General features: G+C 47.9%; 1 protein-coding gene and 2 long non-coding RNA genes across 4 annotated transcripts; 1 reads left to right on the top strand and 2 right to left on the bottom strand.

Annotated features, from left to right (window-relative positions):
- The first annotated feature begins 41,581 nt into the window (after nucleotides 1-41,581).
- On the top strand, nucleotides 41,582-43,207 carry LOC146187405 (uncharacterized). The gene is made up of 3 exons (XR_014707921.1): nucleotides 41,582-41,735; nucleotides 42,954-43,008; nucleotides 43,082-43,207. It is a non-coding gene; the product is annotated as an uncharacterized LOC146187405 (long non-coding RNA).
- LOC146187404 (uncharacterized) lies at nucleotides 43,063-46,567 on the bottom strand. 2 transcript variants are annotated; one of them, XR_014707920.1, is made up of 4 exons: nucleotides 46,187-46,567; nucleotides 45,985-46,085; nucleotides 43,673-43,743; nucleotides 43,063-43,198 (listed from the first exon to the last, which is right to left on the bottom strand). It is a non-coding gene; the product is annotated as an uncharacterized LOC146187404 (long non-coding RNA). The 2 variants fall into 2 exon arrangements; XR_014707919.1 differs by having other exon boundaries at nucleotides 43,154-43,213.
- A 10,556-nt stretch (nucleotides 46,568-57,123) lies between these two features.
- Nucleotides 57,124-58,411, bottom strand: LOC146187403 (uncharacterized). The gene has a single exon (XM_084607667.1). The coding sequence runs from the start codon at nucleotides 58,200-58,202 to the stop codon at nucleotides 57,285-57,287; it is 918 nt and encodes a 305-aa protein (XP_084463793.1). The 5' UTR covers nucleotides 58,203-58,411; the 3' UTR covers nucleotides 57,124-57,284.
- Nucleotides 58,412-72,089: the final 13,678 nt, after the last annotated feature.

Here is a 72,089-nt window from a genome sequence, read left to right as displayed (position 1 = left end):
TTGGCTGGCCATCTGAGTGGCTCCAAGGTTTCAAGAAATTGAGTCAATCGGTGACTGCAGCCCGGCATGAAGCGCGACATTTTCCACTGTTGCCGTTCCTGCCATGTCTGTCAAATGGAGAAGTCGAGGGGTGGCAAGCCACCGGGCATGACGAAACCAACTGACAGTGTGCGTCCGTGGCAGATGGCCACCTGCGATTTCATGGGGAATTTCTTCAGTAACAACCAGGGGCTCATTGCTGGAGAATCACCCTACGGGAAATGCCAGCCGTGCCTACATTGCTGACCTGAATGCCTATCCGTAACGGTCTGACAAGCGTGCGCTGGTGCCCATTGTCACCACAGGCAAGCGCCTAGGCACACCCGATGCGGTGGAACGCAGCCGTGCCCCGCGCCGGTACTAGGTGAGGCGACGTTCACCTGTGTGATTGATGCCGGACGGCGGGCCTTTTCCGCAACCGAAGGCATACCGCTTCACCGAGCGAGCTTGCTCGTCAAACCCTACCCGGAAGCAAGGTTGGTCTCCACCTTTTCTGGCTCGCTCAGTTCCGGCCTGTGTGCTTTATTTATTTTTATTTTTCTTTGTTTTGTGTGCCTCTGATCCCATTCTTCGCTTTCTTCTGTTTCCGTACTTGCTTCCTATCTTGTAAATATTGTACAGTGAGTGCCTTCTATTGTACAGCGCGTCTTCTCTCACCTTTCTTCTTGAAATTGTGAGGGTTGCTCATTAGGCAGCCCCGACGCGCGGTCTTTCCGGTGTGTGTGGAAAGGAAGTTGGGGCCGTTTGGGGACGGGGAGCATGGACGATGCCCCTTTCACCCAAGGCCGCCGCGGTTGCGAAGGTGCTCGGGACAGGTTCGCCGCGGAAGGTCGGCATCACCCTTTGGTGTGTGAGTGGCTGTGCGTGTGCGTGCCTGGGCGTGGAGGCGACGACGTCGCGCCATGTGTGTTTGCCGGCATGAGCGGAGCGCGGTAGAAAGGAAGCCCCGCGCGGTCTTCCCATGTGCGCCCTGGATCGCCACGGAGTCACGGACTTTCCACACCTGGGGCCCCTTCGGCGTGTTCGCTGTCCCTGCACCTAACCTGTACCACCACCGACCGAGATCGTTTGCAGCCATGGATGAACGTTGGCCACCCAGAAGTCAACGAGCAGTGAGTCACCGCAGGCTCCCTGAGCTGCACCGACGAACTTTGGAACTTCTGTACATAGTTGTGTTCGTACATAGTTGTTCTGTACACAGTTGTGTTGTGTACATGATTGTGTTCTGTACATAGTCGTTGTTACTTAGCCTCCGGAACTTTGTACAATATTCTTCATGTCATCGTGTTCATTTTCTTTGCGCCTTGCTAATGTTTGTCTTTCTTGAGTGTCTGTCTTTTCGAGATCTTTCTTGCTGGAACTGAAGTGTAGTTGACTTGTTGCGTGGGGATAGCATTCTTTTCTTCATGCTGGGGACCTGCCGCGTGCTTTTACTGATGGGTAGGAGGGCAATTAAGGAGAGGAGGATGTGGGATTCGGGCTTGCTGCGGCTGCCCTTTGCACGGCCGCCGCCCGCTTCCCAGTTGTTCTCCTCGTTCCCTTTCTCCCGCCTGAGGCGGCGGAGAGGGGCTCGGACGACTTGTCAGTGTCGTTCGGGCCAAAGCTCCGCCCTGGCGTCCCAGTGCCTGTTCTCATTGGCGCCTTTTGGCGGGAACACGGCACCGCTTTGAAGGCCGCGCTTGCGCGACTGTCCGAGCGGAGCTCTGAGAGAGACCCCTCCGAGACATCGCAAGGTGTGTACGCCACTGTTCCTGTCTCCGGCCTTTGTCCGCGCAGACCAGTGTGTACTCGAGCTCGTCGGCTCCGGGTCGTACCTGAGAGCGCAGCTCGAGCCTGTCGATCGTGATCCAACGATCCGAGACAGGCGTACCTTGCGGTGGTTGCCCACTCTCTCTCAAAGGAACCCTCTGGTCACTGCGAGAGAGAGATCACAGCACGCCCTTGCGTGCTTGCGGTGCGCACTCCGTGTCACTTCGTGCGCGCAGGGGAGCCTTGCTCCTCGCGCGCTCCCGGAACACGGTGACTGAGTATATGTGTGTATGTGCGTTCGTATATATGTGTATGTGGGTGCCGCTGGAGGATGGCGTTTCAATAAACGTCTCCTTTGTGAACTTGGAGGCTTGTGTCCTTGCAGCGAAGTGCTCTCCTCCCTGTGGAGGTTGAGTGCGCGCTGCGGTGTTTCAGTGTGCGCGCGGTAACTGCTGATCGGGGCTTCGGCTCGCGCGATGCTCGAACCCGCGGTGGTTGGTGGCCTATGCCCACGTAGAAACCACAACCTACATATAGTTATGATGACCAGGCAGTTGAAAGCCTCTACGAAGATGTAGATTCGGCAATGCGAAAAGTAAAGACGCACTATACTGTACTAATGAGCGACTTCAATGCCAAGGTAGGGATAAAGCAGGCAGGAGACAAGACAGTAGGTGATTATGGCATTGATTCTAGGAATAGCAGGGGGGAGTTACTAGTTGAGTTTGCAGAGCGCAATAACTTACGAATCATGAATATCTTCTTCAGCAAACGCAAAAACCGGAAATGGACATGGAAAAGTCCTAACGGGGAGACTAAAAATGAAATTGACTTCATAATGTGTTCAACCCCCGCCATTATGTAGCATGTAGAGGTAATCGGGAAAGTGCGATGCAGTGACCAAAGGATGATGAAGTCCCGAATTGGCCTAAATCTGAAAAAGGTACACAACAAATTAGAAAGAAACCCATCAAAGAATTAGCGGTGAGGGGGAGGGCAAAAGAGTTCAGGATCTCGCTACAGAATAGATCATCATCATCATCATCATCATCATCAGCAGCAGCCTGATTATACCCACTGCAGGGCGAAGGCCGCTCCCATATCTCTCCACTTAACCCGGTTCTGTGCTAGCTGCATCCACTTGACCCCTGCGAACTTCTTAATCTCATCCTCCCACCTAACTTTCTGCCGCCCCCTGCTACGCTTTCCTTCCCTTGGAATCCAGTTTGTTACCCTCAGCGACCATCGGTTATCCTCTCTTCGCACTACATGTCCTGCCCATGTCCATTTGTTCTTCTTAATTTCCACTAGAATGTCGTTAACTTACGTTATTTCTCTGACCCACTCTGCACGCTTTCTATCTCTTAATGTTACCCCTACCATTTTTCGTTCCATAGCCCTCTGGGTTGTCCTCAACTTAAGTAGAACTCTCTTGGTTAGCCTCCACGTTTCAGCCCCATAGGTGAGTACAGGCAAGATGCAACTGTTGTATACTTTCCTCTTGAGCGATACCGGTAAGCTGCTAGTCATAATCTGCGAGTGCTTGCCAAATGCGCTCCATACCAATCTTATTCTTCTTGTTATTTCCTTTTCATGGTCCGGATCTGCGGTTACTACCTGTCCTAAGTAGATATATTCGCCTACTACTTTCAGTATTTCGCTACCTAATGTAAACTCCTGTTCCTTCCCGAGGCTGTTGAACATTACCTTAGTCTTCTGCATATTGATTTTCAAGCCTACCTTTCTACTTTTCCTGTCTAGGTCATCAATCATTATTTGCAGTTCATCTCCCGAGCTGCTTAGCAAGGCAGTGTCATCAGCAAATCGCAGAATAGATATTCAGCTCTAAACGAGGATGGCGACATTACCCTAGAAGCAATGCACAATATTTTCATAGATATCATTACTGAATGTGCGGTAGAAGTAGGCGGAAGCATAATTATAGAGAATACCGGTAAGATGTCTAAGGAAACGAAAGATTTGATGAAGAAACGGCAGAGTGTGAAAACTTCCAATACAACAGACCAGATTGAATTGGCCGAGATATCAAAGCTAATCAATAAGAGCAAGGAGGCCGATATAAGGAAGTATAACATCAAGAAAATTGAGCATGATGTAAAGAACGGGGGAAGCCATAAGGCGGTAAAGAAGAAATTGGGCATAGGCAAAAACCAGATGTATGCGATAACGGAAAAAGAGGGCAACGTCATCCCGAATATGGAGAAGATAGTCAAAGTAGCCGAGGAGTTCTATACTGATCTCTACAGTAGCCAAAATAGTCAGGGCCGTAAGGAGATTGGCGGTAGGGAAAAACAGTCAGACCTTCCACCAGTTACGAAGGACGAGGTCAAGAAGGCATTAGAAACTATGAAAAGGTGGAAATCAGCTGGAGAGGATAACTACAGATTTGCTGAAGGACGGGGGCGATATCGAGTTAGAAAATCTGACCCCTCTGTATATGTACGAGAAAATCTGACCCCTCTGTATACGCAGTGCCTGGTGTCATCGACGGTACCGGAACCATGGAAGAATGCAAACATTATCCTCATTCATAAGAAAGGGGACTCTAAGGACCTTAAAAATTACAAACCAATCAGCTTACTGCCTGTTACGTATAAGGTATTTACTAAGGTAATCGCTAATAGAATCAAGACAACCTTAGACTGCAATCAAGCAAAAGATCAAGCAGGTTTTCGGAAACGGTACTCTACTATCGATCATATCCATACCATAAATCAGGTGATAGAAAAATGCTCAGAATATCAACAGCCCTTATGCATAGCATTCATTGATTACGAAAAAGCATTTGACTCAGTTGAAACATCAGCTGTGATGCAGGCATTGCGAAATAAGGGGGTAGACGAGCCTTACGTGAACGTGCTGGAAGATATATATAGTGGCTGCACAGCAACCATAGTTCTGCACGAAGAAAGTAACAAAATTCCCATAAAGAAAGGTGTTAGGCAAGGAGACACAATCTCCCCAGTACTATTCAAAGCTTGCTTACAGGAAGTATTCAGAAACTTGGAATGGGAGCAGTTAGGGATAAGGGTAGATGGAGAAAACCTCAGTAATCTGCGATTTGCTGATGACATTGCCTTGCTAAGCAACTCGGGGGATAAACTGCAAATAATGACTGGTGACCTAGACAGGAAAAGTAGAAAGGTAGGCTTGAAAATCAATATGCAGAAGACTGAGGTAATGTTCAACAGCCTCGGAAAGGAACAGCAGTTTACATTAGGTAGCGAAGTACTGGAAGTAGTCGGCGAATATGTCTACTTAGGACAGGTAGTAACCGCAGATCCGGACCACGAAAAGGAAATAACAAGAATATAAGATTGGGATGGAGCGCATTTGGCAAGCACTCACAGATTATGACTAGTAGCTTACCGGGAACGCTAAAGAGTGAAGTATATAACAGTTGCATCTTACCTGTACTCACGTATGGGGCTGAAACGTGGAGGCTAACCAAGAGAGTTCTACTTAAGTTGAGGACAACCCAGAGGGCTATGGAACGAAAAATGGTAGGGGTAACATTAAGAGATAGGAAGTGTGCAGAGTGGGTCAGAGAAATAACTCAAGTGTAGGTATATGTGACGTACGGGAGAATCTTGTCCCAGGTCTTGTGCTGGGAGTCTATGTACATTGCAATCATGTCGGCGATCGTTTTATTGAGACTCTCCCTGGGGCCATTTTTCTGTGGATGATAGGCAGTGGTTTTGCAATGGCTCGTGTGACTGCGCCCAAATACGTCGTTCATAAGCTGTGCCGTGAACGCCGATCCTCGATCGGTGATGACTTGGGACGGTGCGCCATGGCGCGACCCGATTTGCTGCATAAAAAACGTGGCGATCTCGATTGACGTGCCACGCTTCACCGGCTTGGTTTCCGTATACCATGTGAGATAGTCGGTCGCGACTATAATTCATTTGTTACCGACCGATGCCAGTGAAAATGAGTCGAGAAGGTCGATGCCGATTTGATCAAACGTTGTCCGGGGAGGCGCAATAGTTTGAAGCAAACCCGCTGGCTTGAGAGGCGGCGCCTTTCGACTTTGGCACTCAAGGCCGCCTCTGACGTAACAATGAACGGCATCAGCACGTTTAGGCCAATAATAGGCTTGACGAACTCAGCCGAGTGTGCGTGCAAAGCCCAAGTGGCCAGAGGTGGGATCATCAAGGCAAGCAAAAAGGATATTGGCACGGAGGTCCGCCAGCACCACGAGGAGGTACGCTCGGTCAACAGTGCTGGAGATTTGCTTGAAAAGAACGCTATTCCGGAGACAGAAAGCAGACTGGTTCCGAGCAAATTGTCGATGGATATCCTCAGCGTGACCCTCTAGGTGATCAGTTACAGGTCAAAGGTCACGGTCAGCTCGCTGTCGATTCATTACGTCTGGAGCACTCACCTGTCCAAGAAAACCGCTCTCGTCGTCCGTGCTCTCATCGACTAAATGGACTGGTGCGCGCGACAGCGCATCAGCATCTTCTTGCTTCTGGGTAGATTTATACACAATGGTGTACTCAAATTCTTGGATGCAAAGACTCCATCGTGCTCGGCGCCCCGTTGGGTCGCGGAATGGTTATGATCGTCGTTCTCAGGTTAGCTCTGATTGCAAGTCCATGGTTTGAGCCACAGGTCAACAAAGCTGTTTCAGTGAAAGCACAGTTCGGTGTTCTCATCAAAAAGGCTGTATTCTGTGTTACAATATGTAAGCATACCTTGCCTCCTGAATGACGTTACTACAGCGTGTCACCATGATCTGTGGGCAGGATGACTGGTCGTGTCTACATTCTGCATCAGTGCACGCCGGAACTCGAAACAGACTGTTTCCGTGGGTCTCAATCCGAGAGCGATAACCACTACTGGACAGCAACCTCATGCGAGCGTGCCTGTAATTCGCCTTGTTTAACGAAAGGACAGTGGAGGGCGGCGGGGGAAAGGAAAAAAAATACCACTGCTAAGGAAAGCAGTGCATAAACAAAATAAAAAAGAGACGAACGAAACAAATGAAAAATAAGAAGACAAGATGCAAATACACTAAACTGAAATAAAAAACATGATATAAAGAGAAAATTGACAAACACTAATAAAATAACGTAAATCAAGCAATTACTAACAAGTAAACTTGTTCACACCGGAAAAGCACTGAAGCGCATAACGGATTCATAAGGCAACTAGACCAGGAACTCACAATGCTTTCGCATTTCCGCGCGTATGAAGATTTAAGTGCATTCCCTGTAATCTTTGCGTTTTTCTGCAAGAGGAGTGTCTATCACTTACGAAGTACTCGTGCTCCAACATGATGCGTGTCTGTTGCGCCTGCAGTGCGAAAATGTTATGATGCACGTCTAAAAGAAACGTGCAGTATTTCACTAACGAGCTCGTAGTTTAATCATTGGCATAAAATTGTGCGCTGATATAAAAACTAAGTATTTCTTTCACTTTCTGTTGAGAATTCTTCCGCCTCTATAAGAGCCCGAAATGAATCTCCACCCACTCCCAATCTTTGCAAGCGAAATCCAAGTTCTTCAAGGAAACATACACAGCATGCGCTACTGTTCTTTAATTCTTTAGCGTGTTGTATTCCAACGATAAATCTGAATTACATTATTCCACATAATTACGCTATGTTGTCGAGCGATCAATGTCAATGGGAGCTGCGGACGAGCTGAATTCTTAGTACGAGCTGAATTGCGCCTTTTGATACTCTGTCCAACAAAGCGCTGCATTCCCTTTAAATGAACGCCGAAGGGCTCAAATCGGCTCATTCGGGAACGCACTGTTTGGCGGAAACTCGACACAGTTACCGAAGCGTTCTAACAATAAAGGGATACAGCAAGGCGGGCACCACAATGCACACTCGCTCGGTGCACGTCTGTTCGGCAAGAGAGGGAGAGCCGTGTCAACGGACTGGGAAACGATGAGATACGAGGGGCTGACGCTTTTGTCATCTCGGCACTGGCTCGAAACGGAAGAGAGCTTGGAACGGCGTAAAGCGCGCGTAGTGTTCACTGCGTCTGATTCCAGGAAGCGAACACCAATGCTAAAAGAAGCGAACTACAAAACGCGCAAGGAAACGAATAACGAGCAGGGTAATTTCAAGGTCCTTGAATAAGTAAACGGCGGCCTGAAGCACGTGCTCGCGCATTTGCTCCTCGCAAAAACAGAACATTTGCTCCAGCGAGCTCGCTTTGCGCAGCTTGGGCAGGGACGAGATCCACGCTGTTCACGCTGTCGGCTCCGCGCGGAAGGCGCAAAATAGCGTTGCGATCTGTCGACAGTATCTGCGCACTTTCATTCGCTGTTTGTTTTGCGTGGGAAGCACCCGGAGCTAAATGTGCAAAAAAAAAAAAACAGCTCCGATGCTTGAAGAGTGCGCATATGATACTAAGCTGTTGACCAATATATCACACATTGAACTGTGAGAAAGGAGAACGAAGCTGCTTAAAACGACCATGGTTATATTCTAACGCAGAAGCTGCGTACAGACAGTTTTCTCAGTATTCGAGTGATAGGAGAACCACCCCGTCAGCATCATATTGTTATAAATAATATTTCAACATTACCGCTCGCTGACGAAAATTCAGACACCTTGTTGCAGGTGTTCGCCTGTCTTTTACACGTTGCAGAAAAAATGAACTGATCGCAATTAAACATACTCCATCTGAAACCTAACTACCGCGATCAATCGCAGTCTTCCAAAAATAACTGATTAATTACATGGCAGTAACCGATTACTATTACATCACCATTACTGGAACATAATTGCCGTATCAAAAACTCGCTGGAACGGCGAACAACGTAATGCGACAGGCTTGTAATCTTTACAAACGTTAATTTTTATCAGTAGCGGTGTTTCAACGTTGAAGCCGCTGAGTTTGCTAACGTTCCCGCATGGAGATATCAGCCGCTTAACTAAAACTCTCTCACCCAATGTAAGTGCTACACGGAAGGAAGTCGATATATATTTTGTATCACTTCCTCTTGCAATGCTTGGATATCCGTTTTGAAGTCCTTTATCAAAAGCCACCCGTCCTTGCAACCTCTGTAAAAAGGCTCTCCATATGAGAACGCTGAAAATCTCTAAAATCGCCTGTCGATTTCTATTTTTTTACGATCAGAGACGGCTTCTAGTGTGGAATCATAGCAGTTTGGAAAAGATGGGGCAGCTCATGACGTCATCGCCAGGGAGCGATATACATCGCCGTGCGGCAGAACAATTTGATGGACAGAAAGGTGCAAAGAAGGTGTTGTCTAAAGGGCCTTCGACATGTGGTAAATTTTATAGAGGACAAACTGTTAGATGCCTAAATGAGAAACTGGATGAGCTTCATTATCTCGAAAACAACAAAATATGGGGCACATGTGCATTTATTGTCTCAAGCGTAAAAGCAAGAAGGTTTGTCGTGCTCTCTTTCATGAATGTAAAGTTCTTATAGGAACTAATGTAAAATTACGAGAGAAATTGTTACGGCTTTAGAGATAGCGCAAACTGGCGATAACTGCTAAGTGGTCCATCGATTATCCTGACAGAAAATAGGCGACATCTCTTGCATCATTTACATGCAGCTGGATAAAGGTTTTCCTTCACTCTGCGGTTTTAGCCCCAGAAGCATGCGCACGTGATTTCAGGAGTATAAATTCTGCGTCACGAACGCTCCACCCCTGTAGCCTTTTTAGCACGATAGCAGTTGATTACACACTATCAATGAAATACAAAGAATAATAAATTAACCGAAAAGTTATTTGTAAGGCTTATCGAAGTTGTTGCGAAACTGCACGAAAATGTAACCGATTGCGCACGATTACACACCGATTAAACGATATGCAAACCCCGGTTTCTTAGTCAACCGTAACAGTTGGTCTCAAATGGGCAAAATGAGTGATACTTATCACTTAGCAATGCCTAGGTGATATCTCATGTAATTATTGCAGTTCCCAATTTATCGCTCATTCTTCTTGCAGTAATAATTTATTATTTTTTGCTGTCTAGTAAAACATGAAATATGGAGGCGAGAATCCAGCTCCTCTCTTCAAAGAAATTGTGGAGGTTCTTACTAGGCCGTGGAGCCTCTCCTGAGATCTAGGCCGCAAACTCCGAGCTCCCGCGATCGCACACCACGGGCAGCCGCTCTCACGGCCGCAAAATATGGCAATGCGAATTACGACACAACACAGAACAGGAGCTTGCCCGGTACCAGATATTTATTGGGTCTTCCCAAAAACGCTGACGATGATCGACAACAAAGGAAGTAAAGCGGAGAGGTATTTACCTTGCGTCTTCCTGTTGTCGCGGCTCGCTGTCGTCTCTCTCCGACGGTAGCCGGTTCCCGCTGATCTCGGCGTATCTTGATCTTTGCCCTTTATCGGCCAATGAGCGTCGCGTCTGCGACGCCTAGCGGTGCGCTCCTGCGCCGGCGAGGGAAGAGGTGAAACACGGCGCTATCGAGCAATCCGTTTGGGCTACTCATCCTCGGAGGAGAAGGAATACTTTTCTCCCCTTCATCTTCCGCGTCGCGCGGCTTTTCGGAGGGATGCGCGGTTCTCCGCAATCGCTGCAAAATGCAAACCTTTCCGGAGGAAATCCGTCTGCTCGCAAAACCACACGCTTGCTCCCAAATTTTTTGCCATCTTTGCGAGAATTTTCTGCGTGCTGCTGCTTGGTTCCCAGTTTACGAAGAAAGGACTGTTACTATGCGTTTAGCTTGAGAGCCAAGACAAGCCACAATGTGGTTTCGTGTCCTATAAGAAGAAGACAAGAAAGATGATTAGCTATAATTGCATAAAGACAGTCAGCGTAAGACAAGCGAGGGCTTCTGAGCTCACGGCCCTGGCCTTTCCACTGAAGCCTGTGTAACAAACGTGTCAAAATGTGTCCGCTAAGCCTCAAATTTGATGCTCTGTCTCCCCCGAACAGTAAATTGTGTTTTGTCCATTAACTATTTCTCACGAATTTCACCCCAGAAGAGCGGGAGTACCAAGCCGAGAAAAATCTTGTAATCATTGAAAACTAGTGGATACCAGGCGGCAACCTGGGAGCTCCCGAAAGTTCAGGCTCGGGAGCTGTGTGCACGGACAGCATGTTTACTAGCGAGAATTTTGAGCATGTGCGAATTATAGCGCTCAGAAATGTACCTAAGCGACAGCTGTCAGTACTAGATATACTTTGCTTGCATGAAATCGAAATGCGTGACTCATACCCTCGTTTTCCAAAAAAAAAAAACAATACATAATTTTATGGGAGCAGCTTTTAGAATGTGCTGGACGAATAATATGCTGAGCCAGAGAGACATTAGCTGCTCATGCTGCAGGAGCTCAGCAAGCGCTCAACAACCTCGAAGGCGTTAAAACTTCGTAACATTGAGCTCGAGCGATCTGCGAGGTCCCTAATGGGAGCTCCGAGCTCGAATTGTTTACTTCGTTCCCTAATCGTCAATCCGCTTTTAGTGCAACAAGAAAACAGAAGTATGATCAGGAGAACTGCACATGGAACATGGAACAGACTGCGGCGGGGAAGAAAGACGCTATGAACAGCAGTTTATCTACCGCTCCTGCTAGTTCTTAAATATTTTCTGTTTCCGTCTTTTTTTGGGGACGTCGCCGTCTGCGACAATGGAGGATGGTCCGCCACCTATGTACGAGCAGATGAACTCAATGCGCATCAGGCGTTCGTGTTTTCTTGGAGCTACCGAGGTCATCTAGCTTCTCCCACTCAGATGACATGGACTACGATGGCGGCTGCTTAGCGAAGGCGAGCCGGCGCCTGAAAAGGAAGCATTGTGAGTGTGCAACCACTTACAAGATTTCGTACACTCCTATCAATGATAAAGGTATCATGAATACCATCAATAGGCAAAACCTAGCTCTTGCACTTGAAGCGCTAGTTTCGGGGAAAGTCGACGAAGTGCGTATTAATGCTGGAAGAAATAGCCTCCAAATTGACATCTTCAATCGGGCCACCTTGAATAAGTTGAAGGCTGTGTTAGAACTTGGCAACAGGGCAGCGCGCTCGTTTCTTGCTCTTGGCCTCAATACTACAGCGGGAGTGATTTCTGGTGTAGACATTGAGATAAGTGATAATCACTTGGTGAAACTATAATCTTATTCTGCTCGAATCAGTGACATTCACCAGATTGGCAGATCGGAATGTGTGAAGCTATTGTTTGAAGGCACCAGTTTACCATCTTACGTGAAGGTGGGGTTTGTGAGGCATCCAGTACTTCCTTGTGTACCCTGCTCTCTACAGTGCCGAAAATTGCGGAAACTGAGAGAGTTTCTGTCTGCTGCCACGAGACTAGTTCCTAGGCCTTTGTCAAGCCATATATATGCTTTCAACCCAGGAATCCGTCCAGTGTATGATGTGGTTTTCTACGTGGACATAGGCCACCAACTACCGCGGGTTCGAGCGTCACGCGAGCCGAAGCCCCGATCAGCCGTTACCACGCGCACACCGAAACACCACAGCGCGCACTCAACCTCCGCAGGGAGGAGAGCGCTTCGCTGCAAAGCAAAACACAAGCCTCCTAGTGACACAGAAGACGTTTATTGAACGCCGTCCACCAGCGGTACACAAACACTCAGCCACCGCGTCCCAGGAGCGCGCGAGGAGGAAGGCTCCGCTGCGCTCACGTGCGCGCCGCAAGCACGCAAGGGCGTGCTGTTATCTCTCTCTCGCGGTGACCAAAGGATTCCTTTGAGAGAGAGTGGGCACTCACCGCAAGGCATGCCTGTCGCGGATTGTTGGATCACGATCGACAGGCTCGAGCTGCGCTCTCAGGTACGACCCGGAGCGGACGAACTCGAGTACACACTGGTCTGCGCGGACAAAGGCCGGCAGACAAGAACAGTAGCGTACGCACCTTGCGATGTCTAGGAGGGGTCTCTCCCTGAGCTCCGCTCGGACGGTCGCGCGAGCGCGGCCGTCGAAGCGGTGCCTTGTTCCCGCCAAAAGGCGCCGATGGGAACAGCCACTGGGACGCCAGGGCGGAGCTGTGGCCCGAACTAACGTGACAAGTCGTCCGAACCTCTCTCCGCCGCCTCAGACGGGAGAAAGGGAACGAGGAGAACAACATGGCACGGGCGGCGGCCGCTCAAAGGGCAGCGGCGGCAAGCCCGAATCCCACAGTGATTACTGCAAAATAAAACCTGATTCTGATTCCGTTTTGCGAACAAAAAACTTGCCTGCAATGCGGTGGAGGCCATTACGGGCCGGCATGTGCAGTTTAAGTGGCAAGATGAGTACACTGAAAAGGACCTCATGATGCGTCATCAAGGAAGTGTTCGAAAGTAAGCACAGAGATGAAACATCGTAGGAAAATGGTGACAGATCACTATTCTCACAGAGAGGATGTTAATGCGGTTCACCACTGTAAAAGGCGCACACGCAACCGACAGAGGATCTCAAATACAGTAACCGAAGCCAGAGCACGTCAGCAGGAAGATAACGCTTCTCTACAGACGTCATCAGCTCCACCAGTGCGAGAACCGAATATTCAAATCCTTAAGGATGATTCTGCAGCTGGGCCTCCGCTACCCACGCGAAATGCAACCGCTCAGACACGTCCATCAAAGCATCCACAGGTTGTGTGTACCGCAGGAGACTAAATTAAGCTTATGCTCAAGCAATTGATAGGTATTCTGCGATTGATCCTTGCTGGTGTGGATACGCCTATTGCTAGGGCAGTTATGCAAATTTTAGACGCTGTTGCGTCAGTCTTAGCAGCTCTTTAATAAAGGACAGCAAATATGGCGTACTGTCGTCAACACCCTCATTACAAGAGAGAATGTCTAGACCGGCAGTATTTCAATAAATGATCGAGGTATGTGAAGACGCTTGGCGGACATCAGGCAGAGGTTACTTCAAGGGCGGTTTCCAGTCCTTGTAACATGCAAGCCTAATATCAGATTACCTTTTTGCCTGTCTGAATAAAAGCAATTGCTGTCTAAACGATTGGACACGCAAGCAACGTTTTAGTGTGCATTCGCCTTGACTTGATTTACGTTCAACATCCAGTCCCTGAAGGCAGCAACGAGTATGTTGCTATTACTGTGAACCTGAATGAACACTGAATTTTTATTATCGGGATTTACGTTACACCTAGGGGAAGACTTGATGCAGCGCACCTACAATCACTTCCGTATTCCACTGTACAACCGCATATTATCCCGTGGCTGTAGTGACAAGGCCGTAATCACAAAAGAGAAGACAAGGTGTAATGGCACTGAAATCAACTCTTTATTGGGCTGACTTGCGCCCGCAAAAGAATTGAACAACTCGTTTTCGGCGATACCAGCAGAGGTTCTTGTCGGTCGTCGAACAAAGAATGCCCGTCGCACCGGTCAACGCTCAATTTGAAGGCGACGAGGAAACATCTAGAAACAGCCGCTAGTTGTGACTAGCATAACCGGGAACATTGTAGCAATACACGTGAGTGCATCTAGATGCATCTCGGCGATTCTTGAGCGACAAAGAAAATGATAAAGATATGTCACGCGTCGACGAGCATGAACAGAGTACAAAATTGATCTGTGTGCTACAATCACACTGATAAGGCCGCATGCTAGCGGCTTTAACAAATACAGATTTAAATGGTATGCGGCATTACTCTTCCCTTAAAAACGATCGTCTCAATGTTCCAAAATGTTAATTGAGAAAGCTAAACATAGCATTAAAAACATCACAGATTCTTTAGCGCGCGTAATACGGCTTCAGACGTACAACATGTACTACTTCTGGGCACGCACGTCGCCGCTGGGAGGGTGTCGTACTGTCGGGAATGACTTCATAGTACCGTTGCTCGACTCAGCGAAGGATTTTGCATGACCCGAAGTGTCGCCGCAACAACCTTTCCCTTTGTCTGCGACGGCGAATCGTCATCCATACCCAGACTAGGTCTCCCGGTTTGCACTCTGCGTCGTGTCGTCGCAAGTTGTATCGTAGGGCGCCGATGCGTTGTTGGTCTTTAATAGGCAGCCGGGTCAATCGTCGGGCGTCCTCTGCATGCTGCAGGTAGGCGGCGACGTCGAGGTTGTCTTCTGTCATGTGCGGTAACATCGCATCGAGCGCTGTCTCGGGCTCCTTGCCGTACACAAGCTCGAACGGGCTTGCTTCTCGTTGTCTCCTGGACGACCATAATATACGAGATGATCACGTACGGCAGGATCGCGTCCAAGGTCTAGTGTTCGGCGTCGACGTACATACATAGAGAGCGTGTCCGCGATAGTTTTATTCAGACGTTCCGTGAGCCCGTGCGTCTGCGGGCGGTAGGCGGTCGTCATCCGATGGCTTGTCGGTCTCTACTTCAAGACGGCTTAGTGAGCTCCGCCGTAAATGCTCTACTCCTGTCCATGATGAACACTTTGGGGGCGCTGTGCCGCAGGAGAATGCGCTCAACGAAAACCTTAGCCGCTTCGCCTACGGTACCATTAGGAAGTGTACTTGTTTCGGCGTAGCGGGTAAGATAATCGGTGGCCACGATTACCGATTTGTTACCCGCTTTGATGAAGTCTGGAAGGGGCTGAAGAGATCCATTCGGATTTGCTAAAAAGGCCTGGTCGAAGCTAATATTGGGTTCGAAAGCCCGCAAAGTCTGATCGGAGGCGCCTTACATCGCTGACACTCGCGGCACGTCCTCACGTAACGCGCAACACCGGCAGGTAACCGCAGCCAATAATATTTCTCTTGCACTCAACGCAACGTGTATGCCATCCCGAGATGTCCTGCTGTCGGCTCATCGTGAAAAGGCTGCAAAACTTTCTAAGTTTCTTAGGCACGACAAGGAGGTATGCGGTCCTGTTGGGTGTGAAATTACTCACAAGGACCTCGTTGTGCAATGCGAAGGACGACAGCTGACGCCTGAAGACCGTAGGAGCAGACGTCTTCCTGCCTTCTAGGTAATCCACCAGGTCTCTCAGGAGATGGTCTGAGCGCTGCTGCTCTGCAAAACTGGTGATGCTTAGCGGTCCCAAGAAGGCGTCGTCGTCTTTTCCTTCGCAGGCGCGTCAGCAGGGGACCGTGAGAAGGAGTCCGGTACAAAATGCTTGCGATCAAACTTGTACACTACCGTGATGTCGAATTCTTGTAGGCGTAAGCTTCATCGTGCAAGGCAGCCAAACTGGCAAGCCAGCAGATCGCATGGGGAACGTTAACCTACCTTGAATGGTCGACCGTATCGGTACGGACGGAACTTCGACGTTGCTTAGATTATCGCTAGGCATTCCTTCTCAATCGTCGAATAATTAGTTTCGCCGTTTGAAAGGGCTGGCGCAAGTGAGAAATTTTTCTTCTCCGGCATTCCTCTGAACCAGGACGGCGCCTATACCACCGCTGCTTGCGTCAGTATGAACTTCAGTCTCAGCGTTTCCATCAAAATGACCGAGGACAGATTGGGGCTCTAAGCGTAGCTCGAGCGGCAATTACAGAATCTGGTGTTGATGTTGTTTTATCCGATCAAATTACCGATATTGAAAAATTGTTTTTAAAAGTGACTCTTTGGAGATTTTTTGTTTACTTCTTTTGTGCTCTGTTTATCGTACCCCGGATTCTGATGATTCATACATGTTTAAGGTGTATGATTTTTTTTTTTGAAGCTTCAGGCAAAAAATAAAATCATTATAGGCGACATTATTCTTCTCACTATGATCTGCAATAAACTTAATTAATGACACCCTGCTTCTTGTAGCACGGTTTTAGACATGATGCTGACTATGAGCCTCCAACAAGTTGTGAACAATTATACCAGAGGAGGTAATATTCTAGACCTTTTATTTATTAGTGACATATTTATAGAGGGAACGGTGCAGGTTGCACCGGGTAATTCCGACCACAAAATGATATCCTTCAGTTGGAACACATCTTCCGGCGGAGTCGATAATGTTTTTAGTAATAATACTGTTAGAGACTTTAGCCAAGCAGATGACGTTGTAGTAATTGATTACCTTGATATGCCCCTTTGTATAACCAGTGATGAGGTTGACTTGTGTTGGCAGACGTTTTCTGAGGTCATTAAATTCTGCATTGAAACCTTTTTCCTACAAAGTAGCTCAGAAAGCGGCGAATAAATCCATAGATTACTAGAGATGTTTTTTACCCTAAACGTAAAATCGAGAGACTTTGAAAATCGCATAGAACAGTGACACCACAATTCGCAGAACTAATGCGAGATTTACTAGCTAAAGTGAAAATTGTCAGAGATGAATACTTTAATCATGGTTCTGCAGATTTTGTTTCAAGTGACCCGCAGAAATTTTGGTTACATTTAAGTGAAAGTAAACAAAAAATAGGAAAGATAAAAGTAATGGTGTAATTATATCCAATACACATAGCATTGCGGAGCAGTTCAACATTTACTTTCCCAGTGTTTTTTCACGTCCTGAAGAATTCGAACCTAGCGGCAGGAACAGAGCCTCGATCGACGGTCTTGTAATTACCCAGGAATGTGTTTTAGGAATGCTTTTAAATATTGACATTTAAAACTCGGCCGGGCCTGACAGTATTTTAAATAAATTTTTTAGGCGTTGCGCTGAGTACATAGCTTTATTTCTTACAAACTTTCTTTCGATATCATTATTTCAGGAAGAATACCCTCGAATTGGAGGAAAGCACGAGTTGTGCCAATTCACAAAAAAGGAGACCGTTTAAGAGTATCAAACTACCGTCCAGTGTTAACCACGAGTACTTGTTCGAAACTTTTAGAGCACGTTGTTGCAAGATTTACTCATGACTTCCTCAGTGATCACAACGGATTATCTGAGCGTCAGCACGGTTTCAGGAGAGGGCTGCCTACTTTAACACAACTCGTGACTACAGTACATAAATTTTCACAAATATTAGATATGTCCGAACAAACCGATGTTCAGTTTTTAGGATATTCCAAGGCTTTTGACAAGGTACCACATGGAAAGTTAGTACAGAAATTAGAGTGTATAGGTCTTCCTTTTGGCATTATTCAATGGATATGTGATTACCTTGGAAACAGAGAACAATTTGTTATGGTCCGAAATCGTTGTTCTAGTGTTCGCCATGTTACTTCTGATTTTCCGCAGGGAAGTGTGCTAGGGCAACTTTAAATTTATTCTATATCAATGATTTAGTAGATGTTATTCCAAAAGGTGTGTCCATAAAACTGTTCGCGAAAGACTACGATTTTTTGGAAATATCTCCTCCAATAGATCATGATTCACTGCAGAATTCTATCGAATTAATGACTCGTTAGTGCATTGGGGGATTGAACTGAATAGTGAAAAAACTGTACTGCTCCGCATTACCAGAAAAAATATATCCTAGTACATTCCCTTATATGCTTTGCGGTAAATCTGTTTTAGAGGTTGATAAGTAAAAATATCTAGGCGTTACTCTTACCAACAATCTTACATGGTCAGCGCAAATGTCTGATATCTGTTCCACGGCAGTTAGGAAACTGTGGTACATTAGAAGAAAGCTTAAGGGTGCTCCAGTAAATACTAAGATGGTAGTCTACAATTCTCTTGTAAGTACCAGACTGGAATATGCAGCTGTAGTGTGGGACCCTTATACCAAAAAATACCTCAGCCAATTAGAGCAAGTTAAAAGAAAGGCGATCCGATATATTTTCGGTACATATCGATGGGATGATTCACCAACTCAGTTATTGCAAAAAAAAATAGTATCCGAACGTTAAAGATAAGGAAAATCAGCCGCTTTGTGTTGCTTCACAAAAGCCTTCCAGGTAAAATAGAAAAACTAGAAACACTCATCAGCATTCATTGGCCCCAAGTTTTGCCAAAACAAACGCTCATAAGTTCAGTTCTTTCCCGCGAACGTTTGCAGGCTAGAATTTCCTCCCCGTTTGTATGTTTGAGTCTTAGGCTTTCATAGAAATGCTCGGAAGCCATTTTAAACAATTGTAGAGTGAACGGGATGCCTTTTTTATTGTTATGTTGTACAGTGTTCTAGTGCGTTCGCTTGTGATATCTGTATTTCTATGTAATACTTCTCCGGCTTAGGCCAAAGTGCTGGCCTGCAGTATGTCTAAATAAATCAAAGGCTTCTGTTGTGGTGCTTTCCACTCAAATGGCATGTATTACTTAGCAGCGTCAAAGGTTGGGCGAGGCATTAAAATCCCTTGACGAACCGTCAGTAGTACGCGCATCGTCCGAGGAATCGGCGAACAGCTTTCTTGACCCGGGCTCTGGAAACTGCGCGATCGCTGCTTGTTTTGTTTCGCTATGGACGAACACCGTCCTTGCTTACGCTATGGCCCAGGAACAAGAGCTCTTGGTAAGAGAAGTGGCACTTTTCTGCTTTGAGCGTTAGGCCTGGCGACTTGATTGCGTAGAGCACTGTGCGAAGGCTTTACAGGTCATCGCCAAAATGTCGAAGCGAAAGCAACAACATCGTCTAAGTATACATAAACAAATGCCGCTTCAAGCCAGCCAGTACGATATCCTTTACTCGCTGGAACGTCGCGGGTGCGGAGCAGAGGCCGAATTGTACTACCTTGAACTTGAAGAGGTCGTGTGGTGCGATGAACGCGGTCTTCTCGCATTTTCTTTCATCGACCCCGATTTGCCAGTAGCCGCTCTTTACGTCCATCGGTGAGTAGTACCTTGCGTTACAGAACCGGTCCAATGTGTCGTCAATGCGTGAGAGAGGGCACACGTCCTTCTTAGTTATACTGTTCAGGCGGCGGTAATCGACGCAAAAGAGAGGTCTCCCGTCTTTCTTCTTCACCAAAACCACTGGTGCCGCCCAGGGGCTCTTTTATGGCTGGATGATGTCGTAACGAAGCATGGTCTCAACTTGCTCGCGGATGGCTTGCTGTTCTCGTGACGATACGCGGTAGGGGCTTTGGCGCAGAGGGCTTTGGCGCAGAGGGCTTTGGCGCAGAGGGCTTTGGCGCAGAGGGCTTTGGCGCAGGCCAAAGGGGCTTTGGCAGGGACTTTGGAGCAGAGAAAGCCGTCCGGAATGTTATGAATGCTCCCCGATTTGAACACACAGAACAAATTTTCAATGAACTTCGAATTATCCGCTTGCCACAATTATACGAAACTTTACTCTTGCGGCGGTATGAAATCGGTGGTCACAATAACAACTGCCTGGTGATAAAGCTGTCAGGATTGCAACGCAGAGTCGATATACATACACTACACGAACGACCCCCAAATAACTTGTACCTAAGTTCCGAACAAATTATCGTTACCAAATGCTTAGCTACACTCTCCCGCATTATTTAAATAAATAGTCCGAACAAATATATAGATAATAAAAAATCGGTTGTTTTATGTTTGTTCTTGTTTGTAAAAGTGTAATGCTATGTACCACTGCAATGCCTCTGTAGGGTGTGTCGGCCTCGTGAAGCCTTTCCACTGGCTTTGTGCCGGCGCACCCAACATCCTCAAGATGTTAAATAAACGTTATTCTTCTTGTTATTCTTATTCTTCTTAGGTCGGACTTGTTCGTTCGTTGTAATGCGATGCTGGGCAATTGGTGTTTCTCACTTCGAAGAAGACCGTGAATCTGGTATTTTCTTCTGTGGGGTAATGCCGGGTTGATGGCAAATGTAGGCTGACGAACGTGGTCAGGTGCATCTTCCAGGGCTTGGTCTGAGGGGCGGATACATCACGCATGTCTGCTAATTCGTCGAGAAAAAAAATCGATCGTCGTGCCCTTGTTGAGATGCCGGTCTTCTTCAGTGGAGTTTGTTACCAGCACCTGAGCATGTCCTCTCCAGAAGTTGGCTATGCCTCTTGCGATGCCGAGACCTCATTCCAAGAGGCACGGGGTGTTTCCTTTGATGGCGCCTTCAGCGGTGTCGATGGCTGCTACCCACGTAAACTACAAGGCTTGATCGGGGCTTCACAGTCGATTCTCTGTCGAGGAAGCTTAGAGCGACGTGCTGCGTCGAAGTCGTCGTGGGAGGTTTTGTTTTGCCCACCGACAGCTTCATGAGATGGATCAGAGGTAGATATTTGGCCTATGTTCAATTAAGAAGTCCATGCCCAAAATCACACTTCTGTACAATCACGAAGCTTGTGGGGTAAGTATGCCCATTTAGGGCTACTCTTGCAGTAAAATGCCCAGACGGAGCAATGAGGTTACCACCAGTGGTGCGAATCAGTAGGCCATATCTCAAGCGGTCGTCACTATACTGACTTAGGAGGCAAACGGGGCACTGATGACTGAATAGTCAGCTCCGGTGTTACTAGGGCAGTGACTATGCGACGGTCTACAGCAACTTCAAGGTCGCTTGGTCGCATCCTGGCATTGCACGTGGGCCTTGGTGTCACATCTCGGCTTCTCGTTTATTGGAGTCACCGCCGTGCCCCACTGTGTGCCCTCCACGTTTGTTACTTTCCTGGGCAGCATTGCCGGCTTTCACTCTCGTCATGTTGTCGTTAATATTGTCGCCGTACGTAGCGGCAGTGTCACTTTAGAGCCTGGGCGCGTGATCGTCGAGGGCGTCTTTTAACGAGCATCGGCCTAGTAGAAGCGGCATCGTCGTTAGTCGTCGTCGGCAGCAGATGATCTTCGTTAGTTCGCCGTGTAACAACCTCACCTCCAAAGGTGAGTTTAGTTTCCCATACGGGGGCTAGAGACCTTTCTTGTACGTAAATGCGGCCCGACGACGCAAATCGGGCATTGTACGGCGACAGAAAGCGGTACTGACGGTCTGGTGACTCTGCCTTGGGCAAGTAGTATTTGATTTCCTCTGGTCCTTCGCCAGGACGGCGTCATGCGGTGTCGGTGGCGAAGCCGCGAAGGCCGATGCGTCTGTATGGGCAGTGGCGTAGGGATTGGCCGGTCTCACCGAAGTGTAGGAAGAGCGGTCGGTTGTTGGACGTCCTCCAGGCTTCGCACTTCCTGGCGCTTGGATGTCGTTGGTAGGTTTGGCGGGCGGGGGGCCAAGCAGCTGCGTTAAAAAGCAGCTTGTTCGCATCGACGGGGGCTTGGGGGGTCTCGTCGGGGCGTAGGACGGCTTAAGGCGCAGGACGGCGTAATGCGGCAGCGTAGTTCATCGCAGTGTGCTCTTTCGTCAGAGCCGTCGGAGCCATTGGCGTCATTGATTGAGGGACGCCCAGTGCCTACTGGACTTCTCACCGGCGACGACCGCGATTGTCGCCACCTGGGGTTGTTGGGATGATGGCAGCAACCGGCGAAGTTCGTCCCACGCGATCTCCAAGATGAGGTACCGAGGTTCTCTCCGTTTGCAGACGCGCTGCTGTAGGAGCTTGCACGTACCGGTTGGCGGGGTTGATCGTAGTGGCGCGTTCTGGTTTTCATCGTCCTCTCGATGACCGCTACTTTGCTTTCAAATTCACCAATCGTTTTCGGTGGATGTCGGTGTCGGGATCACAAAAACCTACTCTTTAACGTGATGTTTGGGCTAACGCGGCGTTTCATTTCCTAGACGTGAGGACAGACTCGTGAGGGAGCTGGGCTTTAGACTAGATAAGCAGTTCTGCTCTTTATTTCCTTACTCCACTCGTGAACTGTTTCAACAGTTCCTTCGTGAAGCTCTCTCGCGTCTTTAGCGAGAACTTGTAGTTTTTATACCACGTCCGCGCTTTTTCATCCAGAGCACAAAATACGTTCTGAAGCTTCAAGAAGTCGTCCCCATTGTTGAATGCGGCAACTCTCGCGTACTGGCCCAGCCACTCCTCAGAATCTTGACCGGCGGTGCCGCTGAAAATGCGAGGCTGTCGGGGCTGCTGGATCACGACAGGTACCATAGAGTTGGCCATTGTCGACGCTGGGGACTTCCGGGTCGAACTGGGTTCGGCAGCACACTATATTCGGGTTGGAGCCCTTGAAGCAGCTTGAAGTCGGCGGCTGGCTCGGTGACCTGTAGGCTGGCCCCCGAGGGCAGCAGGATCAAGGCGGAGGTCTGCCCTTGAAGAATAGATCGTAGCTCAAAGGCAGCACCTTTACCAGATGCCACGTGGTAGTGACAAGGCCGTAAGCACAAAAGAGGAGACAAGGCACAATAGCACTGAGATCAACTCTTTACTGGGCTGGCTTGCGCCCGCAAAAATCGCGTAGCATCACTACCCCAAATTCCACAACTCCAGTTGATGCGCTCTGTGCGCATTTGCGTGCCATTCGGCGACGTGCAGAAAGGGCATACCGCAGGACAAAAGTCTTCGACCTCCGGACATCTCGGCGCGTGCACAAAAGCAACTTCCGCGTTATATGAAAGAACATGGGAGACAGCAGTGAAGGGGATTTTGCAGCAGACTGGATCCCCGGAAACCACTGTCGAGAATTTGGCATCTCATCCGATCACTGCCATCTCCTCTGCAGCAGAAGCATCCTTTCTGCTCATTCTACGTAGGTTAGGACAACGCAGGTGGCTATGAAAAGAAAAATTGTAGATGTAAATAATATACCTTGCTATCACATGGTATATTTTAAATATGCCAGCTTCATCTTTGTTGAATAAAAAGGGCTACGTTAACGCTATCTCATCAAAAGCACCTGTGATAGGGAAATTTCCTGCTGTCCACGAGGTTTAATTTCAAGCTCTTTATTTCATTGTTTAAAGCCATAGTTAAAAACCGATGACACTCAATTGAACCAAGCAGAAGGAAAAAATTCCCAGTTGCATTTCTACCACACTTACAGCCTTAATATAATTCCAGCTTGCTAGCATTATCCTTTGGCAGTCGTGTAATATAGGTCAAAACACCAAAGTACTGCTTGGTATCAAAGAGCACTGAACAACGGTTGATGGAGAGCCTCAGGTCACAATCCGAGGCAACATTTCGACAAATGAACTTGCCCTCATTTTGGTAGCGCAATCATCACTATTAGGGGTTTAAATATGATTTTGCTTCGAAAGAAGAAAAGCCAGAGAGAGGAGGGAGGGGGATAGAAGTAGGGCAAGCAGTGAGGGAATGTTTCTTCAGTATGAATCTTAGCCTGTAACTGGTAATTAGAGTGATAAAGAAAACGAAAAGCAGCAGCCGCCGAAAAACTATAAACAATGCTGACACAGTCAAAAACATCGTGAAAGCAGTTTCTCAGTATTTTAATCACAAAAGCCAAAAAATTCGAGAAGATTCAATTATCTATTGTGCACTTAGCTTTAAATCTTCAAGGGCCAGAAAATATAGGCAGGCATATCTAATGCATAAATTTAGGAAACTGGAACCAACAGTAATAAATACCTCGAAAGAAACTTTAGAATTTCTTAAATATATTCCCTCTACACAATAACTAGTTGGCAAGACATGTCCATATAGCGTTCATTGTATAGTGTTTTCACGGCAAATATATACTCTATTCCCCCTCCATAATAGCATTAGCTAGTGGTGTTATTCTAAAAAGGTTTTCTTCTTATCACTTCGTAACTTTCCTTCCCCCTTGAATCCTTTTCTTAAGATAATGGACTTGGCAGGTGTGGTTCACTTCATCTGTTATTATTCTGTTCCTTTATCCTTTTGCCCTCCTTGTAGAAAGCTTTCGAGAACTGCTTCCCTACAGTTGCATTCATCACGACTCTTTGGAATGCATGCTCCCTTTCAAGAAAGGCATGTCAGCATCAAAGCCGCTTTAGGTGCTGATTTATCAGCCACCCTCATTGCAGCTTTTCCTATTGGTAATCCTTTTTTTCTTTTTTCAGGCCATGGGCTCAAAAATTCATAGGAAAGAAATATTATTTTACTTTTTCCCCTACTTCTTGCCCCCCCCTCCCCTCTCCTTCCCTGGCTTTTATTTGCAAACAAAAGCGTTTTTAAAGCCCTACCAGTGATGATCTGGCTGCCCAGACCAAATGAAGTCAAGTCTACCCACCGGTAAAAATGGGTACAAGCGTCCCCCGGCCTGGCGCTCGGCTTTTCCAGGGGTGTGCGTTTGGGAGAAGCTCCGTAAACCCCGCTGCGCCCCCCTCCTCCGCAGTGGGCCCAAACCCAGTTTCGAACCTCGCAGCCTGCAAAGGTGGTTCTGTTTGTCTTCCTTTGACCCTCACCTGAAGTGCTCCCTTAGAGCCTCAGCTGCAGCAGTCCTGAAGAAAAAAAAAACAAAGTCCTGGAATCCCTTGTGACTGCTGCCCACCCAGTTTGTTTTCTTTTAGCCCTACCCGACCTGTGAGAACCAGACCTTTGCAGGTCATTAGTTGTTCGAAACTTTAAGCCCTCTAAGGAGCACAGCAGGGTTAGCAGAGCCTCTTCCAAACGCACACCCCTCGCCTTCGGGAGGTGGTGGGTTCGACTCCCACTGCCGGCCGGACACCCACCGGTTTTCTCAAATGGGTACAAGCCATTACCCGGCCTGGTGCTCGGCTTCTCAGGGTCTATGGCTAGGGAAAGGAGCCTACGGCCTCAAATCCCAACCAGGCGGGGTGCTCACTGCGACTCAACGTGAATTTACCGGTGAGCTAGGAATATAAACTGAGTGTTTACCTCAACCTTGATCAGTGCTCTTTAATAATATGCATCCATCTCGTTCAGCCCAAACTACTGCCTAGTATTTCACATAACGGTTTAATGACATTAATAAACTATCCACTGTATTGCAAAAACCAGCACCTTCCAGATTCAAGTGTGAAAGCAGCATGTTGTTTGCACTGATGTTTGCTGGAGACCCTGGAAGCCTCCGAGATTTACTGAAGCTGTGATGGATCATGCACAGTGCACTGATAGATGGGAAAAAGGCCGATATTAGTTACAAGACTGAGTGTTCAGCTGTTATCCAACGTGGCACAACACACTGGACATGTGCTAGGGATGCACTGGTTCCAGTCTCATTTTAACAATGGTTGGAAGTACAGTAAGTGGAGGCAAATATAAAGGGAAAATCACATATATTATCCTAATAAGCACTGTGTTTTGGAGATGAATGCACAACTGAATAGAAGATAAAAGCAGCTGCTTCTTTAGCGTTTAAATCGGCGAGCCTGTCCTTCTTATATCACCTCGATTGGTGCAGCTCTGATCCTCACATCCCCAAGTGGTAAATAAATTACCACTGAATATTGAAATGAAATATTTTCTTGAAGGCACTAGAACGCTGTTTAATGCCAAAATATTCACTGGCAGCTCAACTGCAGGCTTCAAACAAGGCTACACATCATCAAGTGTCCCGTACCGGCCAAGTAGGAACACAAGATCGAAACAAACAAAATAAGGAAAAGAGCCTACCAACTGATCAGTTTGTAATGTAAAGAACGTAGACAACGTGCAATGTGTAATGCAGTTTTCTGCTTTAACACTCTTTTGATACAACCTTGGTTACTTGAGGTGGCGAGAGGCTTATGGGTACTGTGGCTCTTGATGACGTAGCTCGAGGATATACGAGCTAAACAGGAAACCGCTATGACGTCACCCTCTCCTTCCTCCTACCTACAGTGAAAGATTATTTTGTCTTCGAATACAGCGACAAGTTCCCTGACCCCAGAATGCCAGCTAACTGCGAGACAGGCCAGATATTGGCATACACTACAAACGCTTTCCTTCACCTGCATATATCAGTATTACTTTCCTGGATCAATAGGATGGTGTCTGCTCTTGATATGAAGAGACCCCCACTGCACACCACGTTACTTGGGGATAATCTAGTGACAAAGCACAAAGCCTAGACAAACAAAATTTCTACGAACAATGGTAGACCAGCCTGATCAGGTAAGATTTGCAGACAGAGTGAAAAATTGCGTACGAGGCTAGAGCTACAGTAGTGGTCATTGGAATCTTGGTATAAGGCAGAAGAAAGGAAATCTGAGCTAGTTGGTGCATTGTGAAATTAAAAAAAAAGAACTGCGCCGCGACTTGAGACAGAGAGACGTGTCCGTTATTCTCTTCCTCTGTTTCAAGTCGCGGCACTGTTTTTTTTTTTTTTATTTTCTAGATATAAGGAATCTGTCCACAATGTTTCATTTCTTCATTTTTTGGCAAAGAAATGTTTTTAACAATAAGAATATAAGGCATATTGTTACGTAGCAAAAAGGCGTGGGACGGCGGCAGAGCCGGTAACACCGAGAGCCCGGTATTGGCGAAGTCGAGGGATGAACTGTGCGAGCGCGAAACTTAGTCTGGGTTAGAAATGTAGTCGGCAATCTCCCGTGGGTGCTCTCCCGGCTGCGGACAACAAGCACCGAAGGGGAACCCGCGAAGTCCCATCTCTTTGTACGGGCAGCGACGCCAGACATGCCCAGCTTCGCCACAATGGTAGCACAGCGGCCAGTAGTCCGCAGTTCGCCAGATGTCAGTTCGGCGGCGCCTGGGTCGCTGGAGGAAAGTCGGCTGGGCAGGTGGCAGTGGCATATGGGGAGTGACCGGCGCAGGCGCTTCGTAATGGGGTGTTGCAGGCGGCAGCAAACGGCTTGCGACGGCGGTGTAACTCATCGTAGGTGGTTGTGGAGGGCTTGCAAGAAGCGGCGCAGCACCCAAAGCTTGTTGCACTTCTTCGCGAACATCGGTGACCGATGCAACCTGCGACTGCGCCGGCGTAGGCAAGAGTTTCGCCAGTTCTTCGCGCACAATGGCTCGAATGGTCTCACGCACTGAGTCTCCTGATGACATGGTGGACCTCTCAGCACATGTGGACAGCATCGATACGGTCCTGCGCTCATACTGCCGTGCCCGCATGTCAAGCGCTCTCTCGATGGAAGTAGCTTCCGTAACAAAAGCATCTACAGTCACTGGCGGACTGCGAACGAGGCCGGCGAAGAGCTGTTCTTTCACACCTCTCATTATTAATCGCAATTTCCGCTCTTCCGACATGTTGCAATTTGCGCGGCGGAATTAGAGCTTCAATATTACAATACTAGCAGACATGGATCCAGTTCAATAAAGAGGCCGGTATAGCAGCCACATAATTTACAGAAATGTGATGTAGCAGTGGACAGGAAAATGTAATTAATAAGAAAATTTATTACTGCCATCTGTAATGAAACAAATTTTGATTAGTTCTCGCAATTTTCAGTATTGTACTTGTCACTGAAAGTGAACTTCTGCATAGTTATTTTTCATTCTCTCCAAGCTACAGAAAAAAACAGATGTTCAGTCTGTCCAACCTTTTCTATTTCACCAGCACAGAAAGATAAATAACCAAACATACATTCAATCTTCTTTACAACAGAGTCTAATTGTGAGTTAAGCCAGGATGGCGTATATGTGTAAGTTACAGCTGCAAGAAAGCTTTTTAGATTGTGCTCATTGAATGATGCATGCTTTTGTGGTAGGTATGAACTGTGGTTTAGTTCAACGTCTACTGACAGGCCATCCAGAATTACGAAAAATCACACTCGGTAATGAAAGTCGCCTTCAATGTGAGCAATATACCGAAACATAGAATTATTACTACTCCGGTAACTAACCTGAAAGGAGGATAGGAGGTGAGGACGAGAAAAGGGAGAGGAAAAAAGAGGTTTCAGGTGAGCGAGCACAAAATGTAAGAGATAAAGGAGGACGCGGGAGTCGAGGGTACGAGGAGAAATAAGGTGCGCCAACATGGACCTTGCCGCACGGACAGAAACGGTAGAACAAAACTGAGACGTAGCAAACTGAGCGCAAGTATCAAACTGTCGAGAAACTAAATTCGTTTCATGAACCTACTACTCGTACTAAATGCAAGGAAAACGTAGCGCACACATTATTTATGTTAAAGAAGGTTGAGACATGTTCTTGCGCGAAAACTGCGTAAGTCGCCGCGACAACTAACCACATGTGCGATGTCATTTTGGCAGCCACGTGAAAACAAGCGTGTTTCCCACTTTTTCATTTCAGCACATTCCGGAGCGTTCCGGCACAAAAAGACACAGAATGCAGCAATCCTGTAGGACACTGTTCAAACAAAGCAATGTGCGTAAGAATATGCTTACCCTTACAGGCGATTGCGTCAGCCGTGCAGTACTATGTCCGTCCGGCACCGCACAAACCAGTGCGAGTTCAGCGCGAGTGCAATATAGTCGGTGCATATACCTCTTAGTCAAGCAGAAAAAAAGATCGTTCATGCTGTCTTCTTTCGAATCTCTCAAAAATGACATGGTGCAGCAATCCTTCCGCCTGAGCAAAGCACAAAGAAACACGGATGCTTGCCGACACGATAAATGCCCGTTTGCGTTAAACACCACATGTAGAAGGCACTTCACAAGGTACACTCTTCTGTAGCAGATATGCACGCGAAACGCCACACATTTCACTACGGTAAACAACTACAATAATGAGATATAATCATTAAAGGTTTTCTCGACGACATTTCACATCCCATCAGGTGCTTTATGCGAAATTTCTTCCAACCGCTTTGATAACCACAATTTCGATAGGGCAGAGCTCCTAACATTTTCAGGGAGTAAGGAATGATAAAGAGAGAAGAGGTCCCTTAATGGTTGATTGGAGAAGATGCCTATGACGGCAGAAATGTTTTTGATATAATGTTCTGTTTTCAAGCATGCTCTATGTTGGAGAACATAAAGATGCATGCTTCTCAAAGTTATGTTTACAAATTTTCCCACATTTCCGTATCTGCTCTTAGACATTACTTATTGGCTATGTTGAAAATGGCGTAGATTGTGTTACAAACTCTTGTAAATATTCTTAGTCTAAAATGTTAGGAAACCGGATTGGGTGTTAGTGTAAAAGGCAACGGTTTTGAAGCTCCCTCTTTCTGTGGATGACAAGTGAGGGTATTAATTATTTTTTTGCGCAGCGTCAGTAGAGACAATAATAAGGTTGTCCTTGTAATAAGTCTAAGGTTGTCCTAATAGAATCAGGACAACCTTAGACTTCAGTCAAGCAAAGGATCAAGCAGGGTTTCGGAAACGGTACTCTAATATCGATCATATCCATACCATCAATCAGGTGATAGAAAAACGCTCGGAATATAACCAGCCCTTATACATAGCATTCATTGATTACGAAAAAGCATTTGACTCAGTTGAAACCTCGGTGGTGATGCAGGCATTGCGAAATCAGGGGGTAGACGAGCCGTACGTCAAAGTGCTGGTAGATATATATAGTGGCTGCACAGCAACCATAGTTCTTCATAAAGAAAGTAACAAAATTCCCATAAAGAAAGGTGTTAGGCAAGGAGACACAATCTCCCCAGTACTATTCACAGCTTGTTTAGAGGAAGTATTCAGAGACTTGGAATGGGAGCAGTTAGGGATAAGGGTAGATGGAGAATACCTCAGTAATCTGCGATTTGCTGATGACATTTCCTTGCTAAGCAACTTGGGGGATGAACTGCAAATAATGATTGATGACCTAGACCGGAAAAGTAGAAAGGTAGGCTTGAAAATCAATATGCAGAAGACTAAGGTAATGTTCAACAGCCTCGGAAAGGAACAGCAGTTTACATTAGGTAGCGAAGTACTGGAAGTAGTAGGCGAATATGTCTACTTAGGACAGGTAGTAACCGCAGATCCGGACCACGAAAAGGAAATAACAAGAAGAATACGATTGGGATGGAGCGCACTTGGCAAGCACTCGCAGATTATGACTAGCAGCTTACCGGTATCGCTCAAGAGGAAAGTATACAACAGTTGCATCTTGCCTGTACTCACCTATGGGGCTGAAACGTGGAGGCTAACCAAGAGAGTTCTACTTAAGTTGAGGACAACCCAGAGGGCTATGGAACGAAAAATTGTAGGGGTAACATTAAGAGATAGAAAGCGTGCAGAGTGGGTCAGAGAAATAACTCAAGTTACCGACATTCTAGTAGAAATTAAGAAGAAGAAATGGACATGGGCAGGACATGTAGTGCGAAGAGAGGATAACCGATGGTCGCTGAGGGTAACAAACTGGATTCCAAGGGAAGGAAAGCGTAGCAGGGGGCGGCAGAAAGTTAAGTGGGCGGATGAGATTAAGAAGTTCGCAGGGATCAAGTGGATGCAGCTAGCACAGAACCGGGTTAAGTGGAGAAATATGGAAGAGGCCTTATCCCTGCAGTGGGTATAACCAGGCTGATGATGATGATGAGTAGAGACAAACTGTTTTTTCAGGTTCATATAAGGCAACTACCATGTACAATTCACGTGAACAGTTTCATGCGCATGTTATTGTCTATTAATGAGACAATGTAGATATCTAATTTTGTTACTTTACCTGATTTTTGTCTCTCGAGTACCAAAAGTGGATTAGAACGCTGCACAGAACAAATTCCTCTGCTTCAAAGCATTGCGGAGTAAACTTCAGAAGCTTAAAATCATAATATGTATTAGCCTCAGGTGTACAACTGAAACTATAAATACCTATTCACCGATCATAATATTCTTAAAGGATAAAACGTTGACTTCTTCATCGTTGCCACTTGACACTATTCCAGGAGGCGCAGCGATTGCCTTCACTTTCTAGCTAACATTTTATCAAACAACTGTTACATCTACACAACAAAAGAGCTCATATTCCGCCCAAAAGAGCAAAGGCACCGGCACTCTGATTCCATTCGCGACTAAACATTCGAAAACAGCAAGCGCTCAACCCTGCGATGCGCGCGGGCCCTTTGTAGATAGCAAGGGATTGTAGCGGCAGATATCGATCGAGAATAACTGGGATTGCTCTCTCGCGTTTCCCGCACGTCTGCTTCGACTTTGCTGCGAGGCACAAAAATATGCTGCACATTTTAGTATGCATGCAGTCTTGGTCCTTCGCAGCAGCGAGTGGAGAAAATGGTTTTGTATATTCTACGAGCTTCTGTGCAAAGCAGAAGTTCTTTAAAGCGGGACAGAGCTCAGACCATCTAAACATTCGTGTGAGTCTGTGTCGAATGGCCTCGTGCTTCACCTTTGCGAATTTCGATGTTAAGCAGTGAAGTACAACTGCAGAAGAAACGCGCACTCGCGACTGAATCAAGAGAAACAACTGCTAAATTATGCTCTGAGAGATTTGCCGACCTGCTGCTGATATATAAATGTCGTCAACTTTTAGTGAGAACACGCGAGCGTGCAGTATTCCGTTTTACCACGGCCGCAGATAAGTGGCAGCACACGCGATGCGCCGCCTCCTTTGCCCCATTTTTCTTGGATAGTGCGCCGTCTGTTATGCAGGACGTTTTGAAGGAAGCGCCCACTTGCTCCCGTATTCACACTAAGAATGGGCTACCCTGTGCAAGGAACAACAGAACTTCTCTGTTGATGCACGCAATGAGCGCCGCAATGAGCATATGTTTCATGCGTGCGCACACTTGTCTTATTATGTGCTCGTGATATGGATAAGATATGACATGACTGGACAGGCTGGGTTCTTTGAATGGTTCCTCATAGACTAATTATAACCGAGTCCCAGTACTGGCGACCGACAAGGGCTCATTAAAACTCGGATTACGTGCACGGAAAAGAGCGTAGGCATAATATCACTGCAGGAAATGATACATTGCAAGTGATATATTGCTCTTTTGTCATTTTCCGCTTTTTTTTTTTTACTTGAGTTAAACGATCTAATTCAGTTCTTACTCTTTACTTTTCATTTCAAAATTTTATTTAGACAAAAACTGGTCTCAGAGGATGGGGCACCGACTATTGGGATGTTACCAAAGAAGTTCGCCACAGTAATGAATTCATACTTAACCAGCCAAAGGACGAGACATAGGAAAGAAGAGGACAGGACAAGGCTGGACTAGCAACTGAATGTTTATTGATCAGAAGAAAACAACGAAGACTCCTTCCGAAAAGCACGCATTGTGAATGCATTGTGAATGCATTACTCAACCTTGTTGAGTAATGCATTCACAACTGCGTTCAGTCCAAACCGATGTTATTTTCGTACAGTATACCCAGATTCACAAGACGTAGCTAAGCTATGAATAAGCAATCATACTGCGCGCCCTTAAACACGGAGCAGGCGATCGGGGCGCATCGGGGCGATGTGCCCCGATGAAAAGGCGCCAGCGAAGCAGTATAACTATGCACGGGTGGTGCGAACCTCAAACGTTTCATAGCAGCTTTTGAGCTGAACAAGTGCCTGAGATGAGCAGTCTTGGTCAAAAGTCCCGAAGCCAAAGGATTTTCTTCTCAACCGCAAAATGTGCTATCAGCCGCTATTGATGGCCAAATGGCATTTAAAATGATCAGAAATTATTTATTATCACCGCAAGAAATTGTCTTGTACCCTTTCACGGCCCATTATTCTTTATTGGCACCGTGACTGCTTCATTTTTTGGTGAAATCCTTTGTTTTTAGGACTTGTGCCCAAAGCTGTACCCTGTGCGGAAACACCCGAGGTGCACTCCTTCCAATGCCACATTCAGCTTTCAGGATAACAAGGAGTAAAATTGAAATCGAAATTTGCAAGTCTTATCTAGCGTGTTGTTTTTTGTTTTTGTTTTTCTTAACAGCTTGCTGCTCGTGGTGGATGGGACAAAACTTACGCATATCGAATGAGACGACCAATTGGCATTCTAACATAAGTGAACCGAATCTTACCATAACTGTTTCCGAAGTATGAATTCTTTGGAGAGGTGACCCCAGGGGATCCTGCGAAGCTATTTTCGTGTTCGGCAAAACATATCCACAAAAAAAAAGCAAAAAAAAAGAAACAAACAAACTAAACATTGCGCGATAGCTCTGACCTGGCTAGACACTGTCTCGCAGGGTTCAATGCACGTAGGTTCAAATAAGACTTTAGTTTCTCAAAGCGGAATAACGTGAACGAGTTGTGGAAACAGAGCGCACAACCGAGTGAGAAGGAGGGGGAGAGATCATCTACGTCGTTTCTTAATGCCTGCACTGGCGAAACTCGAGCTCAGGCTGCACTGCAGGACGGGGTCGCAATACAAAGCGTCCCCAATGTCCGACGAACGAGCTGTGCGGTGTTCACACTAAACACGAATCCACCCAAACCGGAGTAAATGGCGTGTCTTCTAACGACCTCCCTAAACGAGGTTCGGTTTAGAACGCTGGATTAGAGTAAAATTTTACCCCGATAAAAACGTAGCACTTGCGGGTGGCCGCGGCAGTTCATTTTGATTAGATTTTCACTCTGCAAAAACGGAGCAGTTACCACATGCAGAGGGAGGTGATGTGGGGTAGATTATCACTCGCAAATATGCGGAGCCCTTACGGTTGGTATAGGGAGCAGATGCTCAGTGCGAAAAATACGTTTCTTTGCGGCTAATATGAGTCGTTTTTACCGCAGCCTTTGCCAATGCTATTAGGCTTGATTCAATTTCGCAGTTACAGAGCGTACATCGCCGACACCTGTAACGGTTCGTTTATGTCGAGTAAGGGATACGCTGTGCATGACGGCTTCTTATGCCACGATCTCGCGCCATGCACCGACGTCCTCAAAGAGGTTAAGGCAGTGATCTGATGAGTTTTACCTTTGGCGTTCTCGTCCTGTTCGTGTATTATAGGAGAAACTGCGCTATTTGGTAAGATTTGTATGCGCAAAAGGATCTAGAAGATGCGGTATATCAACTTTGCAGTGGTGCAAGGAACAGAGCGAAGACGTCAAAAGAAAAGCGCATCGGATCGCTGTCTTTACATCTTTCTGAATGCTGGCTTTGCAACATTGTGATGCTGTACATACCGACGACTGTGCAGCCACGCGTAGCCTATTACCCTATTCAGCGGAAACAAAACGAGGCCCTTGGTGGCAGTTTACACTTTGTAATTAAGAAATTCAAACGAACCTAACAGCAGTGGCAATGGCTGCCGTCTAAACATCCCATATTAACCTTTCATTCCGCTCTACCGCAATACTGCCCAGCTGTAAAAAGAAAAAAAAATACACAACCCATACAAGTAACAGAGGAAATAACATTATAAAACTATGTAAAGAGCGCTTTTATTGAAACATACGTTAACAAAAAATGTAAAACAAAAACCACCACACGAAATAAGTACAGGGCAGGGCTGAGTATGAATCTAGAGCTCAGCATTTGCCTTCCATTCCAAACAGCATTCATAACCCAAGAAAAAAATTAGAATACAGAAAGTGAAAAAAAAAAAGATACTGAAAGCACACGCAAACATGAAAAGTTGTGCCGAAAATCTTAGGTACCATGCTTCGGCATTCGGAACTTTCTCATAAGTTCTGCACAGAAAATATATTTTGACGGTTCATTAGTTTCACGCGCAAATTAATGTACAAGCCGCATGAGGTAACAAAGTATGAAGTGCTTCCTATTTTCGTTCTGAAAGGCGTAACAACAGTTTGGTAGCTGAGACGTGTTTCCCAGTTGTATGCTTGGGACTGTGAACTTGATTTCAGAAAAAAACAAATCAACGCCTAACGCCCAAGCACAATGAGTTAAACAGAAAAAGGACGAGCGTGAAGAAGGGGCAGGGCCATAAAATGCAATTTTGTTTTACAGAAAACCAAGACATTGATAAATTTCATTCTTGACAATGTGCAATTCACAAAAGCGATTTTCCACAGGATACAGTCAACTTCAAACTATGGTGAATAAAAAGCTAATTGTATTTTTTCACCCGTGGGCATGGCAGTTTTTGTTTGAAAGCCACTAAAAACACACTTCAGACACATCTGGCGAGACAAAAAGCAGTTCGGGTACGCAGTCAGAAGAAACGTTTTTTTTTTTTTTTTTGAAGACTGCAGCTTAAAAAAAAAAGCGATCAGTTCAAAACAATCGCGTGCACACAGCTAGGTGATCACGCAAGAAGGTTGCGAATGGCTGCAGATGTTACATGCATGCACGGCAACAAAAGTGATAGTTAATCCTGGGGTTGCTTAATATAATAAAAACGCCGAAAAGCTATCTCCACTGGCAACAGCAGACATCAGTGCAGACATATAAGAAAACTAGCACTGTAGCACAGAGCTCGCGAGCTATGCTAGGCAAAATTTAACGCAGGTACAGGTGCGGACAGATGTAAACAGAGCGCCCAGCCGAAGAAAAAATTGAGGGTCAGCGCCGCCTAGCCGAGCTGGCCGAAAACAGGAGGCGCGCATCTGCACACACCCCACTGGCGTGACCCTCCCTTTGCTCCACATGCCTTGTTACTCTCCCGACGTCACTGTCGCGACAATGAAAATCGGGATCAGATGGTCGCGCTCTACGAAGTGAGCGGGCATTTAACGAGCACGCACCACGGCTTCCCGCGTGGACAGCGCTAAATTTCGGCTGCTTCATTCAGACAGCAGTAAAGACATTGACGCCGCAGATGCCAGCGTGTTTCGTGTTTTGAAGTTTTGTTGCTGACGGGATTCATTTTTATCTCGCTGCCGACGAGATGTGCTCCAACGCGACGTGCCGGCGCTGATTCCGGTTTGTTTATTACAGTTACTGTCAATGCTTGGACATTAATACGACCATGGGGCGGAAAGTGTATGTATATAGAATATTTCTGCAGATGTCCGCATAACAATAATATCAAAATCACCAACTACTAATCGGTATATTAATTCATAGCTATGGTAAGCTCAGTGATGACTACCAAATTGTGGCCACACCTAAAATTTGGCAAACTGGAGCCTTAAAATTTGACATTGTCCGAACTTCAAATTTGGTATCCAATCTGTTGTGGCAATGGCTAGATCCGTGGTGCCCTTTCGGGCAGGTCGACAGTGAAATACAAATGAGTGGCGGCGCCAACAAATGTTCCATGCATGTGGGCCATCTGCAGCCGAACTGCATTTACCACTTTCTAAACGAAGCGGCTGAAATACTATGCTGTATCAAGGCAGCGGTCCTTGTACCTAAAATGCCCGCTAGCTTTGAAGGGCGCGACCATCTGATCATGATCATCATTATTGCGACAGTGACGTCGAGACAGTGACAAGGCATGGGGATCAAGGAGAGGGTCGCGCCGGCAGGAGGCGGGCAGATGTGCATGACGATTTTCAGTCTTTGGCTGGCTCATCTAGGCGGCGCTGACCCTCAGTTTTTTCTTGGGCTGGGTGCTCCGCTTACTTCTGTCCGCACCTGTACTTCACTGACAATGCACTAACGATGCACGACGCGATTAAGAAGCAAAACGAAACAAAAAAAAACAAAATTTTCCGCACAAACAGAAAATGAAAAAACACTTACGATGATATTGCCACCCAGAAAGTCAAGACTGGGTTTCAAGCATAGCCGTCAGGGCTGCCATAACAAGGTAGCAATATTCCGCAGGTCAGGAGAGCAACAATGCACCGGTGCGCACACAACGACGTCGAGTCAGAGCGAAGCAAAAGCCAACACGCCGTTCACAACGTCCACTCCAGTGAACAACTCACGCAGGTGCCTTGTCACGTGTCACCAGAAAGAAGTGTCCCAGCATATATACTTATCACCTTGGTAGTAGTGCTATTTGCGAAGCTGACAGTTATAAATACTTAGGAATAACCCTTACCAGCAATTTATCATGGTACACACACCTCGAACATCTGTGCTTCTGCTTTTCAAAAGTTATGCTTTCTGAAAAGGAAGCTAAAAAAAGCTACTGTGAGTATAAAGCTTTTAGCCTATAATGCATGTATAAGATCTAAATTCGAATATGCGTCAGTACTATGGGATCCCTACACCAAGAAAGACATAGATAAACTGGAACGTATACAGAGAAAGGCCGTAAGATTTATATATTGCAAATACGAAAGACTACATTGTCCAGCTTTCCTTATGCAAGAACATCAGATTCCCAGGTTAGACATACGAAGGAAAATAAGTCGGCGTCTATTTCTTCATAAATGTCTGTCAGAAACAATTCCCCTATACCTTCCGAAATGCGTTCAGAAAGCTACTACTGGAAGAACAAGACATACTACACTGCACACGAAAGCTCCAATTTTCGCAAAAACAAACTGTTATAAGAACAGTTTTTTCCCTAAAACTGTGAACGATTGGAATGAACTGCCACCAAATGTTTATGCATCAAATGACTTCCTAAAAGAACTGGAATGTCTTTTCGGAACAAAGGCTCCTTGAGTTGAACTGTGTTCTTGAATTTTGCCCATTTCATTACAGTGACCAGAGTTGATTTTTTGTCCTCAGTTTTTGTCCTTCTTGCTTTGTATTGCTTTATATTCCATTACTTTTGTTGTATTGCCCCTCCTGCTTGGGCCAACATATTGGCCTGCAGTATGATTAAATAAATAAATTCTCAGTCGCACATATGGGGGTGTTCATTCTCGTAAGAGATTGCGCCACGGGGGGCTAGACGCTAGAGTCGCCTTCTAGCCCCGACGTGCCAGCCCTAGCAGACAGAGCTGTGACCCCCAACCCGCGGTGCGAGAAATCGCCACTGCGGCGGGTTCGGGCCAGAGGGGACAAACACGAGTTGCGTAATCGAACAAGAGTTTATTGCACTGCTCGAGTACACGGCAAAGGAATAGCAATTAAGAACAACCACCGTGTAGCGAGCGAACGCCGCGTACGGGGGTGAAATAACAACCACCTAATAGGGAAGCGCGTCAAGTAGGTGAGAGGAAGTGTCTGCTCACCTGACACAGCTTCTCGCTCACATCCCGTTGCGGTGCCTACGGTCAGTGTGCGATTCTCGGTGACGGCGGTGGTCTCCTCGGCAGAAATCATGAACCGCGCGCGTGCGCGCCCATTCGCCGAAGACCCCCAAGCGAGTTGCTACAGTCGCGCTCCTCGACACGGAACGAGAGAGGAGGTCTCCCGGTTACGCCGGCAGGAAAGAGGGAAGCCCGCGGCAGCGTCGCCGCAGGGCCCGGGAGGCGGTGGGGGGTGGCCAGCGTGCCCTCTCCTCCGCCAACCTCTCTGCCAGCGCGCGTAATCACGCGTGTTAATTACGCGCGGGCGTTATAATGGAGGAAGGGGATTGTGAATCCCCACATCCCCCCCTCCTTAAAACCGCCGTACGGCTAAAAGTAGTCACGTTCACCGAGGGATATATCGAGGGGGCCGGCTAAACGCCGTTTAACTTTTAAACACAAAGAAAACCGTTTAAACCCAAAGAAAAGTGCCAATATACAAAAAGTTGCAGACAGCTCACAGCCACGGGTATCGGAGGGGGAGGCGAGGCCGACGACCACAGGAGACGACCTTGGAGCTGGGGGCACACGTGCGGCGGCCGCAGGTCCCGCTTCTTCACCGTCACTCGGCCAGGCTTGGAAGTGTCGATGGCTGCAGGCCTGCTACTGCATTCATCGTCGGTCAGCCAGGGCAGCCTGCCGGGGAACGGTTAGGAACTGCGTCTTCGCGTTGCGTAGCATGCTGCAGGCCCCCCTCAGCGGGTCGTCCGCTCGCTCCCGGTCGGCCTCTTTTCCCTCCGTCGTTGACGCCGCCGATGGCGAGGGCAGCGGGGCGCCAAGCTGCTCCCGCTGGTGAAGCCACGGCCGCGAGCACCGAACGGCGCCGAGGCGGGATCTTTGCTGCAGCTTTCGTCGTGCTGGACGCAGGGGCCTGTTCCACGAACTCCGGCTGGCTCGCTCCGTAGCCGACCGGAAACCGTTTGTCTTGGCCCGGTTGACGGTGACAGCAGGCTCTGGCTGCGGGAACGCCACTCCTTGGACGGCCTGCTCCTCGATGCTGCAACGGTCGTCGTGGCCTCCGCCGGCTCCCCTCCTTGCTGGCTGCAATGCTGTCTTTTCCCTAGTTACAATTTTTTTTCTTTTTTCAAATCTACCCCCGCTCGATCTTTTCCAAGAGAAAGCGCGTGCTTGCTCTGGAAGCAAAATGTGCTGAATATTAACAGAGCGTCCCATCTATATTCAGAACAAGAAATTACTCCCTGCGCATTGGTCAGAGTTACGTCTGCCGTGGGCGCAAGTCGTAACGAGGCGCGATGCTCGAAATCCCAAGCTTTGCCTCTCGCTGCAGCTGCCTGCTGGTGGGGGAGTGCGTCCTCCTCGGGCCACGCAGCGGGGTTCGGATTGCGGTGCGCTTTGTGAAAGTCTAGCTCCGCCATCTTTGCTTGCAGCTCTGTCGCGCGTCGGCGTGTGCCCAACGCAGCAACCGTGGCGTTGTTGCGAACTTATAGAGGAAGTTCTACCCATTCGACAACGTCACCATGCACATCACTAGGCAGCGAAATGACACAACTTGAAGAAAAGTCTTAGGGCCGTTCGCATGCTCAGCGATGCACACATCGTGCGATATAGCTCGTATCAGCGTGGCGTGACCAACCTCGAAGGACTCATGTGTATCCTTCGCGTGGGGAAAGGATTGCGCAAGGTGCTATCGGAGTACTGACGGCAGGGATCCAACGCGCTCACAGCAATACAAGCTGTGTAGCGCCCGCGCAGGCAGCAATACCAGCGTGCCCTTTGTGCGCCGCGGCCGCGCCGCTCGGCTCCCAGAGCCCGTCGAACACTGGTCGACAAAAATAAAAAGAAAAAGGATCCTACCGCTTTCTTCCTAAAGCTCCCTTAAGGCTGACTAGGCTCCCCACTGCACTGATGGAATTAAAACGGTCAGCACTTAAACTCGGAGAAGCCGGGTAGGCCGGCCCTTCTCTGAGGCTGCGAGCCATCGCGACGAACTGGCTAACGGGCGCGGCAGAAAGGATAGTAATACCACTTCTCATGCCTTCAACGTGCGCGTGCAAAAGTACATACGCTACAACGTTTCCAGTTCTCCCGTAGAGCATGGTAAGTCAAAACACTACGAGAGAATGCCCATCACACCAGCGTCCGCGCGTCACCCTGCTACAGAGCGGTGGAGTCGTGTGAGATGACATCCTGCCCTCGCAGAAAATTACAAGATCACAGTGGCTAGCGTCAGCTCCTGATCTCTCGCAATAATAACAGTTAAGGTGGTTTTGCTTGCTTGCCGTTGTGCAATCACCACTGCAGTATTAGAAGATACTGAAAAGTCAGTCCTGCTCACTGCCATGGCTAGTCTATGTGTCGGCGTCGTACACACACAGACACTCGATTTGTCACACCTCTGGCCCCACGTTGGGCGCCATAATATGGGGGTGTTCATTCTCGTAAGAGATTGCGCCACGGGGGGCTAGACGCTAGAGTCGCCTTCTAGCCCCGACGTGCCAGCCCTAGCAGACAGAGCTGTGACCCCCAAACCCGCGGTGCGAGAAATCGCCACTGCGGCGGGTTCGGGCCAGAGGGGACAAACACGAGTTGCGTACTCGAACAAGAGTTTATTGCACTGCTCGAGTACACGGCAAAGGAATAGCAATTAAGAACAACCACCGTGTAGCGAGCGAACGCCGCGTACGGGGGTGAAATAACAACCACCTAATAGGGAAGCGCGTCAAGTAGGTGAGAGGAAGTGTCTGCTCACCTGACACAGCTTCTCGCTCACATCCCGTTGCGGTGCCTACGGTCAGTGTGCGATTCTCGGTGACGGCGGTGGTCTCCTCGGCAGAAATCATGAACCGCGCGCGTGCGCGCCCATTCGCCGAAGACCCCCAAGCGAGTTGCTACAGTCGCGCTCCTCGACACGGAACGAGAGAGGAGGTCTCCCGGTTACGCCGGCAGGAAAGAGGGAAGCCCGCGGCAGCGTCGCCGCAGGGCCCGGGAGGCGGTGGGGGGTGGCCAGCGTGCCCTCTCCTCCGCCAACCTCTCTGCCAGCGCGCGTAATCACGCGTGTTAGTTACGCGCGGGCGTTATAATGGAGGAAGGGGATTGTGAATCCCCACACACATGAAACCCGTTGTAGGCTGACGCGAAGGTGCCGCCGTTCACGTATCCATTTCAACAGCGGCCGCAGAGAATTCAGACGGTTAGCCGAGCTCGCCATAAAGGACATTAGGCCGCTTCACTCGGTGAAAAACGATCCATAGCATCACTCACGCAGGCGTCTTTACACTCCCAGTCTCTCGACTAAAGGCGCGTTCACACTACACCAAATTTCCGGCGAGCGAAGCGGATTCGGCCGCTTTTGACGCCGACGAGGGCGGAAAGCGGCGCGGTGAGGGCGATCGGTCCGAGACCGATTTTTCCGCGTTCGCCGCGGAAGCGACGAAGGGTCGTTGACGTCACGTCCGCCCAAAATCCAGTATGGCGGCAAGCGCTGCAGCGGAGCGGGGCGGCGCCGTTTCTGCGGAGGTGCTGTCTGATGCTATAAAGGAGGCCCCAATCCAAGCGACATTTAAATTTGAAGGTCCTGATTTACAACGAGGACCTGTGGGAACATATTCGCAAAGGACTGGGAGTGAGAGGTAAGAACAATTGCTTTTATATCTTGCATCACGCCGATGCTCGCTAGAACTTTTCAGATGCCGGTACAAGTGCGTTTCGCTCTGTTCTCGCGCTACTGCTAGCTTTATTCTATGCCTGCGTACCTCGCGCGATCGTGTACGACGCATGTATTACGTACTTCGAAACCAGCGCATTGATGACCATTTGCCTCATGCCGCTGTTTGAGAACTGTCTTTTTTTTTTTCGAGTGCCAGTGCGGTATGCTTCGCGTATCCAGCCTTGGTTGTGTTCACGCTGCTGCTAACTTTCTTTTATCCCATGCAAGCTCACCTCGTGCGATCGTGTACGACACATGTGTGCTGCGAAGCGATAACACTGATCATTCCGCTCATTCCCGCTATTTGAACCTATCGCGAGCATGCGCAGCTAGAGCGAGCATGCACTACGTACTTCTTTTACTTTACTTGTGCTGTTGTGGGTTCCTGTGCCGTGAATATTCAGCTCGTACGAATATGTTGGAGCGTATAGCATCACGGTAGCGGTGCTGTGTGCTCCGTGACAAGCTCTAGGGCTGACCGCGACCGTGATGCGTTTTTAGAGACTTATTTCGTGTGGCGAAAGGCTAATCCCGAGTTTTTCACCTCTTACAATAGTGGCCTCCAGATTTCGTGCATTTAAAAACTAATATTGGAGTGGTCGTGCTGTGCTGGAGTGCTGTGCAGTTCAGATTAAATATTTACAGTGGCAACGCTGAATAGACCGATAGAACATGTGAACAGAAAATAAGCAAACGTCAATTCTTGTTTACTGTGCTTGATAACCAGTCTTTTTTTTTTCTTGTAGGGGCCATCTGTCAGAAAAATATTTTAAGAAATTAAAATACATTTTTTTTTTTCAAAATTGAAAACCCCAGTATGAGCGGTGAAGCTGGAGCTGTCAACGTTCCTACTGTGAAGTGGAAGCACTTCAAGCAAATGCAGCCCATAATGAAGCATGTATCAAGAGAACCAATATAAGTTGCATATTTTCTCAGTATGCATTACTGTGCCCTCTCAGGGTGCTCATTTCATGATTGTAGTATCAAGCACAATATACAAATTTAGGTGTACTATTACAAATGTGATATAGTGTTGTGTTTGTTATATGTGGCTGAATATTTTGCATACTGTTTAAGCATTCATTTCACTCAGTCTCAAGAGTCAGTTTTAAAACGGTGTGTAACTTTTCATTCTTCACAGGTTGTAACTTCATTGCCCATGACCCACGCCTAGAAGTCCTGTTCAAAGGATTCAGGTGTGGATTGAGTTAAAATGATAAAAAGATCTTGTTCAATTCATGGTATTGGTTATTTATTGATTGGAAATAGATCTGAAGAGCAGCCAGATGCCACCACTCAAGTCGCCGTTCCAGAGCCTGCAGTGCCAGGAATATCTGGCTTGTCCTTTTGAGTCAGATGGGCCATCCATTCCACACACGGCTACAACTGATAGGTAACCATCTGAGAATGTAAGGTGTGCATTTGAAGTCAATGAAATTTAGTGCATGTCACCTGCCCTAATCTTTGCAGCCAACTGGAAAGCAGAGTAGAGGACTGCGATTCAGGTGTGGAAAGATAAATCTGCAATATGACATCCCGTCGTTCATCTCTCTTGTAATGCATGCTTACTTGAACCCAACTAGTGACTGCGGTGCTTGCGTCTGAAATGAATTTAACTTTCTCTTCACAAGCATTCCAATTTATAGAAGGCCAAGGCGAAAGAAGAGCTCCTACAAATTGACGACATCATGTATTTTCAAATTACTGACAGGAAATATGTAAGGCATATACTAATGACATATATCATGCCTATTTCTTTTTGTTTCTTCTCTGCATACAGGACAGCGAGCACGTTTTCAGGACAATGTTAACTGTGAACTACAAAGTATGCTGTAAGTACAAAGCAAAAATAAATGTTACCATTGTCTTCATTTGGCTGCCTCTGATCATTTTGTCCTGCCACAAGAAACTTTGCTTGGCTGCTTGCAAGCCTGAAAGGAGAGAACATGGAACATTAGAGAGAAAGGGCTCTCTTTCCAAATCATCAAACTGACATCTTTGACTCCTAGTTATAAGCTCATTTCGATGAGTTAAAAGTAACCTGCAATTCAGTTTCTCTAAGCTTATTTGCCAACAGCATGATTACACGGCTGGGTGACAACCTAAGGCTGGATAAGGAGTTAGCCTTCCATTTCCCTCTCTCCTACCTCCAGGTTCCAGCGATCAGCTGCCCTTGCCAATAGTATGTGGTGCTAGGGGGGGGGGGGGGGGGGCAGTAGACTGCACGTAAAGCTGGTTTCTCCTCAGACACCATGAAGTTGTGCAGTGACAAGCAGGATGTGATAATGCGACTGATGTTCTCTTCCTTTGTCTTGAATGGCTGACGTAAGATGAGCCATTGTTGGGCGAGAATCCAATGACGTTTTCTACGGCACGTCTCACAACTCATCGGTAACTAAATACTCGTTTTTCATGTATTTGAGAGAATTGGCTGGGTGTTCCTGCAGCTGACTGGTCATCTAGTCCCTCAGGACTAGAAAACTAGGAAGGGAGACTTGCAGAACAACAAATTAAGTTTAATTTGAAAATAAAAATCAAAAGCAGTTTATTCATACATTAGTTTTGGCATACTCAGTGTTCAGTGTATATTGTTTTGTTCTGTGACAATCCCAGGCTGAATGTTTAATTCCAATCAGAAGAGTGAGGCAGATACTGCCTTTCATTTGCAACCAATACCCGTATAGTGGTTGGGTTGGCGGAAGTAAAATATCTAAGCCTTTGACATGATGCCTCATTTTACGTTCATAACTTTGGCTGGTGAACATTGAACAGCTTCTCATATCAAATCGCGCTGAAGGTGGTGTGACACCAGTTAATCTCAGTTCTAACAAATTGACTTACTGAAGAATACAACAAATTGAATTACTTTTCTTGCGTACGGTCACATGAAGATTTCCAGAAGGAAGGCCTCATCTCCCACAAAGAAAGAAGGCATTTTGCTATTATCATACAAAGGTACGTCTTCTAAGATGCCGCCCTGGCCTAGCTACATTTTTGAAAAATGTGTTTCGGCCATGATTTCTACCATCAGACTCGCTCCAGTTGTGGCCCATCTCCACCAACAAGAACCTAAATGAGCAAATTAAAATTCACTTGTATCTTCTGGTTAATATTAGCCTGAAGGGCACACATTTGCATAAACATTTCACCTGCATGCATAAACATTTCGCCTCATTTATTCTTAAGCATGGGTAGCTTTGTCGTAATTTAGTTTACACAAGGATATCAAATGGCATTACCATTGCATTAGACAACCGAGGACTAACCATAGAAAAAAAAAAGCTTGTGTTTGATAGGAAATAAAATTTAAATGTGTGCAGAGGACAGAAAGGTTACAAGAACCAGTTAACAAAGCAAATATACTTGAATACCTGTAGCAAGCATCAATGACTGCCAGCATAGACTTGCTAAACGCATTCTCGTAATTTCGGTCAACATTTCCTGAGTTGGCTGGACAATCAATGTTGACATGTTTGCCAGACTATGCAGTTAGGTATCTGCTCGATTTATTGAAATTCTTTGACAACCTTGGTTCGGAGCAGAATAAGACAAATACTATTTGTTGTTTCTTAAATTATAATTATTATGCTTAAAACAAGCTTGTCAGATAACCACATGCAAAACGTTCCATTTAAAATGAACAAACTTAGCCTATTTGTTGTTGATATGGTAATGTTTGGTGTGGTAACAAAAACATTTTTGACAGTTTTGTATTCTGTATATGTTGCCCTTCATATTTACTGCACTGGTGTAAGACATTATTTCCTGAATAATTTTTTTATTAACACTGTCACTAAGCATGCTGTGTAAAACATGCGCAAGAAGTCAAGGACTTCACATGAGGGCTCTACATTACGCTACCGCGGGACTGGGGGCAGCACAACTGTAGACAACTCAGCTCCCAAAATAAAAGAGTTCACAAGTGGGCGGACAGATAAAAAAAAAAATAAACTACTTAAACTGCGCAAAATTGGTTTATAATATTAGCACTCCACAATTTATATACACGTTACTATATACTGCTCAGGCATGACAATCGAATGCTCGACTATCTCAATAAAAATAGAAATCCAAACCAAAGTATCACGTACCAGAGTCGCTTTGGGACGTTAAACCCCCATAAATCAAATAAAAACAAAAATCAAACCAAAAGTACAGAAACTTCACCTTACCTGATAACCTGCACCTGGCGTTGATCTGAAAGTATCGCCTTACGAAATCGCATGCCTTTTTTCTGGATACGAGGACGAAGGAGCCTACAAGGGAGCCGAAGCTGCTGGGTGACATATGCAGGCAGGTGCCGAGAAGAGAACAAGCCAGTGAGGTGATAGCGCTTGGCATAATAAAGTCACTACAAAGTTCACATTAACTTACTTTCAGTAATGCTCCACGTCCTAGTCATGAAGCAGCGGCAAGAGGTTGTAGCCTTGGCCCAACCGGGCGCGTTCCTGCAAGGATGGGTGCACCCACCACCGCCTCCGCTGCGAACCTGATTTTTCATCTGCCTTTCGCAACTCTTCTGGCATGACCATTACATAGTTGCAGAGGAGAATCGAGACGATCGCTTCATTCTCTGAAATGGTCGTCATTACTTATCCGCTACAAGCGCGCAACTGGAAAATAAACGAGAACTGCAATATAACAATGCAAGACAGTATGCAGCCACGCAACAGACGACAGAAAAGCGCGCGAACTGTCTCCGGGGCTCACGCGCGCTCTCGCTTCATTCGCGAACTCCCGATACCGGAAAAGAAACTGCCGTGAGATCTCTCTGCTTTCGTGAAAAAGCGAGAAGCAACCACAGTTCCGCGTCGGTTCCGCCGCCGCGGGAGGAGTAGATGAGAACAGGCTACTCTTTTCCGGCGAAGCGAATCCGCTTCGCTCGCCGAAAATTTGGTGTAGTGTGAATGGGGCTTAACTCGGATGAAAACACGAAGGCGCCGCTCACGATAACTGTTTCAACACAGGCCGCATTCAAACTGGCCGGGCTCCATTCAGCGGCGCAATTCGAGATGTTAGGTCTACGAAGCATGCTGCTGCTTGCACCATCGGCATCGTCGGCGTCGCTCGGTTCGCAACACGATGCTTGCGCCGTCTACTGTTGAGTGTATCTCTCGCCGAAAACAAAACTTGCCGCTTCGAAAGCGAGACTGATAAAACAAATATGCAAAGAAGCGTACTTTCCACTGGCGTATGCTTAGGGAGACAGCGTCACTTCGGCATTTCTCGACCTCAATTGCCATGCGTTTTCTTTCTACACCATTCGAATCGTGGATTAAGAGTTTCGTCAAACCTCCACCAGAAGTCTGCGGGAGATCAGACGGAGTGGCTTCGGGGTTTACAAGGTTCAGTGCTCCGTTTAGCCGGAGTTCGTTCCCAAGGCACGGAGGTAAAAAGCGGATGGCATGCCGTAACTACTCCGTTTTCGTGTATTTCGTGTTTAGTGTGTTGGTTGGAGTCGATTCCCTTCCATGGCATGCATAACGGCGACGACGCTTCGTCTTTTCCCCACGCCTTCAGGCCGGGGCGTGCTCGCAGATCTAGGGAATGCTTTTTCACGGCCCCTTTAGAGCCTTGACTACAGCATGGACCCGGCGAAAGCGTGCGAGCAAGGTGCTCAAAATGCTTCGTTTTGTTTTCCGGCACAGGTTAGTTATGTTTGCACCATACAAACTGACAATAGGTTTCTTGTTCTCTTGCCGTGCCCACGTACATGTTTAACTCTCCATATAACTCCTATTGCTCTTGTATACTGCTTATCTGTGGTGATATAGAGATGAATCCAGGCCCAACACTTGAAGAAATGTTCCAGATCCTCATGGAGGGGCAGAAAGACATTAAGTCTCGTCTAGAGGCAGCAGAAAGGGCACTGGGGAGTTTTGGCGATCGCCTAAATAACATAGAGACAAATATAAAAGAGCTGCAGGTGAAAACAGATGAAATTGAAAGCATAAGCACAGCCTGAAGTGGTGTGCAGGATGCGATTAGAAGGCATCAAACGAGGCTTGAAGATTTAGAAGTTAGAAGCCGGAGGTCAAACTTAATTGTTCTTTGCATACAAGAAGATTCTACCGAATCGGAGTCGGATTTGCGCGAAAAGAGTTATCGATTATCTGTTTTCTACTAAATTAGGAGTGCAGTGTTCATCCGTAGCTCGAATTTATAGAATGGGCAAAAAATCTTCAAATCACCCTGTCATAATGTGCTTTCAGGACTACAGGGAAAAACAAGCAATCTGGAGCAATGTTTCTAAGCTAAAGGGAAATAAAATAAGAATCGATAATGACTACTGCGGGTAAACGTGCAAACGGCAGCATCTTTGGCATAGTGCAAACCTTGAAAAGAAGGCTGGAAGTAAGGTTTCCTTGGTTCATGACAAGCTCAAGATTGATGGGCGGTATCATGAATGGGGTGCTGTTTTAAGCTCTAGAAGATTGATGGAGCGAGACATCACATCTTAATCGGAAAGTTAATAGCCAGAAACGTCCGAAGTGCGGTTAGTTTCTCTTAATGCAAGAAGCATTGTGAAAAAAAAAACAGATTAACTCGAAGAATGCTTGCTCTCTTTCGATCCGCACGTGCGTGTCATAACTGAAACCTGCTTACCCGATCAAATCAATAACGATGACATCATCCCGCCAGGTTATCGGTTATATCGGCGAGATAGAGGATCTAGAGGGGGTGATGTTGCTGTTGTTAAATCCTGTGTCGATGGTGACGTCGAAAGCCAGATTGCTGAACATAAGAGCCTTTTCTTGAAAATCAAAGTGAAGGATGCTACATTTCATTTGTGTGCAGTCTATCGCGCTCCGGACGCAGATGAAAGCTTCTTGAATAAACTGTATGATCGATTGTTGTTGTTACGAAACAAAAATGTGATTGTGACTGGTGACTTTATATTCCTTTATCAAATTGGAGCAAGCTTTTTTCGGACTATTTCATACGAGTGATATTATTCAAGACATTATGACTGCTCTTGGTCTTGATTAAATAATTACTGAATGTACTCGCAAAAGATCAATTCTTGACCTTCTGTTCATTAGTGGAGCGTTTAGAGAAGGAACTGTTACAATTGAACCCGGCATATCTGACTATAAGTTAATTTCTTTTTCCTGGAAGGTTGATAACAGAAAAAAACCTTCGTTGAATGCCACTACAGTTAAGGAATACAGCAAAAATGAAGATGTTGCCATTTTTTATTATATTGAGGAAAAGCTTGGGATTATAAGTCATGATGTTGAAACCTCCAGGCAACGGTTCGCAAATGTGCTTAGGCATTGCATTCAAAATTTCTTTCCGGACAGAAAAACATTCAAAAGGCGGAAACATCCATGGATTACACATTAAGCGCAGACTGAAGAGATGTCAAGAAGAACAGGTCTTCAACGCCAGTGCTTAATGAAATCAAACAAGATCAATTATCTTAAAGTGAGTAGCGCCAGGACTAGGTATTTGTTGCATACTTTAGCAGAGTTTCCAAAGACCGGTCCGCAGAAATTTTGGCGCACTTGAGTAAACCCAAATATGAACTTAACAAATAAAAAGTTAGCGACACGATTATTACGGATGCTGCGGAAATAGCTGAAAATTTTAACCATTTTTTTATGGCGTGTTTTCAGAATTAGATGAATATGAAAAAAAAAGCAATGGCTGGACCAGAGAATGACGTTGAAATTACTCGTGAGGGTGTTCTGGACATGCTCTCGAAACTGGACATTAAAAAAACCGCTGCACCCGATGGTCTTCCAAATGTAATTTTGAGCCGATATACCAAACAAATAACAGGTTTATAGCAGACATATTTATATTGTCATTAGCAAGCGGATAAAATTCCTGCACATTGAAAAATAGCACGTGTGGTTCCTGTATATGGTCACGTAGCTCTATAAGAAAGTCGCACAGTCCTCAGAGAGGAACGGTCTATTACCTGGGTCCAAGCACAGTCAGCAAACGCGGCCCCAGAATGCTAGCACGAGTCCGACGTCATCGTCCTTTTTTGGAGAGCCATGCTCCCCCTCGCAACACTAGGTGGCATTATTCCCCTCTCCGAGAAAACAAAGAAATCGCAGTTGTGCCACCAGCATGGTAAGGACGCTAGGTTTCAGTAAAAAAATCAAAGGGAGAAAAAGGGGCCACTCAGGACGGAGACCGGCGAAGCTGTTACCGCGTATAGTACGGCTAAAGTCGGACAACGTGCACAATACCAGAGCTTGGCTTCTGAGGCGTTGCAATTGCGTGACGCCGTTAGGAAGCACTTCATAGTTAACAGCACTGACACGTCGCAGCACTTTGTAGAGGCCGAAGTAACGGCAAAGTAACTTTTCGGACACGAGCTGGTGACGGACAGGTGTCCACACCCAGACTTGATTCCCGGGATTGTAGTCGACCTGTCAGTGGCGAAGGTTGTAACGGCAGGCATCAGTGTCCTGCTGTTGGCCAATGTGCAAGCTGGCTAACTGACGGGCTTCTTCAGCGCGTTGGGCGATTTTTTCCGCGTCTGGTGAGAGCTGGTCGTCCTCAGCGGGGCACGGCAGCATGGTCAGGCATGATCTGGACTTCACGTTCATACACGAGGCGAAGCGGACTGAAGCGCGTTGTTTCCTGGAGGGCCGTGTTGTACGCAAATGTTACGTACGGTAGCACCTCATTCCATGTCTTGTGCTGGACATCCACATACATTGAGAGCATGTCCTCAATGGTCTTGTTTAATCGTTCAGTTAGTCCGTTGCTCTGTGGATGATACGTTGTGGTCTTTCGGTGGCCAGTGTAGCTCAGCTGAAATAACTGGTCGAGTAACTGAGCTGTAAACGCCGTCTCTCTGTCAGTACTGACGGACGAAGGGGCGCCGTGTCGCAAGACGACGTTCTGCATGAAGAACGGAGCAACTTCTGAAGCTGTGCCACGGGGAATGACTTTGGTCTCGGCGTAGCGAGTCAAATAGTCAGTAGCGACTATGATCCACTTGTTGCCGGCCAGCGACAAAGGGAAAGGACCGAGAGGTCCCTCCCTATTTGGTCGAACGGAGCACGGGGTACCAGAACAGCCTGGAGAAACCCTGCTGGCTTACACAGTGGCGTCTTCCGGCGCTGGCATTCACGGCAGCTTATTACGTAGTGTTTGACATCGGCAGATAGCCCGGACCAGTAGTACATGTTTCGTACCTTGATAAGCGTCCGGGAAAAACCCAAGTGGATAGAAGTCGGCTCATCGTGGCATGCTAGGAGAATGTCGGCGCGAAGATCGTCTGGGATCACCAAAAGATGAGCTCTGTCCTGGCCCCTCGAGGTCTTATAAAGGATACCTTGGCGCAAACAGAAAGAGCCAAGACGTCGAGAGAAGTGTCGAGTTAGAAATGTGGCGCGACCTTCAAGGTGATCAATCAGAGGTCGCAGGTTCGTGTCAGCCCACTTCCGAGCCATTATGTCCGATGTCTGCAGAGTACCGAGAAAGACGCTGTCGTCATCAAGCTCTGGCCTTGTAGTGTGGAGTGATGCGTGCGACAGTCTGTCGGCGTCTTCGTGTTGACGGCCCGACTTGTACACGACGGTAATGTCGTATTCCTGGAGTCGCAAGCTCCAACGGGTTAAACGTCCAGACGGGTCTCGTAAATTAGCGAGCCAGCAAAGGCAGTGATGATCCGATACAACTTTGAAGGGCAGCCGTAGAAGTAAGGGCGACACTTCATGGTGGCCCACACAACAGCAAGGCATTCCTTTTCGGTCGTCGAGTGATTGCGTTCCACACGAGAGAGAGTGCGGCTGGCATAGGCTATAACTCTCTTAAGGCCCTCTTGGTGTTGCACAAGGAACGCGCCAAGACCGATGCTGCTGGCGTCGGTGTGGATCTCAGTATCAGCCTGTTCGTCAAAGTGCGCAAGAACAGGAGAAGTCTGAAGACGCTGGCGGAGCAATGCGAAAGCCGCCTCTTGTTCTTGAGTCCAAATAAAGGAGATTTCATTTCTCGTGAGGTGCGTCAATGGTTCCGCAACGTGAGAGAAGTCAGAAATAAACCGTCGATAATAAGCACATGAAACTAACGACGAACATGGAGTGGCTTATCTAAACACGAGCAGTGCACATACCTTTGGGCGTAACGAGATGACCACTGGCAGTTCTGAGGTGCACTCCAGGTCAAGGGGTAATCACTTTTTTTAGGACAGTCGCTAACCTTACACTTAAAATAGAGTAATCGGCGCCTGTGTCCACTAACGCACTGACTCTGCAACCGTCGATTACCACAGGAAGGTCCAAAGAACCACGGCTATTTATTTCGGGTGCGGGCGTCGTTGTTCCTTGGTCGGATCGTAGCTGCGGCAATGAGAGGTCTTCAGCACAGCGCCTCCAAGCGACGTCGCCCCCGAAGGTTGCTGGTTTCAGTTTCCCGGTGAGGACTAGGGAATCGACCTTGTGCCTCTGACGAGGGGTCGTTAGGGGTTGGGTAGAGCGCCTTGGTGACGATGAGCGCGACTGTCTCTGCGGAAAGGCCGCTAGGAAGTTCTCGATTTCCAGAGAGCGCTGACCGACACGGGGCCTCGGAGTGTCCACGCGGAAGCCCTGCAAGCCCAGGTGTCGTTAAAAACAATCTCGATAAAGATGGCCCGGCTCCCCGCAGTGAAAGCAGAGTGGCCGCCGGTTAGATGTGCGCCATATGCCAGCCTTCCAAAAAGGCGTTCGTTGATCATCATAATACTGAACCAGCTGCACTGATGGGAGCAAGGCTAGAGGCGCGGCGTGAATGGGTGGTGGCGAAACGGGAGCAGGACGCCGTGTAAAGTCGGCGCACGTGGGACGGTGGTAGGCATCAGACAGATGTGGTGAGTAGATCGCAGGAGTAGGGCCCTGGAACGCCTCTTGCACCTCCTCGGGGACAAAAGCTGAGATGGAGCTGAGCGCAGGCTGCGATGAGGAGCCCACGTTCTGCAGCTCTTCATGCACAATCGCACGGATCACTTCACGCACTTCATCGGGGTGTGTACGACCGGAGCAAATGATGTTGTGACGGCAGTAGCATGCACGGGCCAGTCGTAGGTGGCGGAACGCTGTTGAAGAACCCTTTGCATTGTTGTAGCCTCGGTGAGGAAGGCAGCCACGGTCGTTGGTAGGTTGCGCGCGAGGCTCACGAAGAGCTGCTATTTAACTCCACGCATTAAGTGACGCAGTTTCTTTTCCTCGGGCATGGCTGGATCAGCTCGTCTGAAGAGGCGCCTATTATCCTCGACGTACATCTGTACGCTTTCGTTCGGAAGCTGGGCACGGGAGTGGATGGCACGCTCCGCTCGTTCGCGGCGATCAATAACGCTGGTGAAGGCTTCCAGCAGGCGACGGCGGAACTCTCGCAATGATGTTAAAACATACTCGCGATTTTTACATACTCCCTCATACTCTCCCACATACTCCCTCCGCGGTCCAAGGACTCGCGGAGGGAGTCCTTGGAGTCTCCGACTGAAGCGGTGTTCCGGGGTGTGAATCGGGGTGTCATGGCTCACGGAACGGCTGCCTGGAGGGGTTTTTTGCATAGGCTAGTCGCACCCAGCACCTCCACCAAACTATCACGCAGTTCTAAAAGAAAGTCGCACAGTCCTCGAAGAGGAACAGTCCAACACCTGGATACAAGCACAGTCAGCAAACGCGGCCGCAGAATGGTAGCACGAGTTCATGTCATCGTCTTTTTTGGATAGCCGCGAGCCACCTGGTAACGCTATAAGTGGCAATTTAAAAATGGTGATCGATTGTCAGTTTCAAAGCATCGACCTTTTTCAATAACAAGCAGTCGCTGTAAATGTTGGAGCATATTGTTGCTGGCTGCCTGCGGAAGTTCCTGAGTGATCATAATCTCTTGTCTGATAATCAGCACGGGTTTAGGCAGGGGTTATCGACAGTTACCCCGACTGCTCTATCTATGCACGAATTTGCGCGTGTGCTTGATATGTCCGGCCAAACGGACGTGGTTTTCTTTGACTTCAGCAAGGCGTTTGATAAGGTGCCACATGGAAAACTTCTTTATAATATGGAATGCATGGGTGTGCCTTTTTCTATCATCCGATGGATTCAAGCCTATCTTAGAGACAGAGGTCAATATGTAGAAATTAATAAGACCCCTTCTAGCGTCGTTAGTGTTCAATCAGGAGTACCGCAGGAAAGTGTGCTTGGACCGTTGTTGTTCTTAATATATGTATATAATTTAATTAGTGTTGTACCTACCGATGTATTCATTAAGTTATTCGCAGACGACTGCGTTGTGTTTAAACAAATTTCATCCGGAAATGACCAGAGCTCTGTACAAAAACCAATTTTTAGCATTGATGAGCGGTGTCATAAATGGGTTATGAAACTTAATACTGAAAAACCTGTTCTCTTACAAATAACAAAAAAAAATCCATTTTGCTTCCTTACTTTCTCCACGGCAGTACGATTTTGGAAGTTGAAAAATATAATTATTGAGTTGTAAATCTCGACAATATGTTAAAATGGACAAACATATTACTAATATTTCTATAGCTGCATTACGAAAGCTTTGTGTTTTACGAAGGAAGCTAAAAACTGCCCCGGCACATATAAAAAAATTAGCCTATGAAACTTGCGTACATTTTTCACTTGAATATGCTTCAGTAGTTTGGGACCCGTACATGAACAAAGACATAATGCTTCTTGAAAAAATCAACAGGAAAGGTGTTGCGTTTATATTTGGAAAATAGAAGGGAGGACTCCTCTACACAGTTAATGAATTTAAATAACATACATACACTAGAAACCTGAAGAGAGATTGCCCGATTGACATTCCTCTTTAATAGTGTAACAGGAAAAAATTAACTCAAGCTTCCAGAGTGCATTAAGCGTCCACTATATATTGAGAAGGACTCGCCGTTTTAATGAGCACTCACTTACTCCCATTTATGTTAAATTCGGGTTTTTCCCTAGAACAGTGAAAATTGGAATTCGTTACCGGCTTCCGTTTTACCCTCACACAACTTTTCTGATGCATTACAACGTCTATTTACCTGCTAATATTGTTTTATGTATATTTTGTATTCGTGTGCTGCTAATATTATATATTTTATTATTTTCATTATGTAACAATGTGAATTCACTCCTGCTTTGGCCAAGTAATGGCCTGCAATACTTTCAAATAAATAAATAAATTCTAGTGCCGCGTCCTACTCCTGGAACTGCGGCAGCAGTCCGCAGAAGATTTCGCCACTGAACCCGCCTCTCCCTTCCCCCCCTCCCGACCATTTTCTCAGGGATCCTCATTGTTCCACAAGGCTATGTGACACAACCATGGCTTAGAACCTCTTCTTTTGGAGGATATCTTCTTTTCTTCATTTGTTTATTGCTCTTGTCTATTAACGATAGGTTTGTAAGCGTGCCCACTTAAAAATAAAATTTTACAGCGAAAGAATATAGCTTCTTTGGAGCATTTGTCTCAAAAGGTCATCATGCGAGCCATACAACAAAAGGAGGAGCATCCATAACAGCAGTGCCCGCGTATGGCACACAGCAAATGGAGCATCAAGGAGCGCATGCGGCTTGCAGCTAAAGCAGAAAGAATCGATGCAAATGCCGTGGCTAAGCGAATAGACACGCGTAATATACTAATCGCGCCTGTATGCAAGTGAGATTCGGTTTACGACGTGTTCAGTGAACTAAAAATATAAGCCAATCAGAATAATCAGTGAGATTGAATAACAGAACAAATATTTTACTATAGAATAAAGTGGCGTACGTAAAGCGCTAACAGTTGATTTAGAAAAACATTATGCCGGTTCCTTTTCATATAACTCTCACCGCAAACTTCATAATTATTTGTTATCTTCGGGCACGACGCTTTTAATGGGTTATAGTTTTATAGTTAGTAGTTACTATATTTGTTATTAAATATAGTTTATAATTATTAGTTTATGGTTATAGTTTTTTAGTCATCAGTTGTTATTTTAGTTATTCTTAGTTGTATAGGTATTTGGTCTTTGCTGGTTAAGGTACAAATCAGTTGCTTACATGCGGAGAACTACAACCATGCACAATCGTCTACGACTGCATGACATCTCAATGATCATCAAATTTCTTAGTTTTAAAATTGATGCTTCGTTTGCTCCAACGTCCGTGGCATAAAGGTGACTCTGCTTTTTTATATCATATGACTAGAACAAGTTTCAATCCATTTTATTTGGAATTTCAAAAGGTCAACAGTGCCACAAGAACTAATGAGGGCGGGCCGGCTTTCGCAGGACACCAGATTCCACCGTTCAAGAGGCCCCGCGACAATTCATTACGTATTCAGCAGTCTCAAAGGCCATCCAGGAACAGGACGACAACTAGGCGAGTGGAGAGACGACGACGTGCGAACCCTCTACCGTGCCATTGTCAGCGCTTTAAGGGTGAATTAGTTCTAGCGACGTGCTCGCCCCAGCTATCCTTATTTCCTTTCGTCGCTGAGTGCTTACCTCCCCCCACCCTGCCGGAAACCGGCACTCCGCTCCAATGCAGGGTTGCACACACCGCAGCCCCGTGGGAAAAAGGACGACACAAGCGCTTGCTCAGCGGCAATGCACGTCGCCTCGGCCGCAGCGGAACGTAACCCGGCTAAAAGTTCGGGACTAAACAAATTCCTTGCAACTTTAAAGAAGTGTCGTTCAGGCAGGCTATATATGGGAACGCTTGGCGGCTTCACATAGCTTCTGCATGAGGCTACAAGTATACCAACGATCGAAAGCGGACTCCTTTGACAGCGAAAGCATACAGCACTACCTTTATGTTTGCTCAGGAAACGGTAATCACAGAAGGTTCCCTTTTCTTACCTACGAGAGGACTGAAGATTTTTATTATATTGTAAAGCGTAGGCAAGCAGAGACACCTACAAGGAAGAGACGAGGCTAAGGTGTTAAGTAAGGTCCAACTGTAGAACTTCCTCCGGCGGTCAGGAGGCGACACCTGCTGGTCGGGGGAATGTCTGTAACAGCGCGTTATTTTTTAGCTCGAGAATAGCGTACTTCGCTGGCTTTCTGAAAATGCGCGACTTGTTTTTTTTCTTTTTTCGGTCGTCTTTGTGTGCTGAACTGTTGCAACCTCACTGCAACATAGTAATTTAGGGGCTGCGCTGTCATAATTACTTTATGCTCGGCGCATGCAAATGGAATGCGATTCGTCGATGTTGAGGAAAGCATCATGCTTACGCGTATGTTCAGAAAGCTGGTTGTACCCTCTCCAGTATTTCAAAACATGCGCAGCCGTGTTGAGCAGCTGATCTTCTCGCTTAAGCCTGTGGGCGATTCCTCTGCCACAGGCATGCGCACGACAAAACACACAGTGGGCCGTGTAACAAACATTCTTTATCTCACGTTACGCGCGGGGGTCGTCGAGGCCGTCCGGGGTCGTCGTCCGGGTGGCTGCGGGTCGTGCTCGTGGAGAGAGCCAGGGGAGAAGCGGGAGTGACGAGCCAGGAACCAAGAAGGCCAGACGGCGGCACGAGCCTTCCTTTATAGACCCCTCGCGCGGGACCGGTTATCCCCGAACGAGCGGGGAGAGGGAAACCGGCAGCGCGCAAGGAGCCTTGGGAAGGTGGTGCGGCCGTTGGAAGCGCGGCGCGCCACGGGCGCTAGAGATATGTAGCGTGGGCCCCCACATCTTCCCCCCCCCTCAGCGTCCGACCCGGAGTCCGCCAGCAGGCGATCCAAATCGTCCGGGTCCGGGCTGACGTCCGTGGAGACCGAAGGGGGCGCTGGGGACCCTGCCCGCGCCTGGGCGATGATGGCCTCCGCCGCCGGAGACAACAGCTCAGGCCGGCTCGATTGAAGGAGGCGTAAGGCTGCCTCCTCCGGGCTGCCCCTCTGGACGGGCCGTCCGGCTGCCAAAGCGGTCGCTGCGACCACTGCCCGGTGCAGCCGCTCCGCCGCCTCTGCACGGCTCCTATGCAGCGCCCCGGCCTCGTGGACGGCGCGGCACACAAGCAGGGTGCCGCAGAGACCGCACAGGCCTGCGCGCTCCTCTTCTGTATAGTGGGCCGGGGGCTCGTTGTCCCGGTCCTCTAAGGTAAGGCCCCGGAACGGCAGGGGCACCGACTGCGCGGCCTCTCCGCGGAGAGGCCGGGCCTGGTCTCGCCACCTGGACCCCGCGCAGTAGGAGACCGCCGCCCCGTCGGCGACCGTGGTCCAGGTGGCGGTGTGCCGCACAGTCCTGTGCCGCTTGGATTGCGGCTCCAGGCCTGGGGGTGGGCCCCCCGAACGCTTTCCGTGTCCCAAATCACTGGGGGGGCTTCTCCAGTGCTTCTCCGGGCCGGTAGGCCGGTGACGATGGGCACCGCGCCCACTCGTTCCAGGCCGCTGGCGCAGCCTCTGTTGCTTGTGCACCTGGTGGGTGCCCTCGATCCGGGCGCCGGGATACCGCCTGGGTGGCATGCTGTGAGGGGCAGAGAGGGGTTAGACGAGAAGCACGGGTTTTACCTGGTCCTCAGGTTGTAGCGTCGGTTGCAAACCGTGCCACTACGTGCTCGCCTTCCCGGGGGAGAGATCGCTGAATCGCCTTGAGCTTCCACCGTTTCGCAGTTATCGTCCTTGCGAAGGTGGTAAGCTTTCAAGTCTGCGACGTGCACCGGACCAGCGGTTTCACCGCTCGCCAACAACCGCAGCTGGTAGGTGAGTGGCGTAGTCCGTGCCGTAACTTCGAACGGTCCAACCCACTTGTGCGCTAGCGACGCGGCGAAACCACGCGCTGCGTTACTAAGCGGGTGCGTTCTTTTCAGTACCAAGTCGCCCGTGTTGAAAACGACGTGACGACGACCTTTGTTGTACTGATCCGCTTGCTCCATGCGCGCGACATCGAGGTTTTCACGAGCCGCGCGCTGCGCTGCCTCAAGGCGCTCGCGAAGCTTTGCCGCGTACTGCGTAAGCGGAGGGGGCGCGGGCCCCGCCGCGTCAAGTAGGGCGTTCTCTAGCGGAAAAGCGATCTCTTTCCCAAAATTCAAGTAAGCAGGTGTCATACCCACCGACCTGTTCACGGTTGTTCTAGTGGCGAAAGCCAGTTCGGACAGCCGTGCGTCCCAATCTCTGTGCTGCTCGGTCGTCGCAACCAGCATACTCTTAACATTCCGATTCACTCTCTCGGTTATGTTGCTCTGAGCGTGGTAGGGACTCGTTTTCCTGTGGCGGATTTGGAGCGCCCGACAGGAATCAACAAAGACTTTGCTTGTGAAATACGAAGCATTGTCTGTAATCAAGTCGGAAGGGAAACCGAAACGAGTGAATGTCTCCAACAGTTTCTCCCAAATCCGTTCTGACACCAGCTTCCTAAGGGGGAAAACCTCAACCCACTTGGAATAGTGGTCCGTTATTACCAGGATATATTGGTGTCCGCGCGCGGAGCGAGGGAGGGGTCCCATGATATCGCACGCGACCACTTGCCACGGATAGTTGCTAACTACCGGCTTCATCATGCCAGCGGGTTTCCCCGCCCGAGGCTTGGCTACCTGGCAAACAGGACATGTACGGGCGTAACCCAGCACATCCTTTCTCATATCTGGCCAGGTCGCGACACGGCATAACTTGTCATAAGTCTTACTGCCGCTGCCATGGCCTGCCAGCGCTGAGTCATGGAAGTACTGGAGGAATCGTTTCCGCAACTTCCTCGGGACCACGACTCGGAAGGGGGATGCAATCGCCTCTTCCTCGTCAAGTTGGGGGATGTAGCGGAGCAGTAAGCCGTCATCGCCCAGCAGATACGCGTCGTACTTGCCCTCAGCGTTCCCGGTGCAAGCTGCACTACTCGCTAGCTCTTTCAGCACCCGCTGGCATAGACCGTCTGCTTTCTGGGCCTCAATTAGCTCTTCCCTACTGACCGCTACTCCCCATGACAGATTTCTCTCTGCCTCGCTTCTTGGCAGGCGAGTAGTCGCCGCCACCAGCTGCTGCGCCTTCTCTCTCTCGCAGCACAGCGCGGCAACTCTGTCCACCTCCTTTCTCTCTTTAACTACGCAGGGCGCGACACTCGCGTCCGCCCTCTCCTCCTCTCCACTAGCGGCGACGCCGCTTCCAGTAATGCTGGTCTGCGCCTCTTCTGCGCTTCTGCCAGCCTTCAACGGTGCGCGCGATAACGCATCGGCCACCTTATTCATGCTGCCCCGGCGGTACTCAATGGCGTACGCGTAACGTTGCAACGTCAGCGCCCATCTCGCGAGTCTGCCTGCGGGGTTTTTCAGCCTCTTTAACCACGAAAGTGCCTGGTGATCTGTCTGCACGGTGAAAACCGCTCCGTCTAGGTACATGTCGAACTTTGACAATGCGAACATTATCGCCAGGCATTCCTTTTCGGTCACGGAGTAATTCCGCTCCGCTGATGTGAGCGTGCGGCTAGCGAACGCGACAGGGCGCAGCTTGCCCTCGTGTTCCTGCAACAAAACAGCTCCTACACCGGCATCACTAGCATCTGTCTGCAAGACAAACGGCTTGTTCAGGTCGGGGAGGCGCAAACTAGCGGTGTTCGCTATCGCGCGAGCCAAGGCAACAAAAGCGTCGTTCTGTTCTTTGCATCAGACCCACTTCGAGCCTTTTCGCAACAGCTGGTTCAACGGCCTAGCGAGCTCTGAACAACTAGGGATGAATTGTCTGTAGAAGGCAACCATTCCCAAAAACCTCTGCAAGCTTTTCACGTCCGTCGGGCAGGGGTAGTTCAAAACTGCCTGCAGTTTGTCATCGTTCGGTCTCAAAGTGTCATCATCAACCACAAATCCCAAGAGGTTCACTCTCTTCGATGCCAACTGCACTTTCTTTGGGTTGATCGTTATACCCGCACGTCTCATTCTTTCAAGAATGGAATTCAAGTGAATGAGATGCTCTTCGAACGACTGTGAGAATATCACGACGTCGTCGAGGTACGCCATCGCGTAGTTGAACCTTGCATCGCCCAGCACGATGTCCATCAATCGCATGAACGTGCTCGGTGCATTAGACAAACCAAACGGGAGTCGAGTAAATTCGAAGAGCCCGCGGTGACAGGTGAATGCGGTTTTCTGAATGTCACCTTCCGCCACCTCAATCTGCAGGTACCCTCTGCTTGCATCCAGGACTGTGAAGAACCTTGCGTTCCCTAACGCGTACATCACAGCCTCGATCGACTGGAAAGGGTACGCAACCGTAGGCGTCAGTGAGTTGAGCTTTCGATAATCAACACACAGCCTGACCGAACCATCTTTCTTTGGCGCTAGAACCACTGGGGACGCCCAGGGACTTTGTGAGGGTCTCACCGCGCCGGTATCTATCATCTCGTCAAGGGCGCTGTCGAGAAGCTGTCTCTTATGCGCGCTTAACGGCCGCGGGTTACATCTGAAAGGACGCGCATCACCCGTTTCGATCTCGTGCTGAAGCAAGTCGGTTCTGCCGGGTTTCTCTGTGAAGCAATCCGAAAACGGGAGTAAAGTTTCCACAAGCCTTCGGCGCTGACTACCGGTTCCTGAGAAGGACGCGATAATTGCTTCTAATGGGCTACCATTTAGTGTCGCGGGGGAGCCCTCTGCCACAAAAGCGTGAACGCTCGCTCGCTCAGCGACGCATTCCTGTTTGGGCGCGCTAACAAAGGGAATGAGAGGGGTGAAGGGGCTGTAGCGATAGCCGTTCTCCCCCATGTCAAGCACAATGCCTTCACTCGAAAGAAAATCTCTTCCCAGAATAACTGGTATGGCTAAGCCGGGCAGATAGACGAAACGATGCCTCCGCTTCCTGCCGTCAAAACGCAGGACCAGACGCACCGCTCCCTCTGCTTTTGTTGTCCCTGCTGCTAAGCTCAAAGGGGTTTCTGCTGGCCTTACACGGATGTTACATCTACGGCAGGCCTCGAAAACATCATCACCGACCAATGACAGAGTTGAGCCCGTGTCAACGAGTGCCGAGTAGCTTTGACCAACTAACCGCACTAGCATAAAAGGGCTCGAGCGCGACAACATTCCTTGCGCTCTACAGGCAAGGGGGACAAAAGCCTCTGCGCCCCCGGGGCGGTCGCCCGGTGACGCGGCGTGGGAGTACATTTCCCATTGTCCGCCGTGGTTACCACGAAATTCTCCCGCCGACGGCGACAGGCTGGTGTCACCAATTATGGCCGCCGGCGGTCCGCGTTTCCCTGCGTACGCCTTGCTTGACACTCTCGTGCCACGTGGCCCGGCTGGTTGCCATTCCAGCAAAGCCGATCGTTCACCTGCCGCGCGGTCGGGGGATGCCGCGTTCCACGAAGCGGTTGGGGACGTCTTTCCCCTCTCTCCGCGCCTGTGCGGACGTCGCTGGCGAGCCCAGCTCGACGCCGCTGCTCGAACGCGTACGGGTCAAGAGCGCGAGGAATATCGGAGCCTTCCGCTGGCCTTTCCTGCCCAATCGTCATTACGTCTGCGCCCCTGGCGCGCGGCGCGGAGTCCTGGCCTCCGGCCCAGGCGCATCGCGGCTCTAGCGATTCGGCTGGCCTGGGGGGTGGCTGGTAGCGCAATTCAGCGAGTAAATCCGCCTGTACTACCTTCGCTTCCTGTGCTAGGGCCTCGAGGTTTGCAAAACCACGTCCCCGCAAATACGGCTTGAAGCGCGGATGGCATTGCCTCATCACGCGCGCGACCTGTTCAAGATCGGTTGCCGTGGGATCTGCCCTCTTGTAGAGCTCCTGCATTGCGCGTACATATTCGAGGAGACTCTCCTCTGGGTGCTGTGTGCGCAACGCTAGCTCCTCAAGCATCCGGCGTTCGTAATCGGGCGGCAAGAACTCGGCGCGGAAGCGATCTGTGAAGTCTGCCATCGACTGGAAGGCCGGCTGGCAGCGTCTCCACCGCGCCGCGCTCTCAACAAGTGCCACGGGGATTACCTGCGCTAGCACCACGTCGTCTGGGGAACCCAGTGCCGTCTGATAATCCTCGAGTTCTTGCAGGAACTCGTGGACTGACTTTACGTCCGTGTAACCGGAAAAGGAGGGAACCTCTACATTTATCCGCGGACGCGAGACTGCCGCCGCAGCTGTGGCTTGGTTGGCGCTAGCCACCGAACCGAGCTGAAGGGCGAACACCGACAACACCTCGTTCATCTGCCTCATCAAGGCGGCCGCATCGGTAACCTGCACAGACTCTACCGCGTCCTTTACCTCACTTCCGGACGCACTGGCGTCCGAAGCGGCGGCCCTATCTGGCACGTCTTTTCTCGGAGGCATTTCACTCAACAACTAAGGCCGGTCGGGAGCCTAAACGCGCACGACTACCACCTAGCCCGCATCAAGAGGCTAGTCACAAAGGCTAAACACTTCATAAAACTAACATATGCACAAAAAAAATTAAAACACAAACCGCCCGACACTAACAAACACGCACATAACCGAAAACAAAATAAAACACTGTACAAACACTACTATACTACACTCCGCCTCATATGCACACACGCTAGCCCTAAACTCAAAATGGCGTCGTACCTAACACACAAAGGACCGGCCCGTCGTGTTGCCGTGGGCTGCCACGTTGGCAGAAAAATCGTCCACATGGGTGCTAATTCAGCCCCAGTTGGGTGCCAGTTGTGGGCGATTCCTCTGCCACAGGCATGCGCACGACAAAACACACAGTGGGCCGTGTAACAAACATTCTTTATCTCACGTTACGCGCGGGGGTCGTCGAGGCCGTCCGGGGTCGTCGTCCGGGTGGCTGCGGGTCGTGCTCGTGGAGAGAGCCAGGGGAGAAGCGGGAGTGACGAGCCAGGAACCAAGAAGGCCAGACGGCGGCACGAGCCTTCCTTTATAGACCCCTCGCGCGGGACCGGTTATCCCCGAACGAGCGGGGAGAGGGAAACCGGCAGCGCGCAAGGAGCCTTGGGAAGGTGGTGCGGCCGTTGGAAGCGCGGCGCGCCACGGGCGCTAGAGATATGTAGCGTGGGCCCCCACAAGCCGTAGAACAGCATCTTCCGGTAGCGAAATGCACAAAAGGTAGATATCAGATCAAAGCATGTGTGTCTCTGCAGTCGCAGTCAAAGAGACAGTATGAGAGGGTGTCGCACATCGTTGTACCCCCGTCAGCTTAGCTGCCCATCACCCGCGAGGCATTGATATCGGCGGCATGGTGACATGACAGTGCCCATTTTTGTCCACAGGAGGCAGCAATCCCTTAGAAGTGCGCTCCAAGGCGGCGAGCGCCGGGCCTTTCTCTTCTGCATCCAAAATTGAGTTATTGGATCAGTAAGCGGTAAAAAGCTTCTGCCAGCTCAGAAATGGACTTCAACTGGGGTTCACCGCACAACCTGCGTTGAAGTTTCAGCCCAGGCTTGGAATTAAAAACGAAAGGCGAAGTCCGTGCTTGACAGCAGCGCCTATTCCGTAGAGCTCTTTCCCACAGCACTGCTATTGTCTGCCTGTTTCATTGAGAGAACGTGTGCTGGTGCTGGATATTACGCAAGCTTGTCTTAACGCGATAGCCTTAAAGGCCTCGTTAACCGAAAATGCGGCACCGGCGGCAGAGTTGGTGCTGTGAGATAAAAATTATTAGCGTGGCGCTAGCAGGCGCTAGCTGCCAGCTGATATGGCCGCGTACTGTGACTGGACGCAAGCTTTAAAAGGAACTGTCTCCTTTCATAAGGGAGGGTGATAGCAAAATAAGCCCGCCAGGACCCTTGTACTCAGGTCATGCAGGCAGGTTCATGCAGCTTGGTAAAGGCGGGGCTTTCTATGTCGACCGGAAGACTACGCTACCACCTCACATTATTAAAAACGGGACATAAGTAACATATTGACCGGAACAGCGCGCACTAAGACACAGACAAGAAGAGAGACACGACACACACGAGCGCTGACTTTCAACTGGTGTTTATTGTTTGGAACGAGGCATATATACACAGTTCCAACAACACAAGGAAAACAACCATCCTTCATAGATTCATAGTCAGTTCATGCATGTCACACTGAACAAGGACGATAACAACATTATCATTTTCCCTTCACTAAAAATGCCAATTCTTTTGAACTGATCGATAAAGAGGGGCTACTGACGCATGCGTCTTTAGACCAGGCGATGTGCGCTGCTTCGATTATTTCGCGTGTTAATTGGTCACTGTGTTTACTTAAAATTTGTGTGCTAGTGAAGTCAGGGTGGCAAGTTTTGTTTTCACAGTCTCTACAATGAATCCCGAGATGCCCTTTTACTGTGTTATGCACATTATTATTGTGCTCCTTCAGGCGTTCATTGAGGCATCTCCCCGTCTGACCAACATACAGCTTGCCGCATGACAAGGGAATGGCATACACTACACCTTCTTCACATGACACGAATCGATTTTCATGCTTGATGTCGCAATCTCTGGGAACGAAATCAGTATTAACCATTTTGCACATCTTCCCAAGCTTATCTGGAGCCGAAAATATAACCTTAACTCGTGCTCTATTCGCTATCTTTTTTAGTCTGTGGGAGAAATGATGAATGTAAGGTACAACAGTAATTATTTCTTTTTCCTTCCGCGTCTCTGAATCTGCCTGCTTCCCTTTTCCATTTTTGCTCAAGCTACTGAGAATAGATTCGGACACTGATACTAGTAGCTGCTTGGGATAACCAGCCTTAACGAGCCGATCGGTTTGGAGAAGGAAACTATCTTGCATGGAGTGCGTGCAGGATTTGTTAAGCGCGTTGTGATAGCATGACTTCACCACAGCACGTTTCACCAGGGAAGGGAAAAGGGAAGCAGGCAGATTCAGAGACGCGGAAGGAAAAAGAAATAATTACTGTTGTACCTTACATTCATCATTTCTCCCACAGACTAAAAAAGATAGCGAATAGAGCACGAGTTAAGGTTATATTTTCGGCTCCAGATAAGCTTGGGAAGATGTGCAAAATGGTTAATACTGATTTCGTTCCCAGAGATTGCGACATCAAGCATGAAAATCGATTCGTGTCATGTGAAGAAGGTGTAGTGTATGCCATTCCCTTGTCATGCGGCAAGCTGTATGTGGGTCAGACGGGGAGATGCTTCAATGAACGCCTGAAGGAGCACAATAATAATGTGCATAACACAGTAAAAGGGCATCTCGGGATTCATTGTAGAGACTGTGAAAACAAAACTTGCCACCCTGACTTCACTAGCACACAAATTTTAAGTAAACACAGTGACCAATTAACACGCGAAATAATCGAAGCAGCGCACATCGCCTGGTCTAAAGACGCATGCGTCAGTAGCCCCTCTTTATCGATCAGTTCAAAAGAATTGGCATTTTTAGTGAAGGGAAAATGATAATGTTGTTATCGTCCTTGTTCAGTGTGACATGCATGAACTGACTATGAATCTATGAAGGATGGTTGTTTTCCTTGTGTTGTTGGAACTGTGTATATATGCCTCGTTCCAAACAATAAACACCAGTTGAAAGTCAGCGCTCGTGTGTGTCGTGTCTCTCTTCTTGTCTGTGTCTTAGTGCGCGCTGTTCCGGTCAAAATGAGTTACCAACTTGCCCAAGCATCTGTTTTAACGAATAAGTAACATAACTTTAATTTTGTTAATGTAAGCGCTAAAAATGTTGTTTTAGCAGTCAACGATTGTTCAAAATGCTCCCGTTTGCGCATGCCCTTAATAGAAGCTTCTGTAAGGTGGTTGGCGTCGTGGACGCTAGGTAGCGAACCGCTATTCCCTAATTAAGGGGAGAGATCAAGAGAGGGCTTATGCTGCAGGCACTTTCTGCAGTAGCGACTGTTGAGAATAATGGTCGGAATCAGATGTCTTCATTACCTGCCCATAAAAGCATCCTGTCTCGTTCTTTATGACAACCCGCAGCAGCGCTGTATCAGTTCTAGCCGTGGCGGCCGCGAGGGCGTTAGAACGCCTCTGTAGCTATGCAGCGCCGCCGTGGCACCAAAATCCCCTAATTGGTCCGCGCAGGACAAGTTACAGGTTGTGAGGTCAATCAAACACAATTGCAAATCGGCTTTTATGAACAGTCTTGCTGAAGTTATTGAGTCGAATATAACCACTGATCTTTCTTTTGCATAACGACGAGCTACTTGTACGCAGTGGTGGTTCATTCCGAATGATAGTTTACATGTTTAACGTGACCGCCTGATACCTTAGAGTTCGCAACAACAACACATCACTAGGCTTCCGGTGCTGGGAACTTGATGCTTCTGCAGAGGAATGCTGTTACGAAGCGTACCTTGTCCTTTAAGCTACTTCACCAGCAACTAATACGGACATAACTTACCATATTGTGAACAATCTTGAGCCAGATTGCAACGGAGGAACACAATAGAGAAAGTGTTTTTTCCTCCCTTTCATCCTGTCTCCATGCTGGTTCCAACAGGAGCATGAACCAACATCCTCAACTTCCCTCCGTTTTGAATTACTTAGCTACAAGAATAATGTTCATACGGCAACATTGTTGCAACAGCACTTAAAGTTAGTGAAAGTCCCCTACATTTTAGAGCGTATAGCTTCACTGCTCGGTGTGCAATCGAACTTCGTCTTGCCAGGTCCTAACGATCTGGTGTGAAGACATGATACTGAGTAGTGGTTCACCGCACTAACACATAGAACGACAATAAACACAACACCACACAAGAAAAGTATCACTGAAGGAAAAGTGAAGGAAAAGAAAGAGTGAAGTTGTTTTATGAGCTTAAGATCATTTTTCCCATGAGTTCAATTCAAGTCTGTTTCATATATTTTTATTTGACGTCTGATGGATTTGAAGCTGTGTGGTTGGTATTGCGGAGCGAATGTAGTTTCAATGCGGCTCCTGCAGTATGACAAACACGTAGAGTATGATGGTCATTGTTATAAGCTCTTTCTCGGCTGCCAACGGAAATGTAATTTAGGCGTACGACACTGCAAATTGGTCACGATTGCAAACTGATCTGCTCCACATAAGACACTTCACCACGCATCATTTAGGTACGGATGGGTGGTTGCTCCAGGTAATACGGGGCTGGGAGTCAGGAGCCCCCACCGTTTGTGGAGGGGGCTCGTTTGCCACTGGCCTTTACACCTGTTGTGCATGCCGGTATTTGTTGCACCCGTCGCCGCTTCGATGGCGGTGGACGCGCGTATTCTTCTCTCTCTCTCTCTCTCACACACGCACACACACACGCAAACACACACACACACACACACACACACACACACACACACACACACACACACACACACACACACACACACACACACACACACACACACACACACACACACACACACACACACACACACACACACACACACACACACACACACACACACACACACACACACACACACACATACTATCCCTCTCTCTTCCCGCTCACATTCTGCTCTCATTTCTCCTTTGTCCTCACTAGCAGGCACATGCGTTTTCTTTTCCTTGGTCCCACAGTAACAACGAAACATAGATCATTCGGCAGCACTAAAGCCGGCGCGAGCATGATCTGGTGACATTTAGTCGCGTTTGTTCATGATTCGCATACTGTCACATCATTTGGTCAGCGTCAACACACTTTCTTCACACTGTTCATTTTTTTTTTTGCCGCCGCCGCCGGTGATTGGCTGAGGCCAGAAGAGAGTCCTCCAGAACAATGTATCCAGAGTGGCGTAATCTGCATCTCGTCAATACGGGCCTACCTGTTTGGCCTGTTAGAACTAAATATAGAGGCAGAGTTCTTGCGGCGCTTGTATACGAGAGTCATAGTTATACGTGATAGGAGCCTTTTTTATTACGCCCTCGATTAAATAACCTGTCCAATCACATCCCTTGTTTATTTTCACTGTGTACTGCGGAACTGTTTGATATTAGAGCTAATTGAAGTAAGGTAACATTAATTTCCTTTCGTTGTGTCCGCTGAATTTGTTATGTGTTCACCAATTCAAGGTTGTGTTGCCTGTAAGTGACGTTTTTAGCCGGTATGAAGATATGAAATTTTCTCTTTCTACACAGTACATGTCACATTTAACAGAGCAGTTAGATATAATTTGGGCATGGACTTGGAGGTCCTGTCCAGTAGAAGTAAACGTAATGCATTGTTATCGGTACTGGTTTTTATGAATAAAATTAAAATTGCTACTCAGCACTACGTTGATTTCGACAATAAGTACTTTTTTCAACATTAATAGACTATTCTCATTCTATATGGGATTAATTTTCAGCACACAAGTTGTTTCAGTTATTGATTTTTAAATAGCCTCTGTATGCATGCGCCGTGTGACTGCTTTTGTCACCTACTTAAACACACTATGTTTTGGCCCATGTTGGTGCAATTGGTTCTTATTTCATATGCCTGCTACAGAACGTCTGCTTTTTTTCGGAGCCGTAAGCAACATATTTCAAATGTTTATCTCTAAAAGATAGTCGTGATTTTAACTCGTAAACCTCAATTTACTTCCAGGCAGTTTTTCCATGGATCCACTTTGTCCGAAGTCAGTATACAGCTAACCAACATTTGTTTGCCCTCTTTTGCACGACTTTACCTTTACCTGAATTTTTTAACATGCATGTCGCGCTGCGAGTCAACATGTGCTTCTTACTCATTTTGGATGCAGCTGACACTGCTTTTGCATCCCTTATATTACACCGCTATAGGCTACTGTACACAACTGACTCGACTTGCGTATGCTGCGCTTGAACGCACATCACATAATGTGGTAATAAGATAGTTTCTTATATATCCTTGCCGCCTGGAGGGAAGTTTACTGCAGAGAAAGTCGCTAGGCTCTAATTCTAACCAACATGCATTTAATTATTTATCGTTTTTATGATTAGGCAATAAATCAAATTATTCAGTGCTGAAGCATTTTTTTTATTGCAATAGCAGTGCTTTTTGGACTGTGTGAGAAATAGGAAACTCATTTGAGAATCAACACAAAAGTCTCCGAGTATATCTGCTTTATAAGGTATCCTCAGCAGCATTGAGGTTGCTAAACCGAGTTTAAAAGACGCCCGTCTTACTAAAGTAAAGTCGGTCTAAAAATGTTCGTGAACTGTTCTCAAAAGGCATGCCGGTCATTTCTTTTACGTTATGATGTCAAGTTTAATGCATTCTTCAGGTAATCTTCGTCTGAATAATAGTTAGGCTTAAAGCTCTACAAGGATTAAGCGCGTCCTTGCTGACATTTTATAGACGTCGCTCACTTCTTTTTCGCGTTCCGTGGGAAGCTGATCTAGTTATAATATTTCCAGACTGTTTGCGCGTTTCAGAGCCGATTAGGCATATCAGTCATTTTTACGTATGTCTCAAACACTCTGTTCACAAGTCATAACGACCGGATAGATGCTTCTGTTAACAAGAGTTCGAGAATTATTGCTTCGAATATCTTGATTCAGGTTGTTCGTTTCTTTGGAGAGCTTGTGTGTGCCTTTTCTACCTGTCGTCCTTGACGCCATTTTCCAAGCATCAATCCCAATTTAGTACGAGTGTTCAGGCTGGTAGAGACACCCCTGTGCGAGCAGCTTTATTTCGTAACCCCAAAGTCAGTGCACGACAGAGCTATACGGTATGTATCAGTTATACAGATTTCAGCTTTGCAGGAAACTTGAAGACTTTGTGTTTGAGGCTATCTAAGAATAAGTCGCTTTTCGGCCTCTTTTGAAAGTTTACTAAATACATAAATGTTCCCTGCTGCTGAAATTTTCTGGCAAGAAACGCCCGAGCCAAAGCGAAGCAGGGGAATATAGAGAACTATTACAACGGAAGGCCTGTTTTTACGGCCGCTGTTCAAATAGCGCCCTTGTATCAATAACATGTCTGCCTTATCACCATCCCCTACAAATTATCGCTTTATTCGAAGTTTTTAGCACGGCTAGGCCCTCCATTGGAAATCCATGCAGGCCCAGTACAGTCGCTCCCATGACAGTACCGCGCCTTCTTGCGTTCATGGCCCCGTGTACCAATGGTTAAGCGCGCGAGGCACAGGTTTGGAGCTGCTGTTTCTTCGCTACGCAGTAAAACCCTCTCGCCCCAACGGCCTCCGTTCTGAGAAACCGCGTAGGCTTAGGCGGCGCAAAAAGTTCGGGGCTTCGCACCCAGGAGGTGGCTGAACGAGGGCTATGTTTAGACCTCGGGGTCCGAGTGTAAACAGTGCGGCTGGCCAAACCCGACGACCTCAATGCAGCATGTTCGCTGTCAGAGTCTCCGCTCATACGGCTCCTTCTGCTGCTCGTGGCGAAGGGTGCTTGACGTCGAGCCGTGCGGACGGACACGTGAGCGAGGGAGAGGCAGCCCCGGAACAAAGCTGTCTGCGCGCGCGCATACAGGGAGCTCGATTTCCGGCCGGATGACCCTGGGAGTGCGCGCCGCGCAGGCTGGTATCGGTGGTGGCTGAGTTGGAAGAGCGAACGAGGGTGTTGTTTTTAGCGTTGCGTGGGACCGTGGCCATTGCCTGCGAGGGGCGGCGTGCGTTCTCCAGCTGGTTTGTGGGTTTTTTCAGCTACTGTCCTCACCCAGCAAGCTACCGCTAAAAAACGCCTACCGCTAGGTGTGCCGAAACTTTACAGATCACATCACGGTGACGATACATGTTTGGTTGGTTTGTAGGCTTCAACGTCCCAAAGCAACTGAGTCTATGATATACGGTGCAGTGGAGGTCTACGGAAAATTAGACCGCCTGATGTTCTTTAGCGTCCACTGACATTGCGCAGCACATGGATGCCACTCCGTTCTGCCTCCTGCAAAACGCAACCGCCGCCAGTCGGGATCGAACTCGGGTACTCCGGCATAGTAGTCTAGTCGGGCATCTTAATCAACGCACCAACTCGGCGGGGGGACGATACAGAACACAAAACTTCTTTCGATGGCAAATATTCTAGTTTCATTTCGATTTGATGACATAATTATTGATAATTATTTATTGTGTTATTTTACCAGCAATTAGCAAAATTGTTGACAAATATACTTCATGATACTTCTCATGAGTGTCCCACCATACCACCACTCAAAATTTGCTTCGTGCCTGCATGATCGAAGCAGGATTCCGGGCTTGTTCCTAATATCTTTGAAGATAGCCTGTTTACGCAGTCGCATCTCCGAGACGTTTCCAAATTGATCGACTCTGCGAACCACTATATCCAACCTCATCATCAACCATAGTATGCCCGCTGTAGGGCGACGGCCTCTCCCATATTTCTCCATTTAACCCGGTCCTGTGTTAGCTGCATCCATTTGACACCTGGGAACGTCTTAAACTTATTCGCGCACCTGACTTTCTGCCGCTCCCTTATTCGCAGCGTACGCGGAGGAGCTATTCAGAGACTAGGAATGGAAGCAGTTCGGGATAACGGTTGATGTAGAATACCTAAGTAATCTGGGATCTGCTAAGTAACTCAGGCGATGAATGGCGAAGTATGAT

This window comes from Amblyomma maculatum, chromosome 6, assembly GCF_055883805.1.
Source record: "Amblyomma maculatum isolate TAMU_Amacu chromosome 6, ASM5588380v1, whole genome shotgun sequence".
Taxonomy (NCBI): Eukaryota; Metazoa; Arthropoda; class Arachnida; order Ixodida; family Ixodidae; genus Amblyomma; species Amblyomma maculatum.
The sequence above is the reverse complement of the archived record's forward strand: the minus strand, read 5'-3'. Positions and strand labels throughout refer to the sequence as shown.

What these genes read in the sequence shown, in the direction of transcription:
- LOC146187403 (XM_084607667.1), bottom strand. Translation starts at nt 58,202, where the DNA reads ATGCCACCCAGGCGGTATCCCGGCGCCCGGATCGAGGGCACCCACCAG.